The sequence below is a fragment of the Gorilla gorilla genome, chromosome 4 (genome assembly GCF_029281585.2).
Source record: "Gorilla gorilla gorilla isolate KB3781 chromosome 4, NHGRI_mGorGor1-v2.1_pri, whole genome shotgun sequence".
NCBI classification, from domain to species: Eukaryota; Metazoa; Chordata; class Mammalia; order Primates; family Hominidae; genus Gorilla; species Gorilla gorilla.
In genome coordinates, this window is record NC_073228.2 from 178,300,025 (window position 1) to 178,372,113 (window position 72,089).

Genomic DNA, 72,089 nt, shown 5'->3' on the forward strand with positions numbered 1-72,089 from the left:
TTGTTACATGGGTATATTGTGTGATGCTGAGGTTTGGGCCTCTGTGGATCCCATCACCCAAGCAGTGAACATAGCACCTGATAGGCAGTTTTTCAACACTTACTCCCGACTTGTTCATGTCCAGGGATGTTCCTCCAGCATTATTTCATGGAGCTAGGTTAGGCGTATGTTCTTACTACCATTTTATGGGTGAGACAACTGAGGCTCCGGGAAATTAAGAAGTAACCATTTTTTAAAATTGTGGTAAAATAAATATAACATGAAATTTACCATTTTAACCATTTTTAAGTGTACAATTTAGTGGCATTAAATCCACTTATGGTGTTGCACAACCATCACCACTATCCATTTCCAGAACTTTTCATCATCCCAAAGAGAATCCCAAATTCTGTATCCATTAAATAGTAATTCCCCATTCACACCTCCTCCAGCTCCTGATAACCACTAATTTACTTTCTTCTTTATAAATTGACTATTCTAGGCACTTCATATACAGTATTTGTCCTTTTGTGTCTGGCTTATTCCACTTAGCAAATTGTTTCAAAGGTTCATCCATGTTGTAGCATGTATCAGAATTTCATTCCTTTTTACAGCTGAATAACATTCCATTGTACGGCTATAGCAGTTTGTTTATCCATTTATCCCTTAATGAATATTTGGGTTGTTTTCACCTTTTAGCTATTGTGAACACTACTGCTATGAACATTGATGTACAAGTATTTGTTCAAGTCCCTGCTAGTAATTCTTTTGAATATATATCTAGGAGTGGAATTGCTGGTCATGTGTTTAATTTTTTCAGGAATTGCCACACCTTTTTCCACAATGGCTACATTGTTTTACATTCCCACCAGCAATGCATAAGTGTTCCAGTTTTTCCCACCTTCGTCAACACTTGGTGTTTTCTGTTTTTTTTTTTTCATTTATTATAGCCATAAGTATGAAGTGGTATCTTCTCGTAGTTTTGATTTGCAATTTCCTCATGATTCGTGATGCTAAGCATCTTTTCATGTGTGATATGGTTTGGCTCTGTGCCCCACCGAAATCTCATCTTGAATTCTACTCCCATAATTCCCACATGTTGTAGGAGGGACCCAGTGGGAGATAATTGAATCATGGGGGCAGTTTCCCCCATACTGTTCTCATGGTAGCAAATAAGTCTTATAAGATCTGATGGTTTGGTAAGGGGTTTCCACTTTTGCTTCTCTCTCATTCTCTCTTTCCACCACCATGTAAGAGGTGCCTTTTGCCTTCTGCCATGATTGTGAGGCCTCCCCAGCCATGTGGAACTGTGAGTCCATTAAACCTATTTTTCTTCCCTGACTCAGAGGTGTCTTTATCAGCAGCATAAAAGTGGACTAATACAGTAAATTGGTACCAGGAGTGGGGTGCTGCTGAAAAGATACCCGAAAATGTGGAAGCAACTTTGGAACTGGGTAACAGGCAGAGGCTGGAAGAGTTTGGAGGGCTCAGAAGAAGGCGGGAAAATGTGGGAAAGTTTGGAACTTCCTAGAGACTTGTTGAATGGCTTTACCCCAAATGCTGGTAATGATATGGACAATAAAGTCCAGGCTGAGGTGATCTCAGATGGAAATGAGGAAGTTGTTGGGAACTGAAGCAAAGGTGACTCTTGCTATGTTTTAGCAAAGAGATTGGCAGCATTTTGCCCCTGCCCTGGAGATTTGTGGGACTTTGATCTTGAGAGAGATGATTTGGGTTATCTGGCAAAGAAATTTCTAAGCAGCAAAGCATTCAAGAGGTGACTTGGATGCTGTTAAAGGCATTCTGTTTTATAAAGGAAGCAGAGCATACAAGTTCAGAAAATGTGCAGCCTGACCATGCAATAGAAAAGAAAATCCCATTTTCTGAGGAGAAATTCAAGCTGGCTGCAGAAATTTGCATAAGTAACAAGAAGCCGAATGTTAATCCCCCAGACAATAGGGAAACTGTCTCCAGGGCATGTCAGAGGTCTTCACGACAGCCCCTTCCATCACAGGCCCTGAGGCCTAGGAGGAAAAAATGGTTTTGTGGGCCAGGTCCAGGGTCTCCATGCTGTGTGCAGCCTAGGGACTTGGTGCCCTGCATCCCAGCTGCTCCAGTTGTGGCTGAAAGGGGCCAAAATAGAGCTCAGGCCATGGCTTCAGAGGGTGCAAGTCCCAAGTCTTGGCAGCTTCCACGTGGTGTTGAGCCTGTGAGTGCATAGAAGTCAATAACTGGGATTTGGAAACCTCCACCTGGATTTCAGAAGATGTATGGAAACGCCTGGATACTGAGGCAGAAGTTTGCTGCAGGGGTAGGGACCTCATGGAGAACCTCTTCTAGGGCAGTGTGGAAGGGAAATGTGGGATCAGAGCCCCCACACAGAGTCTCTACTGGGGCACCACTTAGTGGAGCTGTGAGAAGAAGGCCACTGTCCTCCAGACCCCAGAATGGTAGATCCACCAACAGCTTGCACCATTTACCTGGAAAAGCCACAAACACTCAATGCCAGACTGTGAAAGCAACCAGGAGGGAGGCTGTTCCCTGTGAAGCCACAGGGGCAGAGCTGCCCAAGACCATGGGAATACAGCTCTTGCATCAGCATGACCTGGATGTGAAACATGGAGTCAAAGAGATCATTTTGGAGCTTTAAGATTTTACTGCCCTGCTGGGTTTCAGACTTGCATGGGGCCTGTAGCCCCTTTGTTTTGGTCAATTTCTCCCATTTGGAATGGCTGTATTTACCAATGCCTGTACCCCCATTGTATCTAGGAAGTAACTAACTTGCTTTTGATTTTACAGGCTTATAGGTGGGAGGGACTTGTCTTGTATCAGATGAGACTTTGAACTGTGGACTTTTGAGTTAATGCTAAAATGAGTTAAGACATTGCGGGACTGTTGGGAAGACATGATTGATTTTGAAATGTGAGGACATGAGATTTGGGAGGAGCCGGGGGCAGAAAGATGTGGTTTGGCTCTGTGTCCTGACCCAAATCTCATCTTGAATTCTACTCCCATAATTCCCACATGCTGTGGGAGGAACACACTGGGAGATAGTTGAATCATGGGGACAGTTTCCCTCCTGCTGTTCTCGTGGTAGTGAAAAAGTCTCATGAGATCTGATGGTTTTGTAAGAGGTTTCCACTTTCGCTTCTCTCTCATTCTCTCTTGCTGCAGCCATGTAAGAGGTGCCTTTTGCTTTCTCCCGTGATTGTGAGGCCTCCCAACCACGTGGAACTGTGAGTCCATTAAACCTCTTTTTCTTCCTAGTCTCAGGTATGTCTTTATCAGCAGCATGGAAACAGACTAATACAATGTGCTTATTGCTCATCTGAATATCTTCTTTTGAAAAATGTCTATTTGAATGCTTTGCACACTTTTGAAGTGGATTGTTTGTTTTTATGCTGTGGAGTTATAGGAGTTCTCTATATATTTTTGATATTATTAGATTACTTGATACTCTGATATTACTTAATAATCTGATAATATGCAAAATATGTAGAGAACTCCTATAACTCCTATATCAAGCAATTATAAATGACAGATATAATTTGCAAATATTTTCTCCCTTTCTGTGAATTGTCTTCCCCATCTCTTGCTAGTGTCTTCTGATGCACAAAGGGTTTTAATTCTGATGAAGCCCAGTTTATCTATTTTTTCTTTTATTACCTGTGCTTTTCGTGTCATAGCTAAGAAATCATTACTAAATCCAGTATCATGAAGATATTCTCCCATCTTCTTTCTTAAGAGCTTTAGCTCTTACTTTTAGGTCTTTGATCCATTTTTGAAGTAAATTTTGTATATAGTATGAGGTATACAACTTCATTCTTTTGCATGTGGATATCCAAGTTTTAAAACATCATTTGTTGAAGAGACTGTCTTTTCCCCCATTGTGTGGTCTTGGCACCCTTGATGAAAATCAATTGACCAAATCTGCGAGGATACTGTTACTTTTAGAGACCCTGGAGCATAATGGGTGTGATGCCAGGTGTTTCCAAGTGGCGATAATGTATTCGAGGTCACACAGCTGGCAGAAGCAGAACTCGTAACAATAACACCCATGACAAGGACAATGACGATGATGAAACAATAACAATTAGCAGCTATTTAGCACTGGCTCTGTGTCAGGCACATTGCCAAGAGCTCTTACTTGCATACTCTCATTGAATCTTCCTGACAACCCCATTATTATTTTACAGATAAGAAGACAAATTATCGAGAGGCAAAGTAACTTGTCCAAGGTCACACAGCAGGTAGGAGCAGAGGCTGATTCCATAGCCTGTGCTGGCAACCACTGGGCTGTTCTGTTTTGGACCTAGACTTCCCTCTAGCAGCCGTTCTTGGGCCATATAATGATGATGATTTAGAACAACCACAGTCTCCATTTGTGTCTAGTCCTGCTGAAGTCTTACCAGGGCCAGTTCCATAATTTGCGTGACCCATTTCAAAATAAAAATGCAGGGCCCTTGTTCAAAAATCATGGGAAAAGCTTATTTTCTTTCTTCCACCATCTCTCTTGACCTGTCATTGGTGTTTTTAGTTTGTTTTTTAATGCCACATTCCCTTGGGCATGGGGATACTCATGAAGTGAGTAAAGCCCCTACAGATGCCAGGACCATATCTCCAAAACCCCAACCCTCCCTGCTTCTGTGCCCAGGCTCCTGCCAGAGTCAGAAGATGGCAGTGGTCACTGGGTGGAGACAAAGACAGCCAAGGAACCATCCCAGGTAGGCAAGAAGGCAACAGGAGGTGGGACCAGGAGGGAGATGAGGCTTCAAGTTTCCAAGTCTTCCTTGTCCCATCAGACTTCACTTACAAAATACGAATTCAAAGACAGCTACTGAAAGTTGCAGGACAATGACCATGAGCATTAAACTCCAAGTGTGGGGCCCGTTCGAGTACCAGCTATACTGATGACACACCCATGTGCTTCTTCAGTAGTAAAATAGGAAATGAGGCTTCTCCAATTCTCTCCCCTCCCTGCACACAGGATTTTAACTCTGATGAAGTCCAGTTTATCTATTTTTGGAAGTGTGATTCTCCCACGGTCTGATTCCATCACCTTCAGAAGCCCTTTATCATGGGAATGTTTCCAATCTGGGATTCAGAGAGACTTACCTAATCCCATGGCTGGGAGCCACACAATGCCAGGATGTGAAAGGGAAGTCAAAGCTCTTTGCCTCCAATTAACTAGTAACTAAGACTGAATCATCTGCCTGTGAGGAAAAGAGTCCCACAAAACTCAGCTAGGGAGCACTCACCTTCCTAAAAAAGCCAGGGACGGGGGATCTGACACATGTCTGGAGTCATCCCATAAGCAGAAGGTGGAGGGCTGGCTCCCCTCTTTATTCCAGAAGGCCTGGAGTGATGGGGAAGGCTCTAGACCTCGTGAGTGGCCCTGAGTAGTTGTGTGAAAACTGTCTCTTCACTTCCCCTCATGGAGCCTCAGTTTTTCCTTAAAAAGTGAGATGATAATATAATAATTCCCACAACAGATGCTTCCTGTGACCCTGTGAAAGGGAGATTATTTGAAAGCTGTTACTCATGGCATAAAAATTGGTTATTACCACTACTGTTCTTCATTTAGCAAAGACTGACCTGACACTCATTGCTGGACCCAGGGCAGTGCCAAGCGTGGGAGTGAACCCTAGAGGCTTCTGGGGAGACACAAAAAGATCACGGGCTTTGGAGGCTGGAGGCTGTCTATTCCCACCCCACTCCACCCTCCCCCTGACCAGCCCACCTCCTACCACCCATGACTTGATGGGAAGAGCAAAACTGGGCTTGCAGATGCCACTTTATTCCTCCACTCAAGGAGAAAGCAAGGACATTCTCACAAAGGACATGTTTGATTCTTCCAACTTGGTTCTCTGAGGCAGAGCAGGGAGGTGGACAGAGGTGGATGTTCACCATTACAAGATGGTATGTCCTTTCCTCACATTCTGTGACAGTTAACTTGACATATGTCTGTCTCCTCATTAAGCTGTCAGCTCTGGGGTCCAAGACTCTGATGTAAATTATCTTGTATCACTTCACATTGCCAAGCCTGATCTCCTTTCTTCTTTCCTCTCATTCACTCATTCATAAAATCAATTAACAATGTGCAAGTGAGCCCTGCTCTGGGTACTAGGGAAGCTCACTGAATGATGATGATGATTATAAGATGAAAAAGAAGGAGGAGAAGAAGTTGGATGAGGAAAAGGAGGAAGATGAGAAGGAAGAAGAAGAGGAGGACAGGAAGAATCACTAACATTTATTGACTACTTTGTGCCAACCATTTGGCACATATTTTCTCAGTTAATTCTCCTGGGGCTCTGTGACATGCATATTATTATTTTCATTTTACAGATGAGGAAACTGAGGCTCAGAGAGGCCAAGTTTCCATAGTAAATACCATCTGAGCTGAGATCCAAAGACAGGTGTGTCTGTTTCTAAAGCCATACCCTCTTTACCACCAGACTCTGGAGACAGCAATAAATAATGATGGTGGCAGTATGTGGAAAATGCAATGCCTGGTATCCAGTAGGTGCTCAATAAATGCTTCTTTAAATTGGGTTGTGTTGGTTTAAATACTGGCATTCCAAGATTTCTAGACCCATGGAGACCAAGCTAGATCCTTTTCAACTTCCCTCTTGGAGCCTAGGGCTTGAGGGGACAGGGGAAGATGGGCCTTGCAGCCCCCAGACCTAGCGAGGAGGCAGCTCTCACTCCTCCCACCCGGACAGAGTACCCTTTGTTTATTGTGCCTCTGCATCCTACCCAGTAATTAGCATTGGCAGCTTCATATTGAGCTTTTGTTTTCATAATTCATTTGCCCGCGATGACATAATAAAGGGAATATTGATTCAATCCCAACTCCTCTTGGCCAGAAGCCCACATCAACCAATAAAAAAGAATTGCTAATTGCAGAGTGTGCTTGCCCAGCTGAGGCATTGGAGCAGGGCATTTTGATAGCGGCTGGAGGGCAGGCAGCTCAACCTCTAAACCCCCCTGGTCTGGGCACCAAGTCCTGTCCTGGGCACGGGACACAGTCCTCCAGCGAGACCAAACCCAGCTTCTCTACAGCACCAGGAAGAAGGCAAGCTGGGCCACCAGGGCGCGGCCCCAGGAAGGAAAATCCTCCATGGTCCTGTTGACAGATGTGGTATCAAATGAATTGTTCTCTGCTTAGACACGACTTTGATATTTATTGGTTCAAATTGCTCGGCTGACTCAGTCTTGCGTAAGTCTCCCTGGTCCGTTTTAATCTTGACGTTTTGGGAAGCCACACTGATGTGGGTAATGACTGGGTTTACCTGGGATCAAAATGAAAAGGGAGAAGGGGGGTCTGGAATAATTACAGTGGGGCAATGTATATTTTTGTGTAATCTGGAAAGGCGATTTATGAGGCCGATAAAAATGATAATGTGTTCTGCGTGGAGCCAGCATGGATTAGCTGCAACAGAGCTTTCTTTGCAGGAAATGAAGGGGGTGGTGGCTGCTGTTTACTAGACAAATAGTTGTTCTGAATCTCTGTTTTTTTCACGTCGCTTCTGAAATTACTGAGATAAGGCACATTGGAATATAGATTGTGGTCCTCCTTCGGTTACTGTGAATTAGAATTTGTTTCCGGAGTGCAGGGAGGTAGGGATGGGATTTGTGTAATTAAGACCAGAAAAATGATGGGGAGGGAAGGGAATCCCCCAACCCCCATTCCTGCTCTATCTTTAGAATCGAAGCGCGGACCCTGGTGATTTTGTTAAGCTTGGCTGGAATGAGGATTCCTGGTTCCAGGAGGAAGCTTACATAACTTCCTGGGCGGTCTCCTCCCAACCAATGCCCATTTTGCTGACCCAACTGTAAATGAATCAGAAACATTTCACTTCCATCCCTCTGAATTTGTAGTTCATAATCTCACAGGTAAATAGTAGTAGAAAAAGCTCCCAAGTATTTGCCCAACTCAAGATGGAAAGAAAATTGTAATAGAGGTTTAGTTTTACTCAATGTCTTCACTCTCCTTCAAAGTGTTCCTTATCTCCTCATCTCCAGGAAGGCCCACCAAGCAACAGACCCTCCCAGGCCCCACTCTGCACTAGGTGGGACACAGTGACCATGGAGGCAGTGCCTATAAGACTCATGCAAAGCCACCTCCACCATGCACGTGCCTCAGCCAGCAGATGCATTCGTCTGGGCTCAGTCAGCTTCCACGCTGACGGTGATGCCTCACGCTCTCCTGGTATCCAGTCTCTCTGACCCACCACTTAAGCCGCTTTGCTCCTCTGATCTTGATTAAGGAACATTCATTTTCCTAAGCAGTGGCCCTCATTCCTCCCAGGCTTTGAAGGGAATTCAAATGCGGGGGAGAGAAATGCTTTCTCTAAAGGTGTTTAAAGGTCTCCAAAGGGTGACATTTTGAAAAATCAGGGCTGGTGTGGACTCAGCAACCACTACTCATCCTCCCGTCCACCTTGACAGAGAGATCACGCTCCTTCTTCCTCATGAGACCAAATGTGGTCCCAGAAAACTTGACAGAATGTAGACTCGTCACCCCATCAGAGTTGGCCCTTGGGCGAAACCCTCTCCCTATCCTTGCCAGAAGTCATAAGGTGCATGAAAGCACCTGAGCACATGTCCCTGGTACCGGTACCTGGTGCCTGATACCTGAGATCTGCCTCTGGGGTGACGTTAGATACTTGGCACCTTTGATCCACCCAACTCTCACAGCACCCCCAAGGGCCAAAATTTATTCTGTTTTATAGGTGAAGAAAGCGAGGCACAGAGAGATAAAATCACTTGCTCAAGTTCACACAGGCAGTAAATGGTGGCATTGGGATTCATGTGCAAGTCTAATGTTGCTTTAAGTTCACAGATACCAACTCTTCCTCCCCCAAGGTGTGTTAGATGGGCTTGTGTCAGAGTGAGGTGCTGTGCGATGATCATGGAAAGAATAGGAGGAAAGTTTTGAAAATGATCTCATTGACCTACTAAAACACTCACATGATAAACCTGGAAGTCGTCCAGGTACAAAGAGTCTTATAAGTCACCCGGCTGGGGAGAGAAGCAGTGAAATTGGAAGCCACTTCTGCTGAATCAATCAACAGGGTTCTGAGGCTTTCCCCTTATATTAAGTTTTTATGGGTTCCCAGTAGATTGCTGGTAGGATTATGGTATTGGATGGACAGAAATACATTAGATCTGAGGCACAGCCCATCTCTTCTCCCCATGAGGAAAATGAAGGACAGTGGATGTATTTATGCTTATGGTCATAAAAAGGCAACAAACTATTTTTTAAATCATAAAATTTTCTCCAGCAACAAGGAAAGTATTATGGACATGTAGACCTTCTAGAATATGAAATGCAAAAGGCCTTGTTCCCTTTAGGGCCAAAAATTATTTATTTATGTATTTACTTACTGTAGTCTTGTAATAAAAAGAGTTATTATAACAGTAGAAATATCTATGCATGAGATAATGCATCTTACTGCCCTGAGCCCTGAGCCTGCCATCGTGTGAATGCTCCTTAAGGATTAGGTTCATTCACTGAATGAACGTTTCTTTGTGTTTACTACCTGCCAGACCCAGTGCTAGGCTCTGGGGGATACAGTTACAGGACGCAGTTCTTGTCCACAGGGAGGGAGGGGGGAGTGTTGAAGGCAAACAGAAACACATGCACAAGGTCTAAAGCAACTGAGGCCAGGCCTGTCACACAGCAAGAGGGAAGCTGGGGTGCAGAGGGGGTCAGTAAGGGCCAGGCAGGCAAGGGAGGCAGGTCCAGATAAGATAGCCTTTCCAGAAGGCCACAGAGACTTCTGAAGAAGGTGATGTGATTAGACCCTTTTGGCTGAAATGGAGAAATTGAATTGGAAAGGGACAAAAGTGGAAGTAGAAAAAGAACAGAAAGAGGCTGTTGCAAGAATCCAGATAAGAACAATGGTGGCTGGGAGCGGTGGCTCACGTCTGTAATCCCAGCACTTTGGGAGGCCAAGGTGGGTGGATCATCTGAGGTCAGGAGTTCGAGACCAGCCTGACCAACATGGTGAAACCCCATCTCTACTGAAAGTACAAAAATTAGTTGGGCATGGTGGCAGGCACCTATAATCCCAGCTACTCAGAAAGCTGAGGCAGGAGAATTGCTTGAACCCGGGAGGCAGAGGTTGCAGTGAGCCGAGATCACGCCATTGCACTCCAGCCTAGGCAACAGAGCAAGACTCTGTCAAAAACAAACAAACCAACCAAAAAAAACAATGGTGGCTGGACCTAAGGCAGGGCAACGAAGGGGAGCACATCACTATCATAATAAACCCTTCGAGCTACACAGTCCTCTTCAGTTCACACTGTGCTTTCAGACACATTATCTTATCTAATTTGTGTGACCTCTACAAAAAAAGAACTATTGTGCCTCATTTGCTAATAAGGAAGTTGAAGCTTATGAAAGTTAAGGGACAGGCCCAGGGTTCACAGCTGAGCCAGGCTTCAAATCCACATCATCTTATTCCAGTTTTAAGTTCATGCAACTGAGACTAAAGTCGCCGCTATGATAAAGCAGTACTGCCTTGAATGTTATGTTTTCTGGAGGGAAAAAGAGATCGTGGGCAAGTGACTTTATCAGCTTTTCCACTCCTTGCCTATGTTCTTTTGCCAGTTATTACAATTCCTTGAGGTCTTATTTTTTCCCCCTTTTATTTTACTTTTTATTTCCATGGGTTATTGGGGAACAGGTGGTATTGGTTACATGAGTAAGTTCTTTAGTGGTGATTTGTGAAATTTTGGTGTACCCATCACCTCGGCAGTATACACCGCACCTTATTTGTGGTCTTTTACCCCTCACCCCCTTCCCACCCTCTCCCCCTGAGTCCCCAGAGTCCACTGTGTTATTCTTAAGCCTTTGCATCCTCATAGCTTAGTTCCCACTTATGAGTGAGAACATATGATGTTTGGTTTTCTATTCTTGAGTTACTTCACTTAGAATTTGTCTCTAATTTGCAGAAGAGGAAAACCAAGAGCTTGGGGAGATTAGGTGGCTTGCCCAAGATCACAGAGAGCAGGGAAGAGTCAAACCTTGGAGTCAGATCTTTTGACTCTTGTTCAATTCTACATCTTTATGTGATTCTAGGAATTATGAATTTGATAACAAAGAAAGCAAATACATTTTTCCACTATAATAAATCTGTCACAGGTCACAGAGATTACAGGTGTATATCTACCTAACACTCATTTATCATCTACCTACTATGTGCCAAACACTGAATTAGGTGCCAAGACAAAAAACAAAACAAACAAACAAACAAAAACTTCATCTGATCATCCATTACCTCATTAATTGAGAACGTTGATTACATGTTGCTTGCAGGCCAGGTTTACCATTTGCTCACCATGCCAGAATGCAATTTGAATTAACTCTAGAAAGGGGTAGGAGTTGGCCAGGTGGAGGAGCATCCCAAATAAAAGGTAGAGCACAAGCAAAGGCATGCTGTGAAAGGGGTGTGATGGCGTCCTTGGGTATCAGGGAGCAGTGCAGAATGCATCCGGAGGGCCAGAAACTGGCTCCCATTGGGAAGAGTTGGTCCATGAGGCAAGGAAGGTTGACCTGGGTTCCTTTGCCTCCTCTATCCAGTAGTGAGGCTGTTTTCTCTCTCTCTGCCCTTTCTTTCTTTGCCATATGCCATGACCCCAAAAATCAAATGACTGTAGGCTGGTAACATTAAAAAGCGAAGCAGGGGGCTGGGAGTGGGATAGACTGGGAAGGGTCTTGAAGAAACTTCCTGGTGTATATTTCCAGAAAGCCAATAACCAATGATGCAACAACAATTATATTAAATGCCTATTGTATGCCAGATACTGTGCTAAGCTAGTATTATCACATTTAAGGTTCACTTTAGCCTGCTGATATAGGCTCCATTTTTAGCTCCATTTTACAGATGGAAAAAAAGAGGCACCAAGAGGTGAGACACCTGCCCAAGGCCTCACTGCCAGAGGGAATGGGTGCCAGGACCAGAAGACAGTCTGATCACAAAACATGGGCTCCGAATCAGCTTTGCTTCGTGGCAGAAGTAACACACTGGAGTGCACCTGCAAATGTTTCACTTGACTATTGGCATAAATTGTTTCTTGACATTTAAACATCAGAATATGTCATGTAAAAATGAGAATATCTGGCAACACCAAATCTGCAATCACAAGCCAATTAACAATTACAGCCAAGTAGGAGAGACCTATGCCCCCGAGTTCACTGCAGTCCCCACTACTCCCTATTGTCTTAGCACTGGATTCCTAATTCGCAATTCTTCCCAGCATTATGAAAAATGTTGAGCATACAGAAAAGTTGAAAGAATTGCGCAGTGAACACCACATACCTAGATTCTACCATTAACATTTTACTCTACTTGTTTTATTACTTACCTGATTATCTTTCCATCTCTCCATTGGCTCATGTTCTTTTTGATGCATTTCAAAGTCATTAACATCAGTATACTTTACCTTGCAACACTTCTGCTTGCATGTGTCCATCTGTGTCATTCATTAGAGCTCAAAATTTGCTTAGTTTCTTTTCTTGAGATGAGATTTATATATAGTGAATTGCACAATCTCAAGTGTTACCATCCTATGAGTGCTGATGAATGCAAACGCTGATAAGCCCAGACCCCTCCACGATATAGAACATTTGCCTCTCCCGGAAGTTTCTTCATGGCCCTTCCTACTTCATCCCACTGCCACCTGGAGCTCCCTTGGCCTGCCTAGCATAAGCAAAGGCATCCTACCCTTCTCTAAGTGCCCCCACTGCTGGGCTACCTGGAGAGAGAATACAGGTTACAGAGAGTGTGATGCAATCAGTCTGTGGGCAGTGGGGGCTGGGGCAGCCTTGAGCAAGGAGGGAGGGCAGTTCTGCACCCCCACCCAGACATCCACTGGACATCTAGCTGAATGACCATCAAGTCATGCACGAGCCATGGGAGGCCTCTGAGCGGGCCTCTCCTCCCTTTAGAATATAAGAATTTCTACAGTTTCCCTCAAAAGACATTTCTAATCTCCTTGGCTTTTTTCACCACCCTCTTTTAGTCATGCAGGTTTGATTCAAATGTTTTGAGTGGTACCCCTTATTTGCCCCAAGCACATGGTTTAACCCAGCCCACCTGGACACAGCATCCTCTCATTTTCCTTTGAGCCACCGAACATTTTCTGTGTGCAGAAAAAGGGTCCCGGATGCTGGCTTACCACCATCATGCCCATGATCAGCCCTGGGAAGCCTGGCTGAGCCCTGCGGTGTTAAGCCTCATCCCAGCTGAGGAGGTGAGATGAACGGAGGTCCCACACGTCACCAAAGAGCTCAGAGCAAGGCCAGAGAGACCAGGGAGCATCTGAATCACACTCTGGACTATTGGGACAACAGCTTCTGATGTCTCAAGTCCATGGACATTTCTCTGTGCAAGATCCTGGCCAAAGACAGGTTCACAGGTATCAGAGATGGAGACACAAAAAAAATGATAAGTTGCCTCAAGCGCCTTAAGGTATTCCCCTTCCCCATCTCCAACATCTTCCCCAAGCCATCCTTGATAAAAAGAAAATCCAGGTAAAATCAGCATGCTTACATAATAAGTATAAGACAATTCCTCCAACCCCCACTCCCAGTCAGCTGGTCATTTTTAAAACCCTCTTATAAAGAAATTCTAGAATCACCTCTGTGAAAGACCCTTGCTGGTTTTTGAGACCAGGGTATGAAAACTCCCCAAAACCAAACACTTCCAAGATCAGGCAGACAATATTAATGATGGAAGCTGATGGGTTCTTACTATAGTGAATTTCATATTCTGTAAGTTGTCGTCTATACAGATGCTTGCCTCATTCATTCATTTATTCATTCATTCATTCATTTCTACATGTTAAACACATAGGAATGCTCTTTGCTTAAAAAAACACCCCTGAGATTTGTCTTTAAAGATACAACCTTCTAGGTCGAGGTTTTGTCATCCTATTTTGATAGGCAGTAGATACAAGAAATATTTCACTTCCCTCTTTGTTATAACACAAGTGTGATACCTCATGACAGAGGACAAGTAGTGGCTGCACAGCTTATTGACGGTCACTACAGAGTGGTGAGAAGTGCAGTGAACCGGAGCTTGTGTGTCTGTCCAGGGAGGCAGCTGCTACCCACACCCAGATGGTTGCTGCCGCTGGAGTATTCAGTCCAGTAGCGCTACAGCTTCTTGTGTTTATTTTTCCCGCAAGAGAAACCAGAAGTAAAGATTTTTCATGGGCCGGGCATGGTGGCTCATGCCTGTAATCCCAGCACTATGGGAGGCCAAAGCGGGTGGATTGCTTGAGCTCAGGAGTTTGGGACCAGCCTGAGCAACATGGCAAAACCCTGTCTCTACTAACAATACCAAAAATTATCCGGACGTAGTGGTGTGCGCACCTGTGGTCCCAGCTACTTGGGAGGCTGAGCTGGAAGGATTGCTTGAGCCTGGGAGGTGGAGGGTGCAGTGAGCCGAGATCGTACCACTGCACTCCAGCCTGGGCAAGAGAGTAAGACCCTGTCTTAGAAAAAAAAAAAGTGTCAAATCTTCTTATTTTAAATTTGTTAACTATTTTAAATTAAAATTTAAAAAAGAAAAGAAGCTAAAATAAACAATGTCTGCAGGCCACATCTAGCCAGTGGGCCACCACTGTAGTTCATTTTGTAACACTTGACAGAATTTTTAACTACAGATTCATTGGATTGTTGACTTGCTTACCTAGCACCCTGTTTGATTTTAAGTAGCCACAACTCCCAGTTTTAATCCTTTCTCTGCCATCACTCATGGGCGAGGGAGGTCTTGATTAACTCCTTACGCCTCTCAAGGCCTTAGGGTTCCCATTTGTTAGGGGGAAAAAACAAGATTAGGTTAGTCTGACTTTTCCAAACTTTCCTAATCAGAAGAATCACTGAGTCACACAGAAAAGGGGTTACAAATTGCTTTTAAATATGTGAAAAATGCTCAGTCTCATCATCATGAGGAAATGCACATTAGCTTGGTGGAGATAACTAAAAGTTGATAACATGGAGGGTGTGAGAGCAGCGGCGCGTCTCATCTGTTGCTGTGGAATGGGCATGGTTCCTGCCTCTCAGAGGCAATGTGGCAATACCACTCAAAACAACAAAGGCACAGGCTTTTGACCCAGTCAGGCCACTTCTAGGAATGTTTCTTAATCATGTACACATGTGAAGAGATGTAGGTACAAAATTGCTTCTTTCAGCATTGTTTGCATTGGCAGAGGATCAGAAACAACGTAAATGTCCATCAACAGGGGATTGATTAAATACACTATTGTTCATCTATACAATAGATTACTACACAGCCATTAAAAAATGTGAAGAGGGTAAATCTCTTGGTAAGTATTCTTGCTACAAACATGAAATGAAATAGAATACAATAAAATGAAATAAAAGAGAGCACTTTATCTAGTGGTGTGCTGGTAAATGTTTAACATCCAGTTCTCTAGCTGGCGAGGCTGGGGTGGGGTTCACTCTGACTGCAGCATTTGCTTGTGGTTTAGATACTTCCACCATGGTCAACTTCAAGCAACCAACATGAGGTCACTGAACTTGAACTTGAGAAAAGATTCATCTCTGTTAACTCTAGCACATTACTGCCTTTATTAACTGATATGAAAAGATCTCCAAGATGTATTGAATAAAAGAAAAGACAAAACACAGAACAGTATACATGGTAGGTATTATTAACATAAAAAAAAGAGGAGAGGATAAAAAATATATACATATATACATACTGGCCTGTGTATCACAGATTTCACTGGAAGAATACACACACAGACACACACACACACAAGTACACACACAGAGAGCCACTAATTTTGTAATTGGGGATGGGAACCAAGAGGCTGGTGGCGGGGGGGGCAAAGTGGATGGAAATGCTTTATTATTACTCATGTATACTCTGTCAAAGATCTATGATATGAATGTCTCACATCTAAAAGATTGTTAAGACTGCCATATATCACCTGGAAGATTTATTGAGTGCTAATTCCATGGCCTCTCCCAGGAGATTTTAACCTGACATCCTTGGTGTGATGCTGGAAAAATCAGTTTTTAACAGATTTCTCAGATGAGTCTTAAAATTAGGCAAATTTGAGTGGCACTGTCTAGCCCAACCTTTCCATTTGATGAGAAATGCAGTAAGTGTGGGGATTTTACATGGCCCACAGAGGGGAAGGGCCTGACCTCCAGGCACCAGGGGAGTCAGGGCTGAACCCAGGGCTGACACGCAGCCTCACCCCCTTGCCTGGGCCATGCCCCGTGCTTTCCAGGGCTGGAGCCTGGGCATGGTCTTACCTGCAGCACTGAGACCCAGAAAGAGATATGGCCTGTCTGGGCTCACACAGCCACTGCCCAGGAAAATTCTACCCAATATACACCCACATGAACAATCCACAGGAGTTCTCTGCTCCTCCCGTTCGACAGACAGCCACATCTTCTCATGCATCACCAGCCGCATCCCTGAGACACCACGGTGAAGGTGAAGGCTGGAGTCAATGGATTTGGTCGTATTGAACACCTGGTCACCAAGCCTGCTTTTAACTCGGGTAAAGTGGATATTGTCACCATCAATGACCCCTTCATTGACCTCAACTACATGGTCTACATGTTCCAGTATGATTCCACCGGTGGCAAATTCTGTGGCACCGTCAAGGCTGAGAACAGGAAGCTTGTCGCCAGTGGAAATCCCATCACCATCTTCCAGGGCAAGATCCCTGCAAAATCAGATGGGGTGATGCTGGTGCTCAGTACATTGTGGAGTCTACTTGTATCTTCACCACCATGGAGAAGGCTGGGGCTCACTTGCATGGAGCAGCCAAAAGGGTCATCACCTCTGCCCCCTCTGCTGATGCCCCCATGTTCGTGATGGATGTGAACCATGAGAAGTATGACAACAGCCTCAAGATCGTCAGCAATGCCTCCTGCATCACCAACTGCTTAGCGCCCCTGGCCAACGTCATCCACAACTTTGGTATCGTGGAAGGACCCATGACCACAGTCCATGCTATCACTGCCACCCAGAAGATTGTGGATGTCCCCTCCGGGAAACTGGCATAACGGCCGTGGAGCTCTCCAGAACATCATCCCTGCCTCTACTGGCACTGCCAAAGCTGTGGGCAAGGTCATCCCTGAGCTGAACAGGAAGCTCACTGGCATGGGATTCTGTGTCCTCACTGCCAATGTGTTGGTCATGGACCCGACATGCCATCTGGAAAAACCTGCCAAATACAATGACATCAAGAAGGTGGTAAAGCAGGCATCCAACGCCCCCTCAAGGGCATCCTGGGCTACACGAGCACCAGGTGGTCTCCTCCGACTTCAACAGCGACACCCACACCCACTCTTCCACCTTCAATGCTGGGACTGGCACTGCCCTCGATGGCCACTTTGTCAAGCTCATTTCCTGGTATGACAATGCATTTGGCTACAGCAACAGGGTGGTGAACCTCAGGGCCCACATGGCCGCCAAGGAGTAAGACCCCCTGACCACCAGCCCCAGCGAGAGCACGAGAGGAAGAGAGAGACCCTCACTGCTGGGGAATCCCTGCCACACTCAGTCCCCCGCCACACTAAGTAAGAATCTCCCCTCCTCACAGTTTCCATGCAGACACCCTGAAGAGGGAGGGGCCTAGGGAGCCCCACCTTGTCATGTACCATCAATAAAGTCCCCTGTGCTCAGCCAAAAAAACAACAATGAAAAACAATCCACAGGTCTCCAATCTACATCCTGAGCAACTGGACTCAAACCCACTAGTCAATATCAATCAAGGCTTTATCCTCAGAGGATCAGAGGACAACACTGCCCCAGCACCCTGGCAATCCCTTCACATGAATGACCTGGGACAGGGCAGAAGAACCTTTTGTGTGAGCTCTGGCATGTAAAGTATCGTCTCTTACCTTGCTGGCATTCGTCGCCAGCTGCTGTCTCACAAAGATGAGAGGTGAGATGGGGAGGGGATAGAGAAAAGAAAAAGAAAGAAACAAAAGCCATTTCTCCCCAAGTGCTTTGCCGTTGATAGCTGATATGCTTGGCTGCCATTCAGTCCCTTGGTGTCTCCTGTGTCTCTGTACCTGCCTTTTGCACACATAATTAATTGTGTGTTTTCAAAAATGGCACATCATTCCTCCATATAAAACAACAAACTCAGTCCAGAGACAAATTGAATCAAGTTCTCTGGGTGTTTTTTTTTTCTCACTTCAATTAACACGAAGACTGGCATATATCAGAGGTGCAAATCTCCTAGCGTTATGTGACCACAAGCAGGGATGCAGCAGAATGTACACCCCCAATTATGTCTTTAAGTGCTCATTGGAGACACTTGTAATCATGTTTTATTACTGGTCTCCTCCCCAGCATAATGAACTTTGATGAAATAATGAAACAGCCCTGGCGCCTGAGCAGTCAGGCTGGCGGCCTTGCCAGCTAAGACCTCCCATGAGTACAATAGCCTGAGCGGGGCGCCCGGCTCCAGTGGCAGTGGGGCGGAAAACCTGGCTCCCTGCCCTCAGCTCCCTGCCTCCTGGCTGCTGGGCCTGCCTCCCTGAGTCAAAAAAATGCCACAGCCAATTGGAAATGGGGAGCAGGCCAGGAAAGCTGGGGCTCACAGAGCCTCAGAACAGAAGTACTGGACAGGAGTTAGGTGGAGGACATCTCTTCCACCCCACCTTGTCAAGATGGGGAAACTGAGTCCCAGAGAGGGAAAATATTCTCACTGAGGCCACGCAGTGGCAGAGAAGGGACTCAAAGAAGGGACTCGAAAGACCTCTCCAAATCCTAAGTATTTCTTTAGTCTCTACAGGATTCTCTTAACCAGTGTCTCCCAGCCCCAAAGAAGCTTTGAGAAATCTCAGATTCCATGGGCCCACCTGGGAAATACTAATTCAGTAGGCCTATGGGCAAAGCCAGGCATCTGTGCTTCCCAAGCAATTCTGAACATCAGCAGATGTGGTTGAGAAGTTGAGATTGACAGGAAGTTTAAAGTCCTCCTGGATGAAGGTTGCTATTTCTCCTTGCAACTCAAAGTAGGGGCACAGCCTAGCAGCACTGGCATCCCCAGGAGGTCCTCAATCAGAATCTGCCTTTTGGCATGCTCTCCAGTTTGAGGAGCACTGCTATATCCCCTCAGTGCATCCCAGAGGGTCTCCTGAGGATCTCACTCCATCATGATAGATAACCAACACCTTTCTGCGGAGAGCCTGGGCAATAACACCGTCTGCCATGAGCCCAGATGCTGACGCCCCACAAAGAGCCGATATTATCCCCATTTTGCAGTTGAAGGAACCAGGGCTGAAGAACTGACTTGAAACTTAAAATCCAAGGCCTTCCACGCTTTTCTTTTTCCCCTCCTAAGCCCCCTTCCCTGTTGTATATGTATAGATAGGAAAAGGTAACACATGTAAAATCTCAGCTACAAGTTGTGTTTTCTAGCTGATTTGTCTAGATGCCTTTTGAGGAAAATCCCAAAGCTTCTCTGGTATTGGGATTGTATAAATTTATTATTTTAAAAGCTCATATAGGAGGTTGGACGCAGTGGCTCACCCGTGTAATCCCAGCACTTTGGGAGGCCAAGGTGGGAAGATTGCTTGAGTCTAGGAGTTTGTGACCCGATCTCAAAAGAAAAAGCACAAAATGCAGATAAAAGTGTTTAAACCTCCTTGGGAAAGAAACTATTTATTTGTGTTACCTTGTCTATAAGTTATTTTTAAATGCATTATAAGTAGTGTGGTGCATATATATGTGTTAATTTTTTATTTTATAAATAACTGTATTGGACATTTTACACATCATTCACTTGTTTCAAGTGCACAATTCCATGACATTTTAGTAAATCTACAAAGTTGCATACCATCACAGTAAATCAATTTGGGAACATTTCCATCACCCCAATAATATCCCTCATGCATATTTACTACAATCCCTCAGCCCCATCCCAGGTAACCCCAATTTTCTTTCTGTCTCTATAGATTCCATTTTTCTGGACATCCCATCTGAATGGAGTGGTTGGTCTCTTATGTCTGGCCTCTTTCACTGAAGAGTCTCGTTTTTGAGGTTCATCCATGTGGTTGCTTGTATCTGTGATTCATTCATTTTTATTCCTGTATAGTATTCTGTTGTATGGATATACCACATTTTGTCTTTCCATTATATGTGAATTAATTTTATCTACACCCAGAAGTAGTTAAAATTCGAAGGACCTTTATTAGGAATCCATGTCCACAGGGTCTTCAAATATCCAGTTGCTTATCTAGAATAAAGAATGTTGGAGATCATTTTTCTTTGGTGAAATGAGTGTTGCCCAAGAACTGAGGGGGGGCAGGCAGACTGTACAGACACTGAGGTCCTCTCTGTCTGGTGCATTTCCAGCCACCTGGTTGTACTATGAGATAGTTAAATTTGCCACAAGAATGTGCTGCATCCACTGTGCAGTGAACCTTTCCAGAAAAACACTTCTCATGACAGACAGCTAGGACTTCACTTATTTTATGGGCACTCATAACCGTTTGTGTCTGTTTGTTATTAAGTGAAATCCTCCCCCCACCCATTTGCTAACATATGTCGTACATGTAGCAAAATTCAATCTGTGACTCATTTTCCTTATACCCTACTATCCAGTAGTGAAGCTGTGGAGGGAGAGATACATAGTTCCCACCTCCCCAATCTCCCCCCGATATTTACCAAAAGAAACTTGTAATTGGTGAATGGTCAGATTGTCTTAGATCAGTTTGCAACACTTCCAAAATTATGCATTGCATCCTTCAGTACTGGGTTCCAGATACATAAGTGTGGAAGACTTTACCACCACCAGCCTTTGACGTTTGGCATGGCCATGTGACTGGTTCTGGCCAAGGAGTTGTGAGGTGAAGTGACAGGTGTCACTTCCATTCCAAAGAAGTTCATTGCTGGTCTCAACACTCCACCCCTCCTGTAGTGAGCCCTGAAGCATGGCATTGAGAAGCTGCCTAAGAAGGAGGCAGGTCCATCAGCCTGGGTGCCCGACTGATTACCCTGAGCAGAGCTCCCCAGCCCACCTGTGAGGGACACATGGAGCTTGAGCGAGGAATAAATATTCGTTGCTGTAAGTCACTGGGACTGGGAGGTTGCTTGTGGTTGTAGCATAATTCAGCCTGTCCTGCTTGACTGCAAAAGTAAGCACATTCAAGCATGGCCCTCGACTCAGAATTGCCAGTCAAGTGGGGAAGTTCAGCCTTAATTAGACCATAAAAACAAAAATAAAAAGAACAATTGCAAACTGATTGCAAACTGATGATAATGCATGGTCTGGGTAAGTCAGAGAAAAATCAAATTCAGGTGAAAACCCGCAAAGAGATGGTGGTTCCTCTGGCAGAAGCAACACTAATGCAATGGCCCAGGAGCGCAAAGACCCTGTGGGGTGTTCATCCACCAATCACCGGGTGCCTCTGCCCTTCCAGCGCCACTAAAGTGAGGAAACAAGGGCCGTAGGAGAAGCCACGTCTGCCTGAGACCCCTGCTGTCTGGGGTCCTGGGTGCCTGGGCTCTAGACAGTCCACTCCCTTTGAGCAGCCCGTGGCCTGAGAGGTGGCCCCAAAGCCCTCGCACACCTAGTCCCGCAGCATCCTGCTCCTGCAAGTTTACACTGAGGGAACTCTGCCAATGTAATAGTTTTAACTGCAACAGAAAGTTGTTATACATATATGATAATAATAGTACTTTTAATAATAGTACTTTTCTTTGTGCTTTCAAGTTTACAAAGCACTTCCATCTATTTTAAAAACTTTTGCCTGTATTAAATACCCTCCAGCAGCTTCCTAGCTTGTTTAGAATAAAATGCACATTCCTGAGCATGACGCAGGAGGCCCTGCTTCCCCCTCGCCATGTGGGCTCTGTTTCCCCACTGCCATGTCCCCCGCTAAGACAGGGCAGCCTTGCTGTTCCTCACCCCACCCGCCTACCCCATGCATCCACCCAGAGCCTTCCTACAACGTCCATTCCGTACACATTGCAGGATGCCCTTTGCTCTTCTCCTTTGGCTCAAACCTTATTTCTTCAAAGAGATGTTTCCTTGCCATGAAATTAAGTTATTCCCCCATTCCAATAGCCCTCTCTACAAATCCCCTATTGCATCATTTTCATCACAGGTGCCACCATTTAGTGTGAATCATTTACTTCTTGATTGGTTGCTTCCCTGACAGAGCTGGGAAATAATGAAGACTTATTTATTTATTTGTTTTTGAGATGGAGTCTTGCTCTGTTGCCCAGGCTGGAGTACAGTGGCAAGATCTCAGCTTACTCCATGCAACCTCCGCCTCCTGTGTTCAAGCAAGTCTCCTTCCTCGGCCTCCCGAGTAGCTGGGATTACAGGTGCCCGCAGCCACACCTGTCTAATTTTTGTAATTTTAATAGAGACGTGGTTTTGCCATGTTGACCAGGCTGGTCTCGAACTCCTGACCTCAAGTGATCCACCTGCCCCAGCCTCCCAAAGTGCTGGGATTACAGGCATGAGCCACTGCACCCAGCCAGAGATTTATTCTTATAAACTCAATGCCTAGGATAGCTCATTGGACTGTCACCCTTTGAGGGATATATTTATTTCCATTTTTGCTTGTGGAGAAAGTGGAGTGAAGAAGTTTGAGCAAGGCCCTAGGGCTAACAGTAGAGCGGAAGTGATTCCAGATCTTGCAGCCCCTGAGTCTCTGGCTTTTCCCCACCCAGCCAAGCCAAGCCAAGCCAAGTCTTGCCATCCAGTGTGCTTCTGTGTCACAGAGAACAGCAGACAGCCACATTGCAAGGGGGCTGATGAACTAACTAATTCACACTCAAAGGTGAGTGTCTAAAGGTTGCTTTTCTGCAGCCCTTCCCAGGAGGAACTGGGATTTTAACAAAGGAGTGAGAGGAGCAGTGTGGGCCTCAGTGTAGAGGACTTTAAGCCTAGTTCTGACAAAGTCACTTTCAAAGTGAGGGTCATTGTTACCTGGGAGCCATTTCATGGGACTTTAATCAGTGCCCAGGTCAGAGCAGTGACATCCTGGCCTGTCCCCGAAAAGCCTGGGTGGCCTCAAGGCCCAGACTGCTCACCCACCAAAGGCCTCCAATTTAGACTCCTCAGCAAACACAATACCTGTGTCACATGGATTATACGAAGAGGACGCCCACTTCAAAGTTTTCATTCAGCATCCCCCGTCTGGATCACACTTCATATTTCCAAAAATAAATCTACTCCTTTTCTTACGCATAGTACAACTTGATTACATTGTAATATTCTTGGCTATTAGCATGCATTGTTCCATGTAAATTATTATCACCGTATTTGTAACTCTGATTTGGCATTTCTTCACTTCTTAATATGCCCAGGCTCTTAAAAGGTCACTCCTTTTCTGCAAGGACCAAAAAGAAAATGGAAAAGTGGAATATGAAATGATTTGGGGTGCCCCCTTTTAGTCTTTGTGAAAAATCCCTGAGCATCTGGAGTAAGAAATGAGCATGCATTTTATAGAGGGGCGGTCAGGCAGGCCCCACCCAAGAAGGGCTTGTTTTACATCACAGGGGACCAAGGGCCAGGATTAGAACCCGGCCTCACTCAAACCCTTTCAAGGATCTTTGAAATCTCTTTCTTACAGTCCTGAGAACCCCACTGCGGATGAGAACAAAGATTTGTTCGGTTGACCCTTTCTCAGATCCCGCCCACTGAGAAGTCCCAGTCCCTCCTCTCCCCGCCTCTCCCTGACCCCCAGCTCTCCGCGGCGGGATCTGAGCCCTCTCCTGCTGGACTTGTGGTACTTGCTGAACAATCTCGTGTTGTCTGCCCGCTGGGAGAGAACACTGATAAGAGAGGAGATTAGGTGACTAAATCTGCTGGCTGCCCTTACACAATGCCAGCAGGTAACTCATTTGAAGCTTAATGGCTGGATTTAGTCATAAAGGAGGCCTGCAGAGGGAGTGATGTCAGAAGTGCAGGAGATTGGAGGCGGAATCAGGGCTTCCAACCGATAGATGGAAAGAGATAGTCAGCAAGATGTAGAAATGTGTTTGTGTGTAAGAACACAGCACACTGTGTGCACCTTCACATATGTGTGTAAGAGAGAGAGAACCAAAGAACCCAAAGGCTGAAAAAGCCTTGGTGATTCTAGTTCCAGCTACCTTATTTTATAGATGGGGAAACTGAGGAAAGGGCTTGTCCAAGATCCGGCTTCTGGGAGTCCTGTTCTCTATCACAGCAGGAAGTGGAATTATTCTGGTGTTATTGACTTGCCACTGTTCATCTCCAGGAGTCATAGCCATTTTTATCTCTCTCTGTGTATCTGTTTGCCCCTGGGGGTAGCACTGTGCCTGAGGTCTGGCTGCTGAGAAATGAAACATTCCTAATGTGCGGATGGAGGCACAGTCACCGCAGGGCCAGGCAGTAAGATGCATCATTGAATAGGGAAGCCCACAGGGTGTGCAGCATTTGGGAATGGTGGGGACTGTGGCTTGCAGGCAAGAATACACTCGGTTTCAGAGGGACAGCTGCCACTTAGTGCCAGGCAGATTTAGCCTTGGAAAATGCAAACCCAGTTTTGCTAGACCTTAGGAATTTCAAAAGAATCTTGTTCAAGTGAGGAACAAGATTTTTTTTTCTAGGCAAAGTCTCTGATTTTTTTTAATGTAGGTAAATGTTTAAATCTTTTGTTTTTCAATACTTTGGATCAATCAACACATCTGCAGTCAGGATGGGGCCCATAGCCCTCAGTTGGTGACCACTGATCATTTTATCAATGGGAACACTGAAGTCCAGAAAGAAGAACCAAAACTTGGGTCTCATGCTTCCCTGTACTGGGGAATTTTTTTCTACTGCATTGCACAGTATGTGTGTGTGTATGTGTGTGTGTGAGAGAGGGAGAGAAGAAAGACAGAGAGACAGAGTGTGTGTGTGTGAGAGAGAGAGAGAGAAGAAAGAGAGACAGAGTGTGTGTGTGTGAGAGAGAGAGAGAGAAGAAAGACAGAGAGACAGAGTGTGTGTGTGTGTGTGTGTGTGAGAGAGAGAGAGAGAAGAAAGACAGAGAGACAGAGTGTGTGTGTGTGTGTGTGAGAGAAGAAAGACAGAGAGACAGAGTGTGTGTGTGTGTGAGAGAGAGAAGAAAGAGAGACAGAGTGTGTGTGTGTGTGTGTGAGAGAAGAAAGACAGAGAGACAGAGTGTGTGTGTGTGTGAGAGAAGAAAGACAGAGACAGAGTGTGTGTGAGAGAGAGAAGAAAGACAGACAGAGTGTGTGTGTGTGTGTGTGAGAGAAGAAAGACAGAGAGACAGAGTGTGTGTGTGTGTGAGAGAAGAAAGACAGAGAGACAGAGTGTGTGTGTGTGTGTGAGAGAGAGAAGAAAGACAGAGAGACAGAGTGTGTGTGAGAGAGAGAAGAAAGACAGTGTGTGTGTGTGTGTGAGAGAGAGAAGAAAGAGAGACAGAGTGTGTGTGTGTGTATACACATATATATGTAGGCACAATCTGATGAAAAACCAGAGCTCTACATAACAATACTCCTGACCATTCATGGTACAATGTGATTTTTACCCACATAATCTGCACAGCAGCCACTGGCCATAAACATATCTGTGTTTGCTCACTCCTCACTGCAGACTGTATGTGTATCTGTTATTCATCACTTCACAGGCTCCTTTACATGTATTTTATCCTTTGTATCCCTAACACTGGGACAAGGAGCCTTAAGTAATATTGTTCTACCCATTGGGCAGATGAGAAGACTGAGGTCTACAGTGGTACATGGACCAGCCCAAGGTCACATGGGGAGTGAAAGGCAGAGATGGAATTCAGACCCCCGTCTCTCAGGCAGGTGTTCTCCTTCCCATACCACTCTGCATCTTTGTTTTTCTGCTTCCTAACAAACAGGGCCTGTTTCTTCTCCTTCCTGTTTTTGGTTCTTTCAAACATCCTGAGCACGTGAGCCTGGGATCCTCCTTAAGCCCTAGGGAGACAAAAAGTCCTCTGGAGAAACTGGGAGGCAGCAGGACTGAAAGAGAATGAAGAGAAAATCCAGGCCTTTTCCTTCTCATGGCCTTGGAGCACAGTTTCAGCATTCTCCATCATCTTCCTGGAGGAGTAGGACCTGGTTGAAGAAAAAGAGACCCTAATTTTAAATCTTTAATGCCTCCTCACTTCTATAATGACCTAAAGCTGAAGCTGAACTTCAATAGCATAAATTATCCACAAAATTCTAAATATTTTCAAAATCTGTGCAAAATCTCGGCATGAAGTCCCCAAGGACAGGCACCTGGCCATCTCACTTTTAGTATATTCTCAGAATCTTGGACAGAACCTGGCACATAACAGCTGCTCAATAAATATAAAGGAGGAAGAAGGAAGGAAGGAAATAAAGAAAAGAGAAGAGGGAAGGAGGGAAGGAAGGAGGGAAGAAAGGATGGAGAAAGAAGGAAAGGAAACATATGTATGTCAGCCCAATCCTTAGAATTAAACCTTCCAGAATTAAGGCAGCAACTGGGTGCCTGCAAATGTCTAGAGTGTCGTGGATAATTCATTGCAAAGAATTCCAACTTCAGTTATGGGCCAGAGAGAGGTGGCAGTGGAGAGCAACGAAGAGTTAAGATTTTATGACCTCAATCGTAACTGTGCCGCTGACCTTGGATGAGTTATCTTTCTGAGCTTCAATTTAGCAACTGTGTTTGTTTTCTATTGTTGCCATTAAAAAATTATCACAAACTTAGTGGCTTAAAACAATACACATTTATACACTTAGAGTTCTGGATCGCAGGAGTCTGAAATGGTAAGCATTCCTCCTGGAGGCTGTAGGGCAGAATGCGTTCTCTTGCCTTTTCCAGCTTCTAGAAGCTGCCTGTGTTGTCCGTCTTGTAATCCTGCATATCTCCAACCTCTGCTTCCATTGTCACATCTTCGACTCTGCCCCTCCTGTCTGCCTCTTCTAGGGACTCTGATTACACTGGACCTATCCAAGATCTGAGATCAACAACTCATCTCAAAATCCTTAAGTTGACCACAGCAGCATCGTCCCTTTTGCAGTGTAAGGTAACGTATTCACAGGTTTTAGATCATTTTCTGCCTACCACATCCACCAAAACAATAAAAGATACCGTTTACCTTACGGGATTGTTCTGAATGTTAAACTGAAAAAAACGCATGTTCAGCACTAGACATGCAGGAAGAGATTTATAAATATAACTTCTTACCAGGTCTCAGAAATACAGATCTGTCCCTGCCTTGGGGGCCATATAATCCCATCCTTATCATAGAGATAAGTGGGAAACAGCATCAAAGGAATACTTGGAAAATAAACTCTCCCACATCTCACTCCCTGAGAGTGACTCTATTTACTGTTGCTTGCTTCCTTCTCATCTTCGCCCCAAAGCAGACACATTTGGCATAGCTGCAATCATAGCGTGCACGCCTTTTCATCAAACTTGTGTTCCTCTCACTTTTCATGGACCTACTGACCTTGTTCCATGTTGCTACACCGCCATGAAGTCATAAAAAAGTGTCATGTGTACAGAGGTCTTCACTTTCTATCATGCCATACCATCATTTTTTTGGCCATCCCCTAGAGTTGGACAAGCTCAAGATTATTCTAGTTTGTTTTTTATATAATTGTGTTTTTGCTGTTTGCAATAATGTTGCTAAGAATATCTTTATTGAGCCGGGAGTGGTGGCTCATGCCTGTAATCCCAGCACTTGGGAGACCGAGGCACGTGGATCACTTGAGGTCAGGAGTTTGAGACCAGCCTGGCCAACATGGTGAAACCCCGTCTCTACTAAGAAAATACAAAAATTAGCTGGGCGTGGTGGCAGATGTCTGTAATCCCAGCTACTTTGGAGGCTGAGGCAAGAGAATCGCTTGAACCTGGGAGGTGGAGGTTGCAGTGAGCCAAGATCACACCATTGCTCTCCAGCCTGGGTGAAAGAGTGAAACTCCGTCTCAAGAAAAAAAAAAAGAATATCTTTATTGAGCTCACAGTAAATTTGCTGCATATACACACATATACATATAAAAAGTTTGTTGAGTAAATGAATAAACAGAATAATACATGAATAAGAGTTAATATATAAATGAATGAATGAAGTTAATTGATAAATTTCTGAATCACTCATTTATTCATTTTACAAATATTTGAGTAACTAATAAGAATAAACACTAGATAGAAATCCTGTCCTCATGAAGCTTACATTCTAATGGAGAGGGAGAAAAATGCACAAATAAGTAAATGAACAAGGTAATTTTAGATTGTGATAGATTGTGTAAAACAAAACCAATAAACTAGGGAAGAGGATTACAGATGGTAGGAAGCGATAGAGTGAATTGCTGTAGATGAGGTGGTTTGCAAAGTTCATCTGATGGGTGCTCTGAGCTGATACTTGAATTATAAAAGGGAACCAGCCTTGCAAAGACCCAAGGGAGCAGAATGTCAGATAGAGACCAAAATAAGTGCCATAGTACCTAAGCCAGGAAAGAGCTTGGTGTGTCCCAAGAAAAGGAAGAAACCAGGGTGACTGCAGCACAGTGAGTGAGGGTAAGGGTCTTATCCAGCAAGTGCTCAGAGGGGTCAGAGCCCACGTCATGAAGGGTTCAAAGTGTCAAGAGAAGCCATTGGAGAGTTCTCAGCAAAGGAGATGCATTTATAAATTAAATCAATGAGTGAGTCATTAAGTGGAGCCCAGAGACAAGAGTTCATAAATGAGTGACTACATTAAAGGATGTATGTGGTGAATGCTACAATGTGCCACCCAGATGTCCCTTTGGGAATAAAAGACCTACTAGCCCAGAGGCTGGCAGTGCCGCCTGCAGATCTTCAGCTCTCGGCTGAAGAAAGCCCCCTTGCCCTGTGTCCAGCCTCCTTTGCAGGAAAGCCCACATCGGATGATTGACCAGCATGGAGGTATAAAGGCCTGGCCTTCTGGGCCCAGTCAGGAGAGCTCTGGAGCTTCTCCCATGTTTAAAACTCCCCCAGTAATGGCTGGGCCTTCACTGAGACTGTGTCACAGCTCCTTGTCTCCCTAAGCCCAATCCCACTTCCTTCCTCTCCCTTCCACTAGTGTTGATTGCAAGATACTTCCTAATAAAGCTCCTGTCTGCTTCCCAGGGAGCCCAGCTGGGACAATGTGTGAATCAACGCATGAAGGAGTGAGTGAGCAGCTAACCAAATGAAAGAATACTCAGATATCTGGGGTACAGTTCCCCTCCAGGTTTGCACAGCATCTGCTGAAGTCTCCACTAGAAACTCAATGGAAGGTCCCCACCGGAAACTGAAAGTCTCCTAGAGTGGCTTTGAGTTGCGGTGTCACCCTCCCTGCAGATCCACAGGTGAGGTCAATACTTGACTCTAAGAGCTGGGAATGGCCATGGCAGGTGGGGGCATCTGGAGGCCCCAGTGTCCACCTCAACCTGACTTCTCAGCCCCCCAGCCGGCCCAGCTTCCACCCTGAGAGCCACTCCCTCTTCCAACAACACGCAGGAGAAGCGCAACAGAGACTGCCCCTTGGGAGACATTTTTAAAACAAATTTTTATTTAACCTTCTGTGTGACCCACAGGGTACATAGGTTCCTGAAATATACTCAATTTCTGTTTATTTAAAGAATGCTTGCCCATTTGGTGCTTGCTTGAGTAGAATCACTGTGATTATTCACTTCACTGTGAGCATTCACCTGGCAGGATCTGCCTGGCATGCTTAGTTCTCAAAAGATTTTTTTTTCTCATTTTTTTTTCTTTGTCATGTTTCTATTTTTAGGGGAGGCTGGGGCAGATGAAAAATACCAACTTGAGGGTCTGTGGCCACACCGTGCTGCTCCCCAAGGCCCCTCAGAATTTCACTGCCCAATATGGTAGCGCCCAGCCTGAAACGTGGCCAGTGTGAATTGAGATGGGCTGGAAATGCATCAGACTTCCAAGAGCTGGACAAAAACCATATACGTAAAATATCTTTGTTTTACATATTTCTACTGATGACACAATGAAATCATATTTAGGGTATTTTCTGTTACATAAAATACATTACTAAAATTAACTTACCTGTTTCTTTTGACATTTTTAACGTGGCTGGTAGAAAATTTAAACTTTTCAATGCCAGCCTGTGCACCATAGGGAGACCCCATCTCTACAAAAAATGTTTTTTAAATTAGCTGGGCATCATGGCTCATGCCTGTGATTCTAGCATTTTGGGAGGTCAAGGCGAGAGGATCACATGAGCCCGGGAGTTCGAGACCAGCCTGGGCAACATAGTGAGAGCCTGTCTCTACAAAAAATAAAAGAATCAGCCAGGCATGGTGGTGCATGCCTGTTATCCCAGCTACCTGGGAGGCTGAGGCGGGAGAGTCGCTTGAGTCTGGGAGATTGAGGCTGCAGTGAGCTGTGATCGTGTCACTGCACTGCAGCCTGGGTGATAGACCCTGTCTCAAAATAAAAAGAAAAAAATTTGGACTTCGCATATGTGACTCATGTTATGTTTCTACCGAACAGGACTGGACTGGGCCCCATGCATTTCTCATCACAGACTCTTCTACCTATTTTCTTTTTCTGTTTTTTTTTTTTTTTTTTTTAAGACAGAGTCTTGCTCTGTCACCCAGGCTGGAGTGCAGTGGCACGATCTCGGCTCATTGCAACCTCCGCCTCCCAGGTTCAAGCAATTCTCCTGCCCGAGTATCTGGGACTACAAGCGCATGCCACCACGCCTGGCTAATTTCTTTTGTATTTAGTAGACATGGGGTTTCACCATGTTACCCAGGCTGGTCTTGAACTCCTGAGCTCAGGCAATCCACCTGCCTCAGCCTCCCCAAGTGCTAGAATTACAGGCGTGAGCTACCGCGCCCGGGCTCTTCTACCCCATTTTTACCAGCAGGGCAAGGCCTTGGGATGTTTGAGAAGTGGCACTTTCCACCTGAATGTGACTGCGGGAGCTTTCTTGTGGTCTGAGCTATCGGAGAGGAAGGCAAAGATCATTTGCTAATGACATCCTTTTTTCTTCCCCATTCGTCCCCTCCTTTTTCATTTGGTCTGCTGTCGTGCTGTCTGCTGCAAGCCAGGAAGCACACTGCAGACCAACTGTTTCCCCTGCTGCATTTGCCATGGCTTCCAATTCTGCTCTCGTTGTTTTTGTCTAGCGTTCAAAAGGTGTCAGGAAAGGCAGGGGGTTGCTGAAGCCAGCGTGGGTGTTTGTGGGATGCCAGACACCTGGGCTGCCGGAAAACTTTTGCAGCAACTCTGATTTCTTCTCTTCTCAGTTTCCATCCAGCTGTTTGGCATTGGATACTGCTGCCTCTGCTTGACTTGAGATTGTGTGAGAAAAGCTGTGTTTAGACAACTGAAAACCACGAGCTTGAAAGTAGTGGGGGCACCCTCTTGGAGACTCCAGTTGCTCACCAGCTTGGACAAACCACTGGACTCAAATGATCAGGTAGAAATTCATCACTGGAGAGAACACAGTGGAATGGCTTCAGCCAAAACTCACTCTGAAGGTCTTCAGGGCAACTTTAAGACTTGCCCCTGGCCGGGCACAGTGGCTTATGCCTATAATCCCAGCACTTTGGGAGGCCGAGGCGGGTGGATCACCTGAGGTCAGGAGTTCAAGACCAGCCTGGCCAATATGGCGAAACCCTGTCTCTACTAAAAATCCAAAAAATTAGCCGGGCGTGGTTGTGGGTGCCTGTAATCCCAGCAACTCGAGAGGCTGAGGCAGGAGAATTGCCTGAACCCGGGAGGCAGAGTTTGAAGACAGCCGAGATTGCACCACTGGGCAACAAGAGCAAAACGCCATCTCAAAAAAAAAAAAAAAAAAAAAAATACTTGCCCCAGCTTTTTGTGTGATGGACTTTCTATTTACAGACGTGATATTTATCTATGACTTTACTCAGAGTCTGGCTCATAGACCAGAAGGACTGGTATCTCCTGGAGCTTGCAGGAAATGCAAAATCTCAAACCCCTGTATTAGTCAGGGTTCTCCAGAGAAGTAGAGCCAATGGGATAGAGACAGGGATAGGGATGATAGAGATGGAGATAGAGGTAGAGATCCATTAATTCCTCTGTTAATAAATTGGCTCATGCAGTTGTGACAATTTCGAAATCTGCAAGGTATGTCAGCAAGCTGGAGACCCAGGGAACAGTTGATGTTGCACCTTGAGTACAAAGGCAGTGTGTCTGGAGCCATAATATCTTCTTGTTAGGAAGACTTTGGTCTTTTCTTTTCTGGCCTTCAACTGCTTGGGTGAGGCCCGTCCCCACTACAGAAAATAATAGTCTGTTCTACTCAGAGTCTACTGATTTAAATGCTCATCTCATCCCAAAAAATACCCTCACAGCAACATTTAGCCTGTGCATTTGACCAAACAACTGGGTACCACGCCCCCCTCCCAAGTTGACACACAAAATTGACCGTCATACCCTCCCCACCCCCAGTCTTACTGAATGAGAGAGAATCTGTGCTTCAACAAGATCCCCAGAAAAGGTATAAGTGCAGGGAAGTCTGAGAAGCACCACCTTTGAGGCTTATCCAGGATGCCCACATGAGCCTTCTCTGGATATGTCAGATCCCCTTCCTGGCCCCCTAGACACCTCCTCCACTCCCCAAACTTGGAAGCAACATTGTGGGGAAGCAGGCAGTGAGGCGCTCAGTCTACCACGTTGTGAGATACACAGTTCCATCTGTGTACCATGATTTGATCCAAGGGAATACAAAAGATCCAGAAACAGAAGTACTTTTTTGTGAGCTCTCAAAAACTTCCTGTGACAAGATCAGGTCCTTGATGCGAGAGCCATACTTGTTTCTTTTTCCTCTTTATTCTCCACCTCTGACATAATACTTAGCATATAAAAAAAATCCAATAAACACCACTGAATCAATTATCTAAGCCTCAGTTTCCCTCTTGTAATATGTACTTACCTGGTTGTGGTAGGAAAGACACCAGGCATGAGAAACACTTAAAAGCCCAGGACCCTGAGCTGGGCACATGGTAGGTACTCAGGAAGTCATTGCCGAGTGCTCAGTGCATGCTTGTTGAATGAGTAAATGAGGTCAGGCTTCAGCATGCAAACACTCGCTATAAAGCAGGAACCCTGTGCCCTGAGTGCACAAAATAGATATCAGTGAGTGCATATGGGGGCAGTAAGTGTATGGATTGGATATAGGTGGGTGTATATGGTGAGGAGTATGGATTGGATACAGGTGGGTGTATACAGAGGGGAGTGAGTGTATGGATTGGATACAGGTGGGTGCATATGGGGGCGTGAGTGTATGCATTGGATACAGGTGGGTGTATATGGGAAGGTAAGCGTGTGGATTGGATATAGGTGGGTGCATATTGGGAGGGTGAGTATATGGATTGGATATAGATGGGTGCATATGGGAGGGTGAGTGTATGGATTGGATACAGGTAGGTGCATATGGGAGGGTGAGTGTATGGATTGGGTACAGGTGGGTGCATATGGGGGGAGTGAGTTTATGAACTGGATACAGGTGGGTGAATTTGGGGGAGTGAGTGTATGGATTGGATACAGGTGGGTGCGTATGGGAGGGTGAGCATATGGATTGGATATAGGTGGGTGCATATGGGAGGGTGAGTGTATGGATTGGATACAGGTGGGTGCATATGGGAGGGTGAGCATATGGATTGGATATAGGTGGGTGCATATGGGAGGGTGAGTGTATGGATTGGATATAGGTGGGTGTATATGGGAAAGTGAGCATATGGATTGGATATAGGTGGGTGCATATGGGAGAGTGAGCATATGGATTGGATATAGGTGGGTGCATATGGGGGACAGTGAATGTCTGGATTGGATACAGGTGGGTGCATATTGGGGGAGTGAGTGTCTGGATTAGATACAGGTGGATGCACATGGGAGGAATGAGTGTACAGAACGAATACAGGTGGATGCATATATTGGGAGTGAGTATACAGAGAGGATACAGGTGGATTGAGTTGTTACAACCAACGACAGGAAGCACGTGCAAGGCTCTCGGCATTGCACAAAGCACTCCGTAGGCAAAATCACACTGGCGCCAATAGCAATCCTGGGAGATGTACTCATTATTAATAATATTGTTGTCATTTTATAGAGAAGGAACACAGGCTCAGACATCAGTGCCATATCTGAAGACATTCAGCTAATAACAGGATGGAGTCCAATCTGGTAATGCTTTTTTTCTAACTTTAATATCTCCTACCACTCCTTTCTTTTTGAAAGGAGATAGAAGTGAGGTAGAGAAAAGAGACAGAGAGAGTGTGTACACACCTGTGCCTGGGTGTCTTTGCTGGTGTGTGCACGTGTCTACATGTGTGGTCGTGAGAGTACACACGGGGGCTGGAGGGTGGGGAAGGGCTTAATCTAATCCTGAAAGTGCCAGCAGAACTCTTGGGTGTCCCTCGAAGTCAAGCTTCTTTCCAGGTCATCAAAGTTTTCACTTGGGTAATAATGCACGCATAATTAACTGAGCAAATATAATGAATCTATCTGTAGTGACATGATAGTTGGTGCTGAATCCTATTAGAGCACATTTAATTAAAAATGCATTAAACCTTCAAGCTTCTAAACACACCCTGCGCTTCTTCAAAGCCGCCCCTCCATTAAAGTCTTCCCCACTATTAACTATGAGTCAGCCTGTGACCCTTTGGGCATGACGGGGTGAGGTGAAGTGGCTCTTAAATGCCTGTGCCAGTATATCACAGGCACTAATGGATTTAAATCAGGGAGATTAATTCCATTCATTTGGCTCCTCATTTCAGAAACAACTGTCATGCTGAGCCTAATTGCTGAAGATGGTTGAAGGCACTGGGAGGCTGGAGTTTCCTGGAGGTGGTTGGTGGCCAACCGTCAATTATTTGGGCTGCTGTGCAGTGGGGATAGAAGGATGATTAGAATCCACAGACAACCCACTGGCCTTTGTTTACCATTAACTTGTGTTTTCTCCACCAGCCAAGCTCCTCCAGACCCAGGAGATGGCTCTTCCCGCTGTGTAGCACACTCCTTCCAGTCAAGGGGTCTTGCACTGCTATTTCCCCTTCTGCTTTGCTTGGTTCCTTCTTACTGACCCTCCAAATACTGAAGGAATGAATGGAGAAATAAGTAAATGAGAGATGTGGCCAAGAGTCTCCAAGAGAGGAAATTAAAAAATCCTATACCTGTAAGGAACTGGCCCACTTGCAAAAGGCGGACTCATTTGTCACTGTGTTTGCTGGCTGCTCGCACCACACAGTTTCCAGCCTAGGCATTATTTCCAACCTCTTTTTCCAAACGGTCTTTCTAAGGTACAGAAAATGGACATAAAATCGCCCAACGTAGTTGAGAGGTAAGGAGTAAAAGCCGGAATTTGAACTCCTAATCTCCTGCCACGATTTCATGCTGCCTCTGGGTAATCTCCCAGCACATTGCTTAATCAGCTGCTGAGTCATTGAGAGCTGGCAGAACAAGCTTCCTGCTGAGGCAGAGTGGGAGGAGGCCCGTCTGGGAGCAGCACACTGAAGGAAGGGAGGAGCAGGTGATGTTTGGCACAATCGGATTGGTTCCCATGAGGTCCAGGGCTGCGGCTCCTACACAAGGCACTTTTTGCACATGGTAGGCTTCACGGGGTGCAACCTCTGTGTTGTTAGAAGAACCTCGTGCTTGCTAGGATGCTCTGCTGTCATTATCTTGAAATTCTTAGTCACATTAAAACACGGGAGCCTACATGTTTATTTTGCACTGGACCCTGCAAATTAGCCAGTCCTGGTACTGAGGGCAGGTCCCCGGGTGAGTCTCACACAGCCTCCATCCTTTGGTAAAGCAGCCTTCCTGATTTAGCAAATGCCTTACCAGAAAGCCTTTTCCTTGAAGATGCTTTAACTTTTGTCTTCCCTGGCAAAGCTGTTTCCTTATGGTAAAGCACCCAGCTCATAGCAGATATTCAATCCATGAAGTAGCTCTGTCAGCAGCTGTCATCATGAAGACTTTGCAGCCTGCGGGTGGTAGCACTCTGAATCATCAGTCTGTCTCGCTCCTGTAGCAAATGCACGATCCGGGAAAGCATGTCCCAAGCTTTGTTCTGGAGAAGATTTCTCCAGCTATCAGATGGTGTCTGTCATCACAATAGCTTAGGAGACGCTGCTCACTCCATCCTCCTCACTAAGTGTCACAGTACACTTGGGTATGTACAATTCTCTGAGAAGTCCAGCAGCAAAGACACCTTTGTGTTTTGCTGATTCTAGCCTTTCCTAGACTAGAAGTCTTTTTTTCTAGTCTAGGAAAAGACTGTGGAATCTTTTTTTTTTTTTTTTTCCTGATACACACATTCACATTCCGTGGAACATTTAGGAGGTGGTTATCTGGTCCTAAAGTAGTAAAGGTGAAGATGCGGGAGGTGCAAGAAAGAGCAGCAAGGAGTAGATGGGGCACACTGCAAAGTGCGATCCCCATATACCTGAGTTAGTATCAATTACTACTAACAGAACTCGGCCAAAACTCTTTTGCATTCGTTTTGTTTCTCTCTTTTACCCTGATTATATTAAGAAATATGACAGGCCTGTGACTCACTGATTAGACCATCTTAGTCACTTTGGGTTGTCCCAGCAACAGGGGACTTAACTCTGACCATAGGTAAGGAGCCCAGAGGACAGGAGAGCAGGGATTTCTGAGGATTTAACAAATGCTTATAAACAAATGATATCACTTTGAACAAAGTAATCACAGTATCAAATGCTATAAACACCACAGTTAGGGCAATGTGTGAATCACACTTGTGGTGAGACATACATAGATCAGCTGCAAAGAGGAACTCAATTCTGCAGAACCTCAGCTGGAGTAACTGATGTGAAACATGGACAGGGAAATGGAAGGAAGTCAGCGGACACGGAAACTCTAGGAAGTGAGCTTTGACAAGGAACGCCGTCCATAATCCCAAGTCCTATGACTTCGTAGAGGAAAAAAACCCTAGTGGAGCAGAACAGGGCCTCATAGAGGGGCTGGGGCCTCACTGAGGGCTGGGAAGTTTGATAGGACTTCCCTTGCTAGTAAGGAACAAAACTGGGTCTCAGGTTCAGGTTTGTAAAGCTAATTTCACACATTTGCAGCAGATGCTGTCAGTGTCCCTCCCCAAGCCCCTCAGCACTCAGCATTCATAGACATCCTCATCTTGCAAGCACCTGAGTCTCTCTCTGTAAGGTTTCTGTTGGCCTCAGGGCAGACCAGGGTACCAGGGAGGGCAGACCAGGGTACCAGGGAGCACAGCCCTCAAAGAAAGATGACGGGAGTTGGTGTAAATCTCATGGCTTTCATGTTACTTAGGGGGACCAATGCTGAGGCATGCTTAGCATGATCCTCTGTGAGACTGGGCCTCAGGTGTCCGCTGCAGCCGCCTGTTCATTAGTGTGACATGCATGGGATTCCTTCCGTATCCTGGCCCCTTTCTCTACTTCCCAACCGTGCTTCCTGAGACATACTCAAATCCTTGTCTCACACTTGGCTTCTGGGAGAATCCAACTGCAAATGCTGTGTTTTATTTTTTATTTATGTATTTAATTATTTGGAGATAGGGTCTCCCTCTGTCACCCAGGCTGGAGTAAAATGGCACAATCCTAGCTCACTGCAATATTAAACTCCTGGGCTCCAGTAATCCTCAGCCTCCAGGAGCTGGAACTACAGTTGTGCACAACAATGCCAGCTAAAGTTTTCTTTAAATTTTTTGTAGAGTCAAGATCTCACTATTTCAGTCAGGTCTCGAACTCCTTGCCTCCCAGAGTTCTGGGATTACAGCACTTGGCCTCCCAAAGTGTTGGGATTACAGGCGTGAGCCACTGCATCTGGCTGTTTATTCCATTAAAATGATTGAAGGAGTCTCTTGCTTTGGGTATTTTGCTCCCGTGGTGAGAACACTATGGGAATGACATCTCAAGAATATGGCTCCTTTAAATGAATTTAAAATGGTCTTTCTATTTTTGTCCAATAGTTACAATAGCTGATGGGCTCGAGGTAAGGAGATGCTAAGCTGCCATTCTCTCCTTCAACCCATGGCATTTACTGAGCTTCTAAACCAGTCAGGCCCTGGGCTGGACCCTGGGCATGCAGACTGAATCAGAGCCTTCAGGACTAGCAGGAGAGACAGGTATATATAGTGGCAAGGGCAATATTTATTCACTCATTCATTCTTTTTCCTTTTTTATGTGCCAAATCTTTAATGAGGGCCTACCTTGTACTCAGGAACACCAGGAATAAAAAGAAAACAAAAAGATATCATTTCTGGACTCAGTTCACCATCTAGAAAAAAAAAAAACAAAAACACCTGAAATGGACAAATACAGTCTGTTTGACAAGTGTCACGTGAGAAGAAGCCCATAATACTGAGGATGGTATAGGAGAGGCTGTATCCAGGTTGAAGGAGTCAAACATGACAGCTGCTGTGAGAATTACAATCAGAAAACCATGACCAGGATGCTTATCCTATTCATTGCTTGAGCCTGAGAACACAAACACACAGGGTATGGCTGAAATTCCTATGAAATTGTATTGATTTGAGAAAATTACAATCTTGTGTTAAAATGTGAATCATACACAAGGATGCAAAACAGTTACCATTGACCATAAATCTAGGCTATCAGAATGGAATCTGATGGCTTGTCTACCAGACTGCATTGTGAAACCAATCAAATGGGAGATAGACTCACCACTTACCAAGTACCTCTGAGACACCAGGCACCCTGTGGGGTGCCCTACTCATCATCTTGTTTAACCAGTTGATTGGGAATAGCTCCATTTTACAGAGAAAGACTGTTAGGCAGTTTTCTAAGATGGCCCTAATTATTCCTTCCTTCTGGTAATCCCCTTCCTTTAAATGTGGGCTACACTTAATTACCTGCTTTTAACAAACAGAATATAGCAAAAGTGATGGGATGTCAGGAGACTGAATCAGTAACCAAAAACCTCCAGACAAAGAAAAGCCCAGGGCCAGAGGGCTTCACTGGTAAATTTACCAAACATTTAAAGAAGAATTAGCACCAGTCTTTCTCAAACTCCTCAACAAATTGAAGAGGAGAGAACACTTCTAAGTACACTTTATGAGGCCAGCATTACCCTAACATCAGAGCCAGACAAAGACACAAGAAAAGAAAACTACAGACTAATATTTCTAATGAATCTTGATGCACAAATCCTCAAAAAAGAAGAAAACATACTAGCAAACATAATTCAGCCGCACATTAAAAGGATTAAGCACCATGACAAAGTGGGATTTACTCTTAGTGTAAAAGGATATTTCAACGTAAAAAAGTCAATGTAATATATCACATTAATAGAATGATGAGAAAAAATCCACAAGATTATCCCAATTGATGCATTTAACAAAACTTAATACTCTTTCATGAAAAAACACTCAACAAACCAGGAATACATGAAACTACCTCAACATAAGACAGTCCACAGATGAAAAGCTCACAACCAACATAATACTCATGGTGAAAAGCTGAAAGCTTCCTCTAAGATCAGGAATGAGACAAAGATGTCCACTTTTGAATCAACCTGTATTCAACATAGTATAAGAAGTCCTCGCCAGAATTTTCAGGAAAAAAAAAAGAAAAAAAAAAAGCCAGTCAAATTGAAAAGAAAGAAGAAAAATTATCTTTGCTCACAAATGACATGAACTTATAAAACTCCTAGAATAAATGGATGCTGCAATGTTGAAGGATACAAAAATCAACACACAAAATTCAGTTATGTTTTTATATACTAACAATGAATGAGCCAAAAATGAAATTAAAACAATTCCATTTACAATAGCATCAGAAAGACTAAAATACCTAACAATAAACTTAACCAAGGAGGTAAAATGCTTAAGTATTTAGACACTAAAAATTATAAGGCCTGCACAGTGGTTCATGCCTGTAATCCCAGCATTTTGGGAGGCAGGTGGATCACTTGAGGTTAGGAGTTTGAGACCAGCCTGGCCAACATGGTGAAACCCTGTCTCTACTAAAAATACAAAAATTAGCTGATGTGGTGCACACCTATAATCCCAGATACTTGGGAGGCTGAGGCAGGAGAATCACTTGAACCTGGGAGGTGGAGGTTTCAGGGTTTCAGTGAGCTGAGATGTCACCACTGCACTGCAGCCTGGGCAACAGAGAGAGACTCCGTCTCAAAAAAAAAAAAAAAAAATTATACAGCGTTGCTGAAAGAAACTAAAGACAACACCAATAAATATAAATATATTCCACATTCATACATTGAAAGACTTAATATTGTTAATATGTCAGTACTACCCCCAAGCAACCTACAGATTCAATGCAATCTCTATCAAAATCCCAATGGTGGTTTTTTTTTTTTTCTTTTTCTTTTTTTCTTTTGAGACAAGGTCTCACTCTGTCACCCAGGCTGGAGTGCTGTGGTGAAATCTCAGCTCACTGAAACCTCCACCTCCTGGGTTCAAGCAATTCTCCTGCCTCAGCCTCCCAAGTAGCTGGGATTACAGGTGTGTGCCACCAAGCCTGGCTAATTTTTTTGTATTATTAGTAGAGACAGGGTTTTACCAAGTTGGCCAGGCTGGTCTCGAACTCCTGACTTTAGGTGACCTGCCCACCTTGGCCTCCAAAAGTGCTGGGATTACAGGCGTGAGCCGCTGTGCCCGACCCCAATGGTGTTTTCATTGTTGTTGTTGTTGTTTTGTTGTTTCTGAGTCAGGGCCCAATGGTGTTTTCATTGTTGTTGTTGTTGTTTTGTTGTTTCTGAGTCAGGGTCTCACTCTGTCACCCAGGCTGGAGTGCAGTGGCCCCATCTTGGCTCGCTGAAACCTCTGCCTCTCAAGTTCAAAGGACCCTCCCACCTCAGCCTCTCAAGTAGCTGGGACAACAGGTGTGCACCACCACACCTGGCTAATTTTTGTATTTTTTGTAGAGACAGGGTTTCTCCATGTTGCCCAGTCTGGTCTCAAACTCCAGAGCTCAAGCAATCCACTCTCCTCAGCCTCCCAAAGTGCTGGGATTACAAGCATGAGCCAGTGCACCTGGCCAGATGGTGTTTTTTTGCAGGAATAGAAAAACCCAAAATTCATATGGAATCTCAAGGATGCAAAATAGCCAAGATGAAATGAACAAAAGACAAAGTTAGAGGTCTCACATTTCCTGATTTCAAAACTTGTTACAAACCTACAGTATCAAAACAGTGTGGTACTGGCATAAAGATAGACATATAGACCAATGGAATAGGATAGAATAGACAGAAATGAGTCCTCTCATATATGATCACCCGTCAACAGGGCCACCAAGACTATTTAATGGGGAAAAACACAGTCTTTTCAACAAACGGTGCTGGGAAAACTGAGTATCCACATGTAAAGTAATAAAGTTAGATCCTTACCTTACATCATAAACAAAATTAACTAAAAATGGATCAAAGACATAAATGTAAGACACAAAAGTATAAAACTATTAGAAGAAAATATAGGAAGAAAACCTCATGACATTGTGTTTGGCAACGATTTCTTGGCTATGAAACCAAAAGCAGAAGACAACAAAAGTGAAACTAGACAAATTGGACTACATCAAAATTTAAAACTTCAGTTCATCAAAGGACACATCAACAGAGTAAAAAGACAGCCTATGAAATGGGAGAAGATATTTGCAAATCATATATCTGATAAGGGGTTAATATCCAAAATATATAAAAACCTCTAAATTCAACAACAAAAAAACAAACAATCCAATTTAAAAATAGGCAAAGCCAGGCATGGTGGCTCACATCTGTAATTCCAGCACATTGGGAGGTCAAGGCAGGCAGATCACTTGTGCCCAGAAGTTTGAGACCATCCTGGGCAACATAGGGAGACCTCATCTTTGATTAAAAAAAAAATTGTTAATTAGCCAGGTCTGGTGTCACACATCTGCAGTCTCAGCTACTGTGGGGGCTGAGGTGGGAGGATCACTTGAGCCCAGGAAGTAGAGTCTGGAGTGACCTATAATCACATCACTGCACTCCAGCCTGAGCAACAGAGCAGGACTCTATCTCAAAATGAATAAGTAAAATAAAATAAGATGCAAATGGGCAAAGGACTTGAATAGCCATTTCTCTAAAGAAGATATACGAATGGTCAGTAAGCACATGAAAACATACTCAGCATCACTAACCATGAAGGAAATGCATATCAAAACCACAATGAGATACCACCTCATACCCATTAATATGGCTACTATCAAAAAAAAAAAAACACAGAAAATAACAAATGTTGGTGAGGATGTGGAGAAATTGGAACCCTTGTACACTGTTGGTGAAGATGTAAAATGGAGAAACCACTGTGGAAAATGGTGTAGCAGTACTCATAAAGCAAAATAATAGAATTACTGTATGATCTGGCAATCCTACTTCTACATATATACCCCCAAAAACTAAAAGGAGTATCTTGAAGAGATATGTGTACACCCATGTTTGCAGCAGCACTAGTCACAACAGCCAAAACGTGGAAGCAATCCAAGTGTTGAAAAGATGAAAGGAATGAACAGAATGTGGCATATATACACAATAGAATATTAGCCTTAAGAAGGAAGGTATTTCTGATACATGCTACAACAAGGATCAACCTTGAAGACGTTATCTTCAGTGAAATAAGCCCTTCACAAAAAGATGAATACTATATGACTGCACGTATATGAGGCACCTGGAGTAGTCAAATTCAGGGAGACAGAGAGTAGAAGGGTAGTTGCCCGGGAATGGGGGGAGGTGGGAATGGGGAGCTGTTGTTTAGTGAGGACAGAGTTTTAGTTTTACAAAATGAAAAGAGTTCTGGAGATCAGTTGCAAAACATGAATGTACTTAACACTACTAAAGTATACCTTTAACAATGGTTAAGATAGGAATTTTTGTTGTGCATATTTTACTACAATTGAAGATTTAAACTACATTATTTGTTTTGGAGACAGGGTCTCGTTCTGTCACCCAGGATGAAGTACAGTGGCACGATCATAGCTCACTGCAGCCTCAACCTTCCAGGCTCAAGTGATCCTCCTGCCTCAGCCTCCCAAGTAGCTGGGACCACAGACATGCACACTGCGCCCTGATAATTTTTAAATTTTTTTGTAGAGACGGGGTCTTGCTATGTTGCCCAGGCTTACCTCAAACTCCAGGGCTCAAGTAATCCTCCTGCCTCAGCCTCCCAAAATACTGGCATGTCGGGCATGAGCCACTGTGCCCAGCCTAAACGATTTTTAACATTAAAAAAAGACAACATAAGAAGAAGAAATTCACAGAAAACAACAACAACAAAACCCAAAAGACACAAGATGTTATTTCTGAGACATAAGCTATAAAAGAGTGAGGCTTCAGTCTTACTCTAGCTTGATCGCACAGAGGAAGCCAGCCACCACACTGGAGGGGCCCAGGTGGCAGGGAACAACTGAGGGAGGCCTCCAGCCAACAGTCTTTAGGGAACTGAACCTGCCAGCAGCCACATGAGTGAGTCCGCAACCTTAATCCCAGCCTGGGAGGAACCCTGAAGCAGGACAAGGCTAAACTGCAGAGGGATTCCTGACCCACAGAAACTGTAAGATGACTGATACTTCATTTTAAGATACTAAGTTTTGGGGTAATTTGTTACACAGCAATAGATAAGTGGAGGACATCAAGGCTGAAAGAAAATAAGCATGTAGGCTGGGTGCAGTGGCTCATGCCTGTAATCCTAACACTTTGGGAGGCTGAGGCGGGTGGATCACCTGAGGTCAGGAGTTTGAGATCATCCTGGCCAACGTGGCAAAACCCCATCTCTACTAAAAAAAAAAAAAAAAAAAAATACAAAAATTAGCTGGGTGTGGTGGCACGCACCTGTAATCCCAGCTACTTGTGAGGCTGAGGCAGAAGAATTGCTTGAACCCGGGAGGTGGAGGCTGCAGTGAGCTGAGATTGTACCACTGCACTCTAGCCTGGTGACAGAGCGAGACTCTATCTCAAAGAAAGGAAAGAAAGAAAAGAAAGAAAGAAGAAAGAAAAGAAAGAAAGAAGAGAGAGAGAAAGAAAGAAAGGGAAAGGAAAGGAAAGGAAGGTAAGGAAGGAAAGAAAGGAAAGAAAAGAAAGAAAAGAAAAGAAAAAGAAGCATATGGCAAGTGGGAGGCATCTGAAGCCTGTCTGGCCCCATAATCCCCCCCTACTCCGCTCATGTCCTTCCCCCAAAAGCATCTTCCCTGGTGGGGTAAAAGAGCTGACAGAGATCACACCGCATTCCAACCTGTTCCACACACGTGGGTCTGCCAGCGAGGACACACGGTTCCTTGATGTTCAGCTTTTTTGCACATCAAAATACCAACAACAATAACTCCTCACATTTATTGACAGTGAGGAATTATTAGTGAGGAGTTACTAGTGAGTTGTTATTGCTCTTGGGGGAAGGACTCGAGCAGAGTAGGAAGGGGACTTTGGAGCCTGACGGGCTTCAGACGCCTCCCTCTTGCTACATGCTGATGCCCTTTCAGCCTTGGTGTCCTCCACTTAGTTATCTATTGCTGTGTAACAAATTACCCCAAAACTCAGGAGCTTAAAACGACACCTAAGAAAATCCGCTACTCAGAAGCTTAGCCTTAAATATCTCTGTTTCGAAATAAAAGTGAAGGCTGCCTGCTAAGGACAAATAGAGACAAGGATGCTGCCGGTCATCAGCACATTGGCCAAACCTGTTCCCAGGCAGCTCTCAGCAGTATTGGCAAAAGACACCTGATCACATCATCTGTGGGCTGGGAACACTGACTGTGGTAATGCCAATCATAACCACCCTGTTCCATGCACCTCAAATGTACTAGGCTTTGTGTCTAGCTGTTGTGTGATTTGACCACTGTGCTGTCAGAGGCAATGGAGTCTCATGGTTACAAATGTGGGCTCTAGAGTAGAAGACTCCAGCCACAACCCAGGCGTTGACACTCCCAGCTGTGTGACTTTGGCAGCTGTTCTGTCCCTTCTTTGTTTCCTCACCTGCAAAACGGGATTACAATAATTACCATCTCATAAGGTCATTATGAGGATTAAATGGGGTAAAGCACATAAATCACACAGAACCATGTGCAAACAGTCAATAAATGTGAGGAGTTATTACGATTGTTGCTATCATCATTACTGCCTTTGTTATCTTCTATAATTCGCACAATAATGGAAGCTAAGATTTGGGAACTGGGTTTTCTGTGTTCCAGATGAGGAAATGGAGGCTCAGAGGGGCCACATACCATTTCCAAGATCACACAGCCTCAAGGATGACCCCGGATCCACTCTGGGTGTGTCTGTCTCCAAGGTCAGTGTGATATTTCCAATATCCCAGGCTCAGATGCTCACATGTACCATTTCTCTTCTTACTCACTGGGACCCTGGTCCTCCTTGTTTTAAGATATCACTTGCTGTATGTTGACTCTGGAGGTCTGCTGCCTGATAGCTTAAGGAGAAGCCAACGTGGGGACAAATAAAGAAATAAACGGCTTTGGGAAACCTGTGTGGTGGGAGGAGGAGGGAGGCTTAGTGTGATACAGGAACAGCTATTTTACAAATGCCTTGCCTTTAAATAAAGTTTCTACGTATAGATTTGTGAACCTTCATAACAACCCAGGGAAATGTAAATTATTATGCCTTTTTTAAGGTCAAGTTTTCTCATTTGAATGAATGAATGCATTTTCCAAGGCACAGAGAACTCCTTCCCCAGAGTCTCACGATTTTGACCTAACAAAACTTGTGCTTGAACCCTGCTCACCTGACTTCAAGCCTAGGGCTCTTTCGTTCATACTACAGCTGGAGTTAATCATCACAGTGGCTAAATGTATTGAATTTCCATCACCTGCATGTTTCATAGGCATTATCACATCCAATCCTTATAACCACCCAATCAGGTCATTATTGTATTAGACTGGTGCGAAAGTAATTGCGGTTTTTGCCACTTAAAAGTAATGGCAAAAACTACACTTACTTTTGCACCAACCTACTAATTATTCCCCCATTTCATCGATGGGAGAACAGACTGCAAGAGGTGAAAGGACTGGCTCAAGGTCATGCCGCTGGAAAGTGATAAATACAAGACTGAAGCTCATAGTTATCTGGCTCCAAAGGCATTGCTCCTTATACAACACCCAGGGGAAGATATTTGGTGAAGTGGAGGTTCCTTCCTTGTGGTCTTCTGTCCTGTTACTCAGACTCTACATCTGGAAGCATCTCTACTTAGGGGCCTCCCAGAAGCCAGCAAAGCTACTTGCCAGGGCAAAAGTCCCTTGGCTCTGCCCATCACAAGTTGGTGAGAGTAAACGCATATGCACTCTGACTTTGAATGGCTTTTCTTTCTTCTTTGCCTTCGATCATCCTTATCTGAAATGATTTACTTGTTTGTCTGTTGTCTGCACCTCCTCCACCAAACCCCTGCAAATGAAAGTTCCATGTGAACAGAAACTATGTTCTGTTCATTCCTGTATCTCCAATATACAAAGCAGGCCCTGACATTCAGGTGTTCAATACATTTTTCCTGAATGAATGAATGAATGAATGATGAATTTACATGAAATTCCATGCAAGATGGAAAATTTTCAATACAGAAAGAATATATTCTGGCTTTATCTGTGGTATGGATTGTCTCAGCACTGCCAATTCCTCTGGCTGGATGGGCTAGCTCCGGCTCCTGTCATCTGTCTCTCTGCTTAACTTGGCAGAGTCCTTAGACACAGAGATTTGTCAAGTGATCAGGGCCTCCCACAAACAACGCACAAAGACCCCTCTAGTGAAGTGTGGTTTTACCACAGTGGGCAGTTTCCACCTTCATTTGCCTCCTGTAAATTGGAGTCTTCGCATTTCTTTCTGCAGCCTTTGGGGCGAGGCTGTATCTAGCCCCTGTGTGACTCGGGGCTGGAATTTGTTTCACCTACCTAGGACTTCAGGGCTGAAAAGCCCTTGGAGGTTATCTAATCACAACGTATCGCTTTGCAAATAGGTAAACTGAGCTCACAGAAAGGAAAGCTGAACTCACAGAAAGGAAGATACTTGCCCAAGGTCACTGTTAGAGGTTGAATTGTGTCCTTTCCAAAATTCATACGTTGGAGTCCTAACCCCTAGTATCTCAAAATGTGGCTTTATTTGGAGATAAAGGCTTCATAGAGGTAATCAAGTTAAACGGAGGACATTAGGTTGGGCTCTAATCTAGTATGACTGATGTCCATGAAAAGAGAAAATGTGGACACAGACGTGCACACAGGGAGAACACTGTGTGTAGATGAAGACAGAGATCAGGTGATGCTTCTGCAATCCAAGGAACAGCAAAGATTGACACAAGCTGCCAGAAGTTGGGGGAGAGAGCTAGGGGACCTGTCACAGCCCGCAGAAGGAACCAACCCTGCAGATACCTTGCTCTCTGACTACTGCCCTCTAGAACTGTGAGACAATAAATGTCGGTTGTTTAAGCTGCCCAGCTGGTGTTACTTTCTATAAGGACACCAGTCATATGGGATTGGGGCCCAACCTAATGTCCTCAGTTTAGCTTGATAACTTCTGCAAAGACTCTGTCTCCAAATAAGGTCACATTTCAAGGGACTGGACATTAGGACTTCAATATATGAATTTAGCAGGGGGACACAATTCAACCCTTAACAGTCACTCAGCAAACTGTGAGAATGGAGAAGGCAAGGACCCACTGTAAGCCTGGCTTCCATGAAGATGCTTCCCCGACCTGTACTCCATACCCTCCCCAAGAGAAGGAGGGTTCTGTGGGCCTGCAGTTCATCTCTTTCCACTTGTTTAAAGATGTGACATGGTGGCTCCTTGGTCTTTTCTCATTTCCTCTCTGTTTTGGACAGAGAGGCCTGGCACACAGATCTCAGGGCCATTGCCCCACACCCCACCTCCTGCCCCTGCCTCCCACCACAGGTTCTTGGCAGGACACGGGAAGTCCCAACAACTCCCCAGCTCTCTTCAAAGCATTTTTCTCCTACCTTTGATTTTTATTGGTTTGTGTCTTAAATGTTTTGTCTGTAATTACACAGTTTGCTGCATGTCTTGTTTCATAATGACTAACATGAAGTTCATATACAAGCAAAGGGAAGCACATAACTAACTGAACATTTAATAATTAGTATTCATTAAGGCAATTATTTTAATAAATTATGCTCAGTTGAGTATAACCATTTTGTCCTGATTTAAAAACAAAATAACAAAAAAAAACACCTGCCTAGTGTAACATTGCAGCAAGGGAAGAGAAGTAGGTGAACAAGAGGAACCAAAGGCTAGACAGAAACAAGAAAGGATGGGAGAGAGCAGAACAGATGCACATGAATGTCTAAAACAGTTTAGAAAATCTAGTTTACCCATTTATTATGTATCAAGAATGAAAGCAAACATTTATAAAGTACTCACTAAATGCCAAGTTATTTGCCTGTGTTACCTTACTTAGTCCTCATACCAAAGCAATGAGGCAGAGTCTTTTATTCTTATTGCCATTTTACAGATGAGGAAGCTGAGGTCTGCCCAGCTCACACACCTGGTAAGTAATGGAACCAGGTGTTGAACCTAGGCAGCCTTATCCAGAACCTGTCCTTGCAGCCTCTGGACTCAAGACCTTTACATTTCAGGTGTTAGAAAATGGGAGCGAACCATCTGCCATGGAAGGCTGAAAGATGGGTAAATGATTTTGTACTCTGCTGTCACTGTCTTGAAATTCTTTAATCATTTTTTTTTCTTTTCTTTTCTTTTTTTTTTTTGAGAGGGAGTCTCACTCTGTCATCCAGGTTGGAGTGCAATGGCGCAATCTTGGCTCACTGCAACCTCTGCCTCCCGGGTTCAAGCAATTCTCCTGCCTCCACCTCCTGAGTAGCTGGGATTACAGGCACCTGCCACCACACCCAGCTAATTTTTGTATTTTTAATAGAGACAGGGTTTCATCATGTTGGCCAGGCTGGTCTTGAACTTCTGACCTCAAGTGATCCTCCTGCCTCAGCCTCCCAAAATGCTGGTATTACAGGCGTAAGTGACTGCACCCGGCTTAAATTCTTAATCCATTTCTAACAAGAACCTCCACATTTGCATTTTGCACTGGGCCTTGCAAAATAGATAGTCAGTACTAAGTACATGTTTTGCTGTTGTAACAAAGAGATCTAGAAATACAGTGACTTAAACAAGAGTGAAGTTTTTTTTCTCTCTTACCTAACAGCCCAGAAGTAGGCAGTTCAGATAGTAAGATATCATTTCTATCACCAGCATGCAGCTTCTACATTTGGGTCCAAGAAAACTGTCCCATTCTTACCACCTCCTAGTCAGTGGCAGGGGAAAGAAGGCAGGGAAGCATATATCCAGTCTTTAAGGTCAGGGCCTGGAAGTGGTACCTGTCACTTCTACTCTATCCCATTGAGCAAAACAAGATCACGTAGCCACACGTATCCCCCAAGAGAGTTCAGAAATGTGCCCTTTAGCTGGGCAGTTTTGTGCTGAGATGAAACTCTGTGATAACCAGCACTTTGGCACACTACCAAATCTTCCTCAGTTCTGACATTCTCAGGCCGATGCTCTTATGCCAACCAGCTGTCCCCGTCTCTCCAGTTTCTAGAAAGCCAAGATGCATTCATGGAGCTCCTAAGAATGGAGAGGTTATACGTCCACAACGCCCCTAGAATTGTGTGCAAAATTGTTTGCACATTTGCGTGTCCTTATGAGAGGGTTTTTGGGATTCTCATTGGGCTATGCGCCTTCCTCCTTCTCCTCACCCTCAGCCCCTGCAAAAATATAACAGCCCCCGAAGTAAACAGCCTCTGTGTTTAAATGTGTTTCAGGCAAATATCGAAGCTAAATCAGAAAGGGGCTGTTGGCTGGATATAGGACTAACTATAGCAGGGGTTGGCAAACTACAGCATGTCATTGTTTTTTATAAATAGAGTTTTATGAGAACATAGCCACTTCCAACCATGGGTGCATTGTTCTGTGGCTGTGTTCATGCTACAGCAGAAGAGGTGAGTAGTGGCAGCAACAGAGACCTGCAAAGCCTGAAATATTTACTATCTGGCTCTTTACAGAAAATGTTTGCCCACTCCTGAACTAGACATAGCTAGATAGATGAGAGTTCATGGCTTCCCTCTGAAAACCCCAGGAAATCTCCCCTCTGAATCAGACAACTGGAAGATCTCTGCATGTGTTCAGAGTTGAAGTCCAGTGGGAATTTAAAACTCCCCCAAAATGATGATAATGTTGGGAACGGCAGCTAACAGTTTCATATAATACTCTCCCATCCACCTAAACATGGCAAGAGGTATATGAGGAGCATCTTGTATCATAGGAATCTGTCCGAGCTGGATTTGAGTCCCACCTCAATTCCTGCCTAGCTTGCAAGTATTCTTTGTTTTGAGCCTCTGTTGATTGGTTTTTAAAATGTAGCGCCTGTCAGACCTGGCAGGTTAAAACATGTAATATGTAGCACAGAGGGGCAGGCACAATCAATGTGGGCACCTGAGGGGGAACCCTTGAAGGTCACCCTGAAGATTGGCTGAAGGTGAACATATAAGGTCTGAGTCCCCACCTGAGGCTTCTGCAGTTTTCTTCTTGCACCTGATTTTTGCCCAGTGGCTTACGTCAAGAGAGCTGGATCTCACTCCAGCTCTGCCACCAACTCACTCTGTAGCCTTAGACAAGGTCTTAGCCACCCACCCCCATCCCGGGCCTGTTTTCTCCTTGGTGTCATGAAGGGTTGATTAGCTAGTTTCTAACACTGTAATATTCTTTGATTCCCACCCTGTGATCACAGTGGCTGTTTTTTTTTTTTTTTTCTGAACTCTCTCCAAGTTTTTCTCATTCCTCAGAAAGAATACCTCCTGGTGCCTGGAAAAGGGCCTGGCCACATTTAAAGGGCATATGACTCCGTGGGTCCCCAGGGCTCTGTTCCTGTCCATGATCACAGCAGTGGAGCCAGCGATCTGACTCACAGGGCTGCGCTGCCCAGACATCAAGGGATTTCAAATGAGAGGATAAGACTCGGGTGCAGTTTAATAGGATGAAAGAATAATGTGGTCTTGTTAGTAATACAGTAAAACTAAGCTTTCCTAATGCTTAGGGTGCACTGGCTAATTGGACATCCTAAGTATCTGAGAGCTAAGAGTAGTGGCCAGGAACACAAACATTCTGTCAGGCTGTTCTAGAGGCATTTCTCTGTCTAGCACTAACTAGTTGTAGGATGTCGGTCTTCACTGAACCTGTTTTCTTAAAAGTAAAAAAGAATAATAGTACCTAACTAATAGTGTCAGTGCAAGAATTAAATTAAAAAGAATTACATGTTGCAAGAACAGAGTAATGAACAGCTCCCAAACTTTCTCTGTTCAGTGCCCTGAGTGAGCATTTCAGCATTTGATGGTGCCCCTAGGCAAAAGGAAATATCTAAAAGTTCTATTCACTAAGCAATTAGCTCCAAAGGAGTTAATAAGTATCCATATCCTAACAATTTAGTAGCAATTTGAAAAAAAAGTAGCACACATAAATAGAAAGAACAATAACATGTTTGTTTCGTTCTTCAATAGCCATGATTACTTAAGAACAAAGTAAGTGACATGTGTGCTTGCTGGGTACCCCACAACTTCTCAAGCCGTGGGAAGCAGAGACACCACCATCCTCATTTCCAATTCCACATTGATTTTCCTGCTTTGCTTGGGTTTTATTACAGCAACTGCAGAAAACCAAAGCTATGATGTCATCAAAAACAATGCAGCACGATCTAACACTGAAACTGGGAGCTACCTCGGGCTAGTAGTGCACAGAGTGCTATAGAAATTAAGGATCAAGCTGGGCGCGGTGGCTCACGGCTGTAATCCCAGACATTTGGGAGGCCCAGACAGATCACCTATCAGGAATTGGAGACCAGCCCAGCCAACATGGTGAAACCCCGTCTCTACTAAAAATACAGAAATTAGTCTGGCATGGTGGCAGGCACCTGTAATCCCAGCTACTTGGGAGACTGAGGCAGGAGAATCGCTTGAACCCAGGAGGCAGAGGTTGCAGTGAGCCGAGATCACGCCACTGCACTCCAGCCCAGGTGACAGCATGAGACTCCAGCTCAAAAAAATAAAAATAAAAATAAAAATAAATGGAAGGCTCACTGTGCTTTTCCTTGAAATTTAAAATAGCCTGGAACACCCTCTGAGTTCGCTGCAGCAACCTGGGAGGCTTGGCTCACAGTTAAGGACCTTTGGGAGTAGCACTGGGAAATGTTTGCTCTTCCTCAATTCTACTGTTCTCCTTTGTCCTCTCTCTTTTCCTCCCTCCTTTCACCTCGATTCCACTCCTTACCGCCTTTCCTCCAGCTTGCTGTCCTTTGCTTCTAATAACTACCAACTCCTAGAGGTTGCATCAGATTCGTCCTGTGTCTCCAGTGCCCAGGACACGCTGAAGCAGAAGGTAGGTTTTCTAACTGTCAGAAGGAAATGAAGTGAATGAAAATACTGTTTGTCTCCTCCCTGAGTGACCATTATTCTCAATGTATCACTCTTTTCCCTGGACCAAGTCAGTACCTTCCAGAGAACACTGAACTGAATCACGCAAATGTCTAAGTCCATTACCTGATCATTTGACTTGCAAAATTTGACACCAGCATTCCCAATCGTGAGCTCATTTTCTTATTAATTTCTCCTTCCTTGACTACAGGAATAATTCCATGTGACAATTATATTAGAACTAGCTGTGCTTCAATTAATAGAACTTTCTAATACAGCAGTGTTTCTCCCAGTGGGGTCCTCAGACCAACCTGCTTTCTATTTTCCTGGTGTTTGTCCACAGGCACCAGCTCGGAGCAGCTGACTTTCTTCTTTACGTTTCTTTACATTACCATTTCTCCAGGTCATTCTTGTGCCCACTACCTTTGAAATCAACTGACATTTAATTTGGAGAGTTAATATTGAGCATCTGTTGTACAACAAATCGATACCATTCAACCTCAGGCTCAACACAGGCCCGAAGGACTCAATATTTTCAGAAGACAATTCTTTTAGGATGATGCTTTCTGAAGGTGGAACCTTGTTGCTTAACTCCTCTGGGGGTCGGTGGCCTTCCACAAAAGGTCTTAATCCAGGGAACTTTCTAGAGAGACCTATTGCCATCATCCAAATATCCAGGATCTCCCAAGTCTGGGTGCAGGCTTTTACTAAGCTGGGCTCTATTTCTGAGTCTGCAACCACTTCCTCTCTCTGAACCTCAGTAACGTCCTCTGCGAAATGGGCATAAGCGCTTGCATATGTCTATAAACTGTACTTCGTGACCCCTAGAACATAGATAAGTACTTCATGCGTTTTTTTGAGACAATGGGGAACTTTTGGAACTTTCACAGAAAAGTAACTTTTGATTATTTCTTTTGCCTTTGACTGAGAGAAGGAAAATTTTTTTTTCTTTTTGAGACAGAGTCTCCCTCTGTCACCTGGGCTGTGAGAGAAGGAAATTTTTTATAAACCCTCAAAAGAGCTGTGGAGACTTAATCCTCAGCCCAATCCTGGCATCCTTATCCCCTTTACTTATGCCAAGAGAACTGGATATTCTTTCTAAATAGCCACACCCGGGTCCCCTGAGACCACCATACCAACCCGACTCCATCTGGGTTCGCTCTCATAGTACACTGGGCCTATTATGCAAATAGACTAATAAAAAATATGTTACCAGAGTTACACAAAACATGAAAATGATGCTTTTTTAAATATTTCAAGTTTTTGAGAAAATCACACAGATAAGGAATCTCAAAATAGTAGGTAAACTAAGCTATTGTTTGTCTAACCTACCCCCTAAAGAGCTCTCAAAAGCTTTCCCTCGTCTGGAGTCTCAAAACTTCCCCTTCCTTCAAGTCTCATCATTTTTCTTCAGCACGATTACTGTATCCCCTCACCCAATCTCTTCTCTTCTAGCCTCTCTGCATTCTGCCAGAATGGTGCTTCTTAAAAAGAAATTTGATCGCATTACTTTGCTTAAAACCGCCTCAATCTCCCAAGGGCCTGCAAGGAGCTGTCCCAGCAGGGCAGCAAGATGTCCAGGGTCCTCCCAGCCGGCCCAGGTTGCCCACCTGGCTGCCTTACTCCTGTCTTCTTGCACTGAACACTCATGTTCCCCAGGGACTCCCTCCACACACCAGCTTGCCATGCCCGGACACAGGCTGTGCCCCCTACTGGGGATCCTCTTCCCTCGCATCCTTCTAGGGTCAGGGGTCCACCTGATCCACCTGAAAACCTGCTAGGAAACCCTCCACGCCCTGCTCAACCATCATTGGTTGTTGACAAGGGTCACACACACTTACTGTTTCTTGGAAAGGCAACGTGGAAATATCTATCAAAATTGCAGGGCTGGGTGTGGTCACTTATGCCTGTAATCTTAGTGCTCTGGAAGGCCAGGGCAGGAAGATTGCTTGAGGCCAGTAGTTCCAGGCTAGCCTGGGCACTACAGTGAGACCCCAACTCTACAAAAAAAAAAAAAAATGTTCATGCATACATATTTCAATCCAGCCAAATCTACTTCTGGGAATTTTCTATATGTTTTTATGCACTCCTCACATAAGTGCTCTAAGAAATTATTCATTGAAGCATGATTGGTTACAGCAGGAAAAAAAAAACAACAACAGGAAATGGCCATTCTGTCTCTATCAATGGAATCTGCTCATGTACAGTTAATTATATTAACAACAATAACGGAGATGAGTGTAGACCGATAAAAAACCACCCCCAAGTTATAAATTAAGTGAAAGCACGTAATGTGCTGGGGGAGAAGTTTATAGAAGGGATGTCTGTGCTGAGATTTGCAGGTAGAACCTAGAAGCAGTGCGGGGGCCTCTGGGAGGAAACGTGCAGGATTGGGAGGAAGACTTACTTTTCTTCACCTATTTCAGAACTATTTCCATTTTTGCCATTTGCATGTTTTACTTATGTTAAAGCAATAATGTATAAGCATGTTTTGATAAACCCTGTTGAAGCTTCACTCCTTCTATAAGGCTCTCCTTAAGGCCTCAGTTGGTGAGTGTTTTACCCTACGAGAACATTGTCTGGGCTCTTTGCCTTCCACTCAGGGGAGGACCCCCAGGAGCAGGTTCTAAGAATGCTTCCCACCCAGCTGCGGCCCAGAGTGGGTCTCGAGACATGTCATTTGAATGAACTGAGCCCTTGAGCTCTTACCGCGTGCAGAATAAAAGCTCTGGAAGCACATTCCCTGCCCTCGCGTCACTTGCAGGCTTGTGGAGAAAAGACTCGGGCACATGGCCCGTTAGGATGTGTTGCCAGAAGAAACACCAAGACAGGCAAGGTCCTGGGTTTTGGGAGCAGAGGCAGCATTGCAGGCCAAGCAAAATACTTGAGATCACCCCAGCAGTGACTTGGACAAGATTCCTCGGCAAATTAGTTAGCAGTTGCCTTTAGAGGGCCATGGGATGACGTGGGGCTTCTGGAGACCTTCTCAGCTCTGTAGTTCAATGTGAAAATAACCGCAGTAATTGATGTTCCTGCACTTGTCATATATCAGGCAGCACTAGGGATTCACACACAGATCTCGTTTAATCTGCGCTACAACTCTAGTCAAGTAAATACCGTTATTATCCTTACTTTAGAGATGAGGAAACTGCTTAGACCTTATAAAATAGGCTGAGGGTCAGACATACCAAGTGACAGCACTGAGTAAGGAATACAAGGCTGTTTTGCCCTTAAGTGTCTCCTCCCAACCACTGCTAACACAGAGGGACACGTAAAGATAAAAGTTGGGGCTGGGCACGGTGGCTTACGTCTGTAATCCCAGAACTTTGGGAGGCCTAGGTGGGCGGATCACCTGAGGTCAGGAGTTTGAGAATAGCCTGGCCAAGATGGCGAAACCCCGTCTTACTAAAAATATAAAACTTAGCTGGGCACGGTGGCACATGCCTGTAATCCCAGCTACTTGAGAGGCTGCGGCAGAAGAATCGCTTGAACCCTGGAGATGGAGGTTGCAGTGAGCTGAGTTTGTGCCACTGCACTCCAGCCTGGGCAACAAGAGCAAAACTCCATCTCCAAAAAAAAAAAAAAAAAAAAAAAACTTGGATATAGGCAAGGAAAAAAAAATAGGAAGCCATCTTTTCCTATGTTCCCACCAGACAGATGGGAGAGTGACATTGTGATGGTGGCTGATCCTATGCTCCTTCCGCTACTCCATGGCCAGGACAGAAGTAAAGGGGAATGCAAAACCCATTCCCGATTTGCCCTTGCACTTAGGATAATATCAAAACTCAGAACTGAAAGCAACCTGTTCCCTGCTGCCGTGTTAATACTAGGCTGGGCATTCTTTTCATCTTTTCAGTCCATTCTTTTTTTTTTTTTCTGAGACAGAGTCTCACTCTATCACACAGGCTGGAGTGCAGTGGCATGATCTCAGCTCACTGCAACCTCCACCTTCCGGGTTCAAGCAATTCTCTGCTTCAGCCTCCTGAGTAACTGGAATTACAGGCGTCCGACACCACACCCGGCTAATTTCTGTATTTTTAGTAGAGAGTAGAGATGGGATTTCACCATCTTGGCCAAGCTGATCTTGAACTCCTGACCTCATGATCCACCTGCCTTGGCCTCCCAAAGTGCTGAGATTACAGGCATGAGTCATGGTGCCCAGCCTTCAGTCCATTCTTAAGCACTACTGAGGGTAAGTAAAGATCACCCAGCTATGTACTGTAAGAAAGACCTGCTCCTTGGAGGTAAGTATTTGAACCAACTGAAAGAGCTTATTTATGTAAGAAGACAAATGACAAACCTCACTTTAAGACTCTCCTCGGCCGGGCGTGGTGGCTCACACCTGTAATCCCAGCACTTTGGGAGGCTGAGGTGGGTGGATCACTTGAGGTTAGGAGTTCAAGACCAGCCTGGCTAACGTGGTGAAAACCGTCTCTACTAAAAATACAAAAATTAGCTGGGCGTAGTGGCACATGCCTGTCATCCCACCTACTTGGGTGCCTGAGGCAGGAGAATCACTTGAACCTGGGAGGTGGAGGTTGCAGTGAGCTGAGATTATGCCACTGCACTCCAGCCTGGGTGACAGAGCGAGACTCTCTCCTCACTGAGTCCACAGATCTGAGGCCACTATGGTATCAGCTCTGCCTAATCCCGGGTAATTCTCAGCCTTGTAAAACCAGGCTTCAGTCCTCCAGCCCAAGCCTTAAAATTCTATAAACATCCTCCCCTGACCTTTCCCTTTGAAGACATTACTAAAACTCTGTTAATGGTGTGTTCTCCATTATTGCAGTAGGTCTGGTAAACCTAGCTTTGCTGGACAAATGTGCCTTTCGTTTTGTTTCGCTTGGATTTTGTTTTGTTCATTTTCTTGGTGGTCTTCTGGGGAAATTGATAGTTGGCACTTCCTCACCATGGCCTATAATGAGTCATGCGTCTTGGTCGCCACTTATCTTGCTGATTTCTCTTCTCCTTGCTGTCTGAGTTCCAGCCCCAGAGGTCCTTGGTCAATTCTTCCATTGCACCATGCTTCCCCCTACCCCCGACCGTGCCTTTGCACATGCCATCCCTCCTGCCTGAAATGCTCCCGACCTCTTTACCTGGTTAGCTCTTACTCTTCCTTCAAATTTCCTTCTTTACCTGGTTAGCTCTTACTCTTCTTTCAAATGTCTTATCACTTCTAGGAAGCCATCCTTCTTAGTATTCATGATTAAGCCAAATCTCCCCATGATTTGCTGTTTACAGGCATTTATTTTGCCTTTATAGCACTTATCCCACTTGTAATTTTACCTTTGGTTTCTAGTGATTTGACCATTGTGTCGATTGCTCTGGAATGTAAACTCCCTGAGGGCAGGCGTTGTGATTGTTTTGATCACCTAGTCCTTGCACTTCACCTGAAACATAGTAGGTGTTCAGCAGAGAGTTCTTGGATAGATAACAGCATGGATGGATGGATGGATGGGTGGATGGATGGATGGATAGATGAATGGATGGATGGGAGCAAGATTTCACTTCAGGCCAGGCACAGTGGCCCATGCCTATAATCCCAGCACTTTGAGAGGCCAAGGCCTGTAGATCAGCTGAGGTGAGGAGTTCGAGACCAGCCTGGCCAACATGGTGAAACCACGTCTCTACTAAAAATACAAAAATTAGCTGGGGGTGGTGGCATGTGCCTGTAATCCCAGCTACTCAGGAGGCTGAGGCAGGAGAATCACTTGAACCTGGAAGGCGGAGGTTGCAGGGAGCCAAGATCGCACCACTACACCCCAGCCTGGGCAAAAGAGTGAGTGAGACTCTATCTCAAAAAAAAAAAAAAAAAAAAAAAAAAAAAGATTTCACTTCTACTAATGCCTCACAGTTGTGTGTTGGTGTCAGTGTGTGTGTTTTACTTGTTCGTAGCTTAGAAAGCAGAATGTGAGGGATGGGGACACCCTCAGCTGCAGGGAGAAGGCAGGAGTCTAGAGTCCTCCTATGAACTTGGCGCTGGAGCCCTTTCCACACTGAGACGCTAAATGTCTCACCCAAGTCCTCTGTCCAGCCTCCCAGTGAGAGTTGAAAGGGCTCCAGCCCCACGTGTTTCCTTTCAACGTCAGGCAAAGTGGGAAAATCACCAGCTCAATCAAGGAAGATTTAAAAAACCTTTAATATTCTATTCAATTCAGCAAATATTTACAAGCTTCCCTAAAGCACATCATTGAAACCGGATTTCCACCAAAGGAATCCACACACTGGATTATCTTGGCACAGGATTACCTAGATTAAATTTTTTTATTTATTAATTTTTTTTTTTTTTTGAAACAGGGACTAACTGTCACCCAGGCTGGAATGCAGTGGCAAAATCATAGCTCACCACGGCCTTAGCTTAAGTGATCCTCCTGCCTCAATCTCCTGAGTATCTTGGACTACAGGCATGTGCCACTATGTCTGGCTAATTAAAAAAACAAACAAACAAAAAATTGTAGAGACAGGGTCTCACTATGTTGCCCAGGCTGGTCTTGAACTTCTGGGCTCAAGCAATTTTCTCCGTTTGGCTTTCCAAAGCACTGGGATTATAGGTGTGAGCCACCATGAACAGTCTCTAATTTTTTTTTTTTTTTTTTTTTTGAAACTGAGTTTCGCTCTTGTTACCCAGGCTGGAGTGCAATGGCAGGATCTCAGCTCACCACAACCTCTGCCTCCCAGGTTCAAGCAATTCTCCTGCCTCAGCCTCCCCAGTAGATGGGATTACAGGCATGCACCACCATGCCTGGCTAATTTTGTATTTTTAGTAGAGACAGGGGTTTCTGGCTGGTCTTGAATTCCTGACCTCAGGTGATCCTCCCTCCTCGGCCTCCCAAAGTGCTGGGATTACAGGTGTGAGCCACCGCGCCCGGCCCAGTCTCTAGATTTTTAAGATAACCTACCTCTTGAAATCTCAGATAGGGGCTGGAGAGCTTCCTCCCAGAGCACTGCCCACACACCCAGTTTTAAGGAATGCATAGACAAGTAGGCATCCCTGTTCCTGGAACTGTTAAGGCATATAAGTCACATCAGGACACCCAGCTGTCCTTTCTTATTGGCTGATGACAGATCTTATGCTCCTACATTTCAAGCTGGGAACATATCCACCATCAATTTTTTAAAAGATAGTATTAAAAAACAGGGAAGTCATTCATTTTGTTATTTACAACTTTTTCACAGTGTAAATGACAGCTAACAGCTACACAGATTTAAAAAGCACAGTTTAATGCATTATCTGTATACCTGTGAAACCCTCAATATCAAGATAACAAACATATCCCCCTGCAAAAGTTTCCTCAAGCTTGTCTGTAATCCATCTCTTCCCTTCCACCCAACCACACACAATCACTGATCGGCTTTATACCACCATAGGTTAGTTTGCATTTTTTAATGTGGTAATTTCCATTCTAACTTAGAACATCTGTCCCTCCCTTCCTTCCTTCTTTCCTTCCTCTCTTCTTTCCTTACCTCCTTCCTTCCTTCCCTTTCTTCCCTCCTTCCTTCCTTCCCTCCTTCCCTCCCTCCTTCCTTCCCTCCTTCATTCTTTCCTTCATTCCCTCCTTCATTCCTTCCTTCTTTCCCTCCTTCCTTCCCTCCTTCCTTCCCTTCCTTCCCTCCTTCCTTCCCTCCTTCCCTCCCTCCTTCCTTCCTTTCTTCCTTCCTTCCACTCCATCATGGGCAACAGAGCGAGACTCTGTCTCAAAATAAAATAAAAATTTAATAGTAACAATCTTTACATTTCATATCAAAAACTCGCTAAGAATTTAGGGAAGGAAGCTTCTCCTGTAAGTACTCTGGTTAACTGGCAACAGCAATTTGCAAGCAATTTATGGCTCTGTATTTGCATGATGTTCACATGGGAAATAAGGTATTGACTGTTGACATACTTCTTGGCGAAGGCTGTTTGAACAACTCATTCTTTTTTAAGAAGTTCTTAGGAGGCTTTGGACCCCAAGGATGTGTCATGACCTGCCAAATGCCAACCAGATTTGTAACTAGGCTCCTACCAAGCTTAGCTTTCAAAAATATGCATACTACGCACAAACATACTCTTTTTCCAGTGTTACCCTCTAGCAAAACGTCCCTTTGTGCTTCAGAGGAATAAGGAATCCTTCAGCAAAAGATCAGAACCCCAGTTGGGCAGAACCTTTTCTAACTTTGAACCTGTTAGGATAGCAGCAGTGGCAAGAAACGTCGTAACAGCTGTCAGGATTTACCAAGGGCCAGGCATTATGCTAACCTCTTTCACTTGGATTGTCTTGCTAAATCCTAACAATCCTGGAAGTTAGAAATTCACACTATTCCCATTTTGCAAAAGTGGAAATGGAGGCTCTGTGAGGTTAGGTGACTTGCCTGAGGTCACTTGCTCTGAGTGGAGGAGGTAGGATTTGGCGCTGGATCTATTTGTTGAGATGATAACCTCTAAAGCATCTGCCTTTGGCGGTCAGCAGGTAGTGCCCCACCCAGTACCCTTGCTGGGTGTCTGCTTCCTTTTCCTAGGGATTGCCTTGGGCTGGGGGTTGCCCTGGGCTGACCAGAGCTGCCTCAGAGTTTCACCACCCACCACCCACCCCACTGGCCTTGCACTTTCCCATGGCCAGGACTGACAGCCAGTTCCCTTCCTTTGGGTGGGATAAGCCCTGGAGTGCAATTCCTGCTCCAGAGTTCCTCCCCGGATCAGGACTCTCTGGAAACCACATTTTAGTTATCTTCTTCCCCTGCCCTATCCTGCTTCCACTGCTGCTTCCCATATTTTCTGGCAGAATACTTCCTCAGTAATTTATTTGCACAAGAATCCTTATCCCAGGCTCTGCTTCTATGGAACAAACCTAAGACAAAGTTATTCAGGGAAAGGCAGGTTTACCATGATGGAACAAAAGGAAGGATAGTCTTCCTGAAGGACATCTCCCCTCTGGGGCAGTTCAGGGCCCCAGATGCACTGTGGGTGGCATAGGGTTGGTTCACAGAGTACAAGACAGTAGAACCATGACAGGTGTTGGGAGCAGGCACAAGGTCTCAGATCTCAGCTTTTAGAGTAAACAGAGGCTGGCACTCGGCACTCATAGCACCTGCCTCATGAGATGTGATAAGTGTGATGGAAAAGCCTTCTGGCATGGCACAGTCCTCGTACAACTCACTGACTGAATGATAGACGTAGTTGGGGATTTCAATAGAGGAAATAATGTTTCCTGCCCCTCACCCCCACCCCCAACCTCAAGAACAGAGCAGAGTATATAAAATCATTACCCTAAGTGCGCCAGAGAACGTGGTAGATACTGATTGACTGCTTTGCTCCTAGCCTCTAAATTTGAGCTAATAGGCTTAAATCAGGGAAAGGCTGACATAATCTTTTGAATCCAAATAGCCTAGAACCTTTTGCTCTGCTGAAAAATGCAGAGGAGGTGGTGTGTTTCTGGGGTTTAGCTGGAAGGTCCCAGGAGTTGGGTTTGAGATTTTTTGAGATCCTCCTTACAGAGCCTATATGGTCTTCAGGATAGGATAAAGCCAGAGCGTGTTCATACTTGCTCACCCAACCAACCCATCTCTACCATCTCCACTAATTTCAAACCACTATCAGAGAGATCCCTTCCTCTCTATCCTCACCCCAGCATTCCAGTGCATTCAAGCTTGATTCAATGCCATGTCTACATCACAGCTAAAGCTTCATTCCTTACTCCTCCACGTACTCATTTAACAAAATCTTACTGAATTACTGAATGTCTAGTTTTTGCCAACCACTACTCTAGACTCTGGGAAAACAGTGAGCAAGAGGTAGCCCACAGTCTAGTGAGGGAGCAATGTCCATGTCTGTGCTCTGTGCTTTCCTATTTTTGCACATTCTGTTCCCTCCACCTCTCAATACTTGTTGCCTTGAAGGCTGACCCACTATATTCACCCTGTAAGTCCCTGCTCATATATCACTGCGTCCTTCTCAAAACTTCTCTGACCTTCCCCCTGCTGGGTCAGGTACCCCTTCCCTTAATTTCTAGAGTCCCTTGTTCCTTCCCTCTCAGAGCTCCTATTGCAGAACATTGCATTGGTGTGTTTACAGAGGGTGAGTTCCTTGAGGACAGAGATTATGCCATTCATTCATTTAACCCTTCCTTCCTTCTTTGATGAGCCAGATACTGTGTTAAATGCAAGGGGCTGAGCAGCAGTTAATTACAGACAAGCTCCCTGTCCCACCTTCATGACACTCTCACTCCAATGGGGGTAGACAGGTGCAAAGTAACTCATTTTAGGATTTCTACACTTTGGCACATGCAGAATAGTTCCTACGCTCATAAAATGTAGAATGAATCCTCCTGGTGCTGCTTGTGTGCTTGTTTGGTACGGACCTGGTACCTCTTTTGTGAAGCGGCAGCTGAGGAGACTCCGGTGCTCACCATGGCCAACGAAAAGCCCAAGGAAGGAGTCAAGACTGAGAACAACGATCATATTAATTTGAAGGTGGCGGGGCAGGACGGTTCTGTGGCACAGTTTAAGATTAAGAGGCATACACCACTTACTAAACTAATGAAAGCCTATTGTGAATGACAGGGATTGTCAATGAGGCAGATCAGATTCTGATTCGACGGGCAACCTATCAATGAAACAGACACACCTGCACAGTTGGAAATGGAGGATGGAGATACAATTGATGTGTTCCAACAGCAGACGGATGGTGTCTACTGAAAAGGGAACCTGCTTCTTCACTCCAGGACTCTGTTCTTTAAAGACCAAGATTACATTCGCAATTAGAAAACTGCAATTTGGTTCCACCACATCCTGACTACTACCGTATAGTTTTCTCTGTTCTTTCACTTCCCCCTTCCTCCATTCCTTTATTGTATATATAGTAACTGGTATATGTGCACAAGCATATTGCATTTTTTTAAACTAAACAGCCAATGGTATGTTTTGATTGACATCAAGTGGAGACGGGATGGGGAAAAATACTGATTCTGTGAAAATATCCCCTTCCTCCATTAGTGGCATGCTCATTCAGCTCTTATCTTTATATTCCAGTAAGTTATTTTGCTCTCACTGTTTTAACAACAGCAAAAATATAAAAATCCTTGCATACCTTGTTCAACTGGAGAATTTTAATGTTTTTCATTTATCATTGTAAAACCAAGGACAATTGTATAACTTTTTTGTACGTAGCTGTTACATGTAGCACAATCTGTCTTTAGGTAGGGATAAATTACTCTAAAACAAAAAACAATCCTAGATAGTTTTCCCTTCAAGTGTCTTGTTGTTTAAATAAACTTCTTGTTTAAAATGAAAAGAAAAATGTAGAATGCAAAGGCCAAGAATGTCCTTTATTTCATGTTAGGGATCAGGGACTATGATCATGTCACTACAGAATAAAATAAACGGAAATGGATATCTGACAGCGGTGTGAGCAAATCCAATGTGCCCTAAAAGACAGAGTGCCGCCTCGGCAGTTTGGGCTGCACAGGCCAGGGATCCAAAACTCAGTCACCAACAGGACCTAAAAGGCAATACGCACCTGTGATTCATCTAAGACCATTGTCTTACACTGCCCATTGTTGAGGCTGTGGTCAGAAGGAGAGTGGACCCCAGGCGAGACCAGGTGGCCCCTTCCCAGCACTTTCATTTGTTTCTCTGTAGGAAAGTAGACGAAGGGTTGCTCTTTCTCCCAATACCTCAACAGAAGCTAAAACTTTGACATTGTGTGTATGATCTCCAGGTTTTCAAACAACTGATTAGTGAAAATCTGGAGATCATACTTACAATGGACTCAATGATCGTACTTACTTTTGGATTCAAAAGATTATCTCAGCAGTTTCAATAGAAATAGTCTGGCAGGGCACGGTGACTCATGCCTGTAATCTCAGCACTTTGGGAGGCCGAGGCAGGCAGATCATGAGGTCAGGAGTTGGAGACCAGCCTGGCCAACACAGTGAAACCCCGTCTCTGCTGAAAATACAAAAGTTAGCTGGGCATGGTGGCACACGCCTGTTGTCCCAGCTACTCAGGAGGCTGAGGCAGGAAAGTTGCTTGAACCTGGGAGGTGGAGGTTGCAGTGAGCCGAGATTGCGCCACCACACTCCAGTCTGGTGACAGAGTGAGACTCCGTCTCAGAAAAAAAAAAAAGAAAGAAAGAAAAGAAAAAAGAGAGTCTGAAGTTCTCTTATCTCTATCCTGCTCCTTAGTACTGACTTAATTCAACTCATGCTTATTGAACAACACAGAAGAATAACACAACAATGAACAACACAAAAATGAATAAAACATTTTGTCTCCACCCCACCCTAAGGAATTCATACTCAAACATAACAGCATAAGAAAAGTGTTAATCGCCCACAACTTCTAGGAGTGATCAAGCCCCAAATCAAAATCCCCAACTGGAGACGCTTCTCTATATAGTTAATGCTTCTTGCCTAGATAAACCCCAAAAGGAGAAAGAAAAACAAATAACAGCAAAAAGCAAACAAACAAGAGGAACTGGATGAGGCTGAGAAACTGAGATCTCTTAAAATGAATGTCCTTAGCTAGAAATCTCCACCCCCACCTTGTAAAAGCCCAGGTTGTGGGACTGGAGTGGAGGTGGGATCTATGTGACCAAAGAAAACCTCCTGGCTTGAGGGAAGAGCCAGGCCTGGCATCAATGATCTCCCCCAGATGGCCACTCAAAGCCATTAAAGCAAGGGGAAGTCCCGTGCCTCCGCTGCAGGCCGTTTCAATGAAGAGAAGCCTGCCAGGAAGCAACCGGATAGCTTCCTGGTCGGAGGGCCTGCTGGTCTCGCCTCTGCATTTCTGGACAGTATTAATTTACACAGGCCCACAAACCAGCCGGGCACTCTCCAACCTATTGGGTTACATGCAAAGCACAAATAAACTTCCTGGGATAACTAACAGCGGAAATTGGAAAGGAAGGAACAATCTATCAATTATCAATAGGCAGCTCACAGGAACTTGGCAAATTAAGTAGTTAAAATGGGTAATAGAGATGAAAAGAAAACGATGGGATTTTAAAAAATATCCCTCCATAATGCAGGAGATTAAAGGACCTGGCTGCTTTCCTTGCTCCTACAATAATGTCCCAGATCAAGTAAGATGGAGGAGCGGGGAGAGGGGAATACTAAAGAGGCTGACTTTGCCTAGCTGCAGGCATCGCTACGGCCTGGGGAAATGGCCTTCCAGCCAAGAAGCAGGAAAGCCTGGTGTGGTACTTCCCACACTCGGGGAGTTGGGGGTGGGTCTCTATGGTACCTTTCACATAGCATTTAGGTACGCTGGATTGAAACATAGAGAAATGATTCCCTTCTCAGTTCTATTTCTGTCTAGTGCTACCCCTCTGATACCTCTCTGAAGCCTAAAGACCTCCCTCTTTGACAACAAGGGACCGGGCATATGGCTTTCTGCAGGCAGCCAGGCTTTTATTTTGCCTGTCTTACATTTATTTTTTCTGTTGCCTCCACGTCTCACAGTTGTCCTGGCTACCACATCGCCATTGCAGTAGCCGTCTGAAGTCCTTTTGAAATAGATTTACTTGAGTTGTATACAGTGAGATGATTTTAAAAGTTATATTCAGCAACGGGTGCAGCACACCAACATGGCACATGTATACATATGTAACAAACCTGCACGTTGTGCACATGTACCCTGAAACTTAAAGTATAATAATAATAAAAATTTTTTAAAAAGTTATATTCAGGAAATAGCAGCACGTAGTTTAGAGGGAGGTGATCGTGAGCATCTCAGCCCTGTATAAATGCATGGAACTCTTGGAAACAGCTTTGCAATTCCATGGTGTATCTCACTATATTAAGAGCTGACATGATTGACCTCTAAGGATGAGGCAGAGGGGCCACACATGAATTAAATGCATTCTTTGAGTTCTTTCCATTCCTTTGTGAGGTAATACTTTGGAGGCCCCTTTTACAAATGAGGCAACCGAGGCACAGGAAATCTAAGTCACTTGCCCAAGGACACCCAGGTATGAAAAATGTGGAGCCTGTTTTGCTCCCTAGAGCTGGGCGATTCAGAACATAAGAGGCAGGGTACCCTGGCTGCCCTCTGAGTTAGTGGGATATGTTCACCAATCTCAAGAGTTCTTCTGAGGATTAAATGAGATCACACAGGGAAAGCCCTTGGCTCAGTGGTCTGGCGTGTAATCTGTACCCAAGAAATTCTCTCTTTTTTTCCCAATGAGATGCATAGAGCTCTGGGAGACTTCAAGCTTGTGTATCTCAATTTCATTGTATACAGTAACCTGGAGATGGTAAGCGTCTTCTAAGATCATGCAGCAAGTCGCAGCAGAATTGGCTCTTTGGTTGAAATCTCTAGGATGTCTGAGTTCAACTAAAAGTTCTTTACAATTCCCCCCAGGACTGGGCACTGACTAGCCTTCTCAGCAACCGGCCATGTTTTCAAGGCCTAGAGATGATTCTCAGTGCTCCAGAAGACACAAGTCAGACCCCAGCTCTCTGACTTATTTCACCATTTGATAGCTATTCATAGAGCATCTCCTATCTGGGTGATAAGGACTCACAGCAGTCTCTAAGACAGACTCATGCCCCACTCATAGAGCTTCCGGTCTAGACAGGAAGGCAGGCATTAATCAAATGACTGACCAAACAAATATAAATTTGCAATGATTTCATGTGCTATGAAGGAACAGTTCACAGGGCTAGGGGAACATGCACCCCTTTTCTAGTCTATTAAACAGCCTGCTTACTGGTGCCCTACCTCCTGTCTCCATTTCCAAACAACTTCTGTATGGCTGCTGGATTCATCTATCTAAATCCCAATTCTAATGTCACTCTTGGCTCTCAAACCTTCAGTGGCTCCCTACTTTCCAGAGAGTGAAATGTACATATCTCAGCCTGGCAGGCAAACCTTCCACCCAGCTTTCCAAACTTCCTATTAGCTCCATTCCCAGGAAAAGAGCCACGGTTTTCCACTGCACTACCTAATACCCCGTCCATCTAAGACATGAGGCTCATAATGTCCTCATAATAGAAACCCCGAACTACCACTCTCCAAGGCCTGTGCCAAACGCCTCCTCTTCCAAGAAGCCTTTTCTTTATCCCCCATCACTTCCATCGTCCACCTGCATGCAGCCTTTGGTTCATCGTTGCCTGAGAACCCTCATGCTTCTCTTGCATCCAGTCGTGTAGGGGCTTTCCTTATGTTCCCAACTTGAGTATGGATTCCTTAGAGTAGGGTGGGGGCATGAATGTTTTATTCATTCTTGTATCATTCATTGTTGTGTTATTCTTCTGTATCATTCAATAAGCATGAATTGAATTTAGTTAGTGCTACAGGGCAGGATAGAAATATGAATAAAACTCTAACAAAGGATAATTATTATTAAAACTTAATCACACTCTGGGAGGCCAAGGCAGGTGGATCACGAGGTCAGGAGATCGACACTATTCTGGCTAACACGGTGAAACCCCATCTCTACTAAAAAATACCAAAAATTAGCCGGGCGTGATGGTGAGTGCCTGTAGTCCCAACTACTCGGGAGGCTGAGGCAGGAGAATGGCATGAACCCAGGAGGCGGAGCTTGCAGTGAGCCGTGATCACACCACTGCACTGCAGTGTGGGCAACGGAGTGAGACTCCATCTCAAAAAAAAAAATTAAAAATAAATAAATAAATAAATAAACTTAATCAGTGCTAATATCAGGCCACCTGGTAAAGACTGAAGACAGAGAGTGGACGAAACATGGCCCTTGTCCTTGAAGACACAAAGGCTGGAGGGGGAGGCCAACGCCCGAACACCTAACTATTGCCAAGATAATGGCGACCGTGCAGATACTAACAACAGCAGCTTGCACCCATTAGGAGGCTTGTACCCCACATGCCAGGACTGTGTTAGGCTCCTTATATCCATTATCTCATTTAACCCTCAGAGCAGTCCCATGAATTAGGTTTTTATTTTGTAGGTAGGGAAACCAGAGCTAATAAACTTTCAGTTGATTTGTCTGGGGTCTTGGTTAGGGGTGGCATTCAGTGGTATATTCCTGAATCCACCAACAAGCAGCCTGGAGTAGGGAGTCCAAGGCTGGAGTCCACTGACCTCCTGATGCCATCCAGGCATCAAGACAAGACTGCTTGTCTTTCAGTTCACACATTCCCCGTGTGTGATCTTTATCCTCTCACTAATCACCTTGTAGTTGGGAGATGCGCAATCCACACCTGGCATAGCATCTATGATCTACATGGAGAGTAGGGAAAGAGCAGAGAGTAAAAGTTACAGGCCAGTTTGTCTGCATTTTAAAGAGTCTCTGAGAAGTCCTATCTAGTAAACTTCATCTACATGCCATTGGCCAGAGCTACGTCATTTGAGCACTCTTAACTGCGAGAGAGATGGAAAATGCAGTTATCCTGCGGCATTCCTTGCCAGGCCAAACAGGAAGAATTCCTTCAGTAAGAAACAAGGGCAGAATGGATATTGGGTGAGCAGTGAGCAGGGTATGCCATCCACCCTAGTTTCAAGCCTGGACTTGAACCAGTGATGTGTTACTCAGTCAGCTGGCAGGGGTGGAGGGAAGCCCTGATTGGTGGCATTTGCCAATTTTTGCAGTGTAAATACTCTCATCATAAGTAAATTCAAGCTACCAACAGGACTGAAAATGCCTTATAGAATTCCTGAAGATGTAACCATCAGCTCTCACAGCTGGTGCAAGCCGACTCATGACGTCATTGACATGAACCTGCCTAACTCCAGGTAAACCCTCTTTACTATGACGTGTTACCAAAGGCCATGCAACACAGAGAAGGAGGCATTAAGGAGCTGCCCAGGGACCATGCAATTCTTGAACTTTGGGAATCTATGAGTTCAGAAGATTTATCAAGTACATAATCACTCAGAGACAATTGAGAGCTGCCCTTTCCAGGTAGACGTGCAGCAGCAAGCAGGCCTGAAGCCCCTGGGAGCAAAGGCGGGTACAACAGATGATACCTGTTCCGCCTCTTCCCTGGGACACCTAAGGAGCTGTTGGATGATGAGCCAGAGCTTCAAGGCAATAGATCCTGAGGATGGCAACTAGTACTTGAAATTGACAGAAAAGGGAAAAAAAAGAAATATATATCTATATATACATATAGATATATATATACATATATATGTGTGTATGTGTGTGTGTGTATATATATATATATACCACCATCTTTCTTACCTTCATGATAGTGGTTCTCAACCAGGGTTGATCCTCCCCCCAGAAGATATTTGGCAAGGTTTGGAGACACTTTCGGTGGTCACAACTTGGGATGGGGATGCTCCTGGTATCTAGTGGGTAGAGGCCAGGGATGCTGCTCGGCACCCTGCAAGGCACAGGGCAGCCCCCCACGATGAAGAATTATCTAGCCCCAAATGTCAGTGCAAAAGTTGAGAAACCCTGCTCTGTAAAACTAGCCAACAAGTGTTGCCTCCGTGAATTCTGTGAGACACAGAAAAGACTTACTTTTTATGTTTTGGGGGGTACTGAGGAAGGGGTGGGCAGTGAGTGGAGAAGGAAAGATGCTGTTTATTATTCAACTCTCGCCTCCACAGCAGGGAAAACACTGTTTATATGAAACATCAAAGGTTGCTGCCACAGATATCAGTTCCATATTTCATGAGCCTTTGCCAAATCAAATTAGCTTATTTTCCTTGATATTAAGTTTGACAAGCAAAGAGACTGTGAAAACCAGAATTTCTAACTGGGCGTGCCCCTGTAATTTGGAATTTTTTTTTTTTTTTTAGCATTGAGATTCCAACAGTAGCCTCATTCTTCATGTAAGGATTATATTACTGGCTGTATTCCTCTTGTCTGGAAATTTACCTCGTGTATCCTCAATTTCTTCTGCTATTTGTATTCTTCAGGAATGTGACTGAGGCAGCCAGCCGATGCTGTTGGGACTCACAGTGGATGCCAAGGGCAGGTGGCCGAGGTGCCCCAGGAGGAGAGCAGCCCCTGCTCCACGTGAACCCACTATTAAGACGACTTGGTGTGGGGCAGTGTGTGTCAGCATGGTGTCAGTCAAAAGAAAAAGAAAGAAAGAAAATACCCCCAGGCCAGTTATCCTTAATGGTTTTTGGTTCCGGATAGCTTTGAAAATCGGATGAAAGCTGTGATCTTGCTTCTGCAAATGTATGCATGCTTTGGCACATTTTGCAGGGAATCCTGGAGCGTTCACTGGTTTTCTGAGGCTCAACAGTGAAGCCTTTGGCTGGGATTAGGGACCACAGCTACAGGTCAAAGCATGCGGCAAGAAGACGCCCACTGAATGTGGGTCTTCCATGCTGTGACTTTATGCCTGTGACCTGAGGACTCACCTGCTAGAATCTCAGTTTTCTCTGCTGTAAAGTCGATATTAACATCTCCTTCAGCAGGTGGTCCTACCAGTTAGAACGAGATGAAAGTCAGTAGGGAGAATAGACCAGATGGAAAAACAGAAGAAGGCAAAGAAACCACTGATTCACCTAATTAGCATTTATGGAGCACCTACTGCATGCGGACACCACATAGAATGCTGGGAATTTAGAGATAAGTAGACCAAAGTTCCTGCCCTCAAGGAGCTTGCAGAACATTTCAAATTCACAGGAGAGAGTTAGGGAGGCTTCAGCTGATGCTATGGCACTGGTGGGTGGACTCACGGGAAGGGATTCAGGAGCTATTAAGGTGAGACCCCTGGGTGAGTAAGACTGGGTCTCGCCTGCTGAGGGAGGAGGACTGAACCGGAGTGGAATTCTCCTGCTGCACAAAATGTCTGATCTCAGGATCATGCAATTTTAACACAGACCCGAACAAAGAAGCTTCTAGGTCTGGTAACAGGGCTCAGAGTCCCTTTCAGAGGGTTGAATCTCACGTGCAATTTCCCATAAGTTACTTAATGTTTTTGCACCATGGTGTTTGCAATGCATATTAGACTAGTAATCTTGGCTTTCATATTGGAGCCATGTGGCATGAGACGCAGCCTGTAGGCTCCACAAGGAACGGGGTGCATTTCTTGTTAATTGCTCTATTCCCAGCATCTAGAATGTGGCCTGACACACAGGAGGTGCTAACTCAGCATTTACTGGAAAAATGAAAGGAATCATCTAGTGGGAAAAACAGACTTCATCAGGGCTGCAAAAGAAGAGAACGGGGGCCAAGAGCAATGTATCCAAGGAGGCTGCCTTGGTTGGGAGGGCCCTTGGGAAGGTTTCCCTAAGGTGGAGGCCCTGGAGGTGAGATCTGAGTAGGAGCTAAAGAGGTGAAGAGGGAAGACAGAGGACACAGTCCATGCAAAGTCCTGATGGCAGGCGGAGACCTGCAAGTTCAAGGAGCTGAGGTCTGTGTGGCAGGAGTGCTGAGGATGTGAGGGAGGGGTCCGGGGGCCTGGAGGGACGACTGGCCACATCACACAGGACTTTGTAGGTCATGGCCAAGACTTCTTTGTCTCAAGAGCAGTGGGAAGTCATTGAATATCTTTAAACACCTTGGGCAATTTTCTTTCCTCTGTTTTCCATGTGAACGCCAGCAGGAAGGAGCATACTTTGTACATTTGTCATTTTCTTCCCCTACATTCATCTCTCTCTTTTCTTCCTAGAAATAGTGCCCTGATTTCCCTTGGTAATCTATTCCTCACGTTTCTCAACCGGGAGGCCTGAGGGGGACTGGCCCTACCCCAGTTCCAGTGGGGGACTTTCATTGCCCTAAGCCAAAGACTCCATCTCCTCCCTTTTACCCCTGGAATTGGTCTGATGATGGTCACAAAACACAAACAGTGCAAAGGAGTTGAGAGGAGAGGTTAGCTGGGGCTCGCAGAATGTGAAGCTCTG

General features: G+C 44.8%; 1 long non-coding RNA gene and 2 pseudogenes across 3 annotated transcripts; all 3 read left to right on the forward strand.

Annotated features, from left to right (window-relative positions):
• The first annotated feature begins 6,906 nt into the window (after positions 1 to 6,906).
• Positions 6,907 to 36,026, forward strand: LOC109027091 (uncharacterized). 3 transcript variants are annotated; one of them, XR_010134005.1, is made up of 7 exons: positions 6,907 to 7,198; positions 26,896 to 26,995; positions 29,062 to 29,282; positions 29,708 to 29,889; positions 31,197 to 31,369; positions 34,028 to 34,101; positions 34,695 to 36,026. It is a non-coding gene; the product is annotated as an uncharacterized lncRNA (long non-coding RNA). The 3 variants fall into 3 exon arrangements; XR_002006239.3 differs by lacking the exons at positions 34,028 to 34,101; positions 34,695 to 36,026 and having other exon boundaries at positions 31,197 to 32,808; XR_010134004.1 differs by lacking the exons at positions 29,708 to 29,889; positions 34,028 to 34,101; positions 34,695 to 36,026 and having other exon boundaries at positions 31,197 to 32,808.
• LOC101133161 (glyceraldehyde-3-phosphate dehydrogenase-like) lies at positions 16,452 to 17,692 on the forward strand (annotated as a pseudogene).
• Positions 36,027 to 62,634: 26,608 nt separating the features above from the next.
• On the forward strand, positions 62,635 to 63,124 carry LOC101131340 (small ubiquitin-related modifier 2-like; annotated as a pseudogene).
• The last annotated feature ends 8,965 nt before the right edge of the window (positions 63,125 to 72,089 follow it).